Source organism: Mercenaria mercenaria, unplaced genomic scaffold, assembly GCF_021730395.1.
Source record: "Mercenaria mercenaria strain notata unplaced genomic scaffold, MADL_Memer_1 contig_2815, whole genome shotgun sequence".
Classification (NCBI taxonomy): Eukaryota; Metazoa; Mollusca; class Bivalvia; order Venerida; family Veneridae; genus Mercenaria; species Mercenaria mercenaria.
This window is the reverse complement of record NW_026460897.1, coordinates 2,426-67,525: the sequence shown is the minus strand read 5'-3', so window position 1 is coordinate 67,525 and position 65,100 is coordinate 2,426. Positions and strand designations below refer to the sequence as shown.

Here is a 65,100-nt window from a genome sequence, read left to right as displayed (position 1 = left end):
ATTCCGTCTGTGACAACTATGTTTTATTAACCAACAGGAGCAGATTAATATCGTACTTTAATGTGCTCTTTCTCTTATCATTAACGCTTTATTCAAAGCAATAGTTTTTTTATCTCACGTTCGGTGTGGTTTTTACGAGATACAAAGACGTTTTACTCAAAATCGAATTTATCACATTCTTCTAGTCGTTGTTTTACGCGATGAAAGTGTCCAATTTTAGAAAATATTCTAACACATTACTGTAATATATGTTTTTATATTGTTTTTATTTTTAAAGGTGCATCTGCATTTTACACTCTAGTATGACATACAGGAAATACTGCATACATATGCATAGTTTTGTTATTTACAATTATATGTTTTACATTGTTTAAACTGCGATTAATGGACGATACGGCAGATGCAAAGTTGAAATGGATAAAGCTTTGCTCTTACACTAATATATTATATACGTTCATCATAGTTTCCACATCGTAAGTAAAAAATTTTTTGTTTAAATAAAAGATAATTTTGAAATACAAATTTATCACAAAAGGATGCTGCACAGTCTTCATTTATGAGTTTCAATGTGCGTGATATATCGTTGCGTATATGGAAACTACAAGTCTGGTTTGGTGGCCTTTTGTTGATTTTGCATTTGTTGTATTGCCATTGCTTTTTTGGTCTGATAAAAATAATATTTTCAATTTTACATTTTTACATTTGACGTTCATTTCTTATGAACAGCCAAAGGAAAGGCGTGAAAGTTACATCATCACTGCTTAGTGATAACCTAGCTGCCGCTGTTTTTACGACGTCCGCGTACAGTTAGGAAGAACGTTTCTTAGACGACATCGCAGTTGTTCCGTCTGGTGAACAGAATGGCCGGGAAGTTGATTTTAAAGCTCAATGCTACAAATCATATGCAATTCATAATATTATACAGTTTACAAATGGAAAGGAAATACAATGTAATTATAAGAAATTAAATGCCGATCCTATTAAATTGCCGATTTTATTCTGTCGTTCATTTCGCATGAACACCGAAAAAATCATTTTATTTCTCAATTTAATTTTATGTTATGTTTTACATTTCAAAATGTTTAATCAATTTTTTTAAAAGTGTGTAATTATCTGCTTAAACTATCATAATTTAATGTGTTATTTTTTATAATAAAAAAAATTATTGAAAACTTCTGTATGTATCAATGATATAACAAACTTTACATTTGAACTCGCTTGTTGGTTTCTGTGTCTGAACTCTGACGTCTTAGATCGTTTTCCAAGTTAAAGTTTAGTCTTTGTTCGTTCGCGTCATTACTCTTAAAAAGTTTAAATACGTCGTCCGAGTATTTGTCTTTAACATCAAGCTTTTTTGTAGATCTATAACCGTCATCTCGAAATCTCAAAGACTTATCCTACATATGAAGTTTCGATACATTATCAGGTATTGATCAGAGGCCCAACTTTCACTAATGCTTGATAAGGAAACATATAATGTGAATATCTAGGATATATTTTTCAATTTTTAATACTTTTTGTTCACTTTTCGGCAATTTAGTTGTTAGCATTTGCGGATGCAACAGTATAGGTACATAGGGACTCATCTTTAAGATACCTCTTGAGATTATAAATAAAGTAAAAATTAGGAAACTTCTCCTGAAAGCCCGAAATTATTAGGTAACAAGTAATGAAACAGAAAAAAAAATATATCTAAAAAACGATCTTTTAGAAGCATTGAAAATATCACATCATACCAAAATAAATCTTAAAAGCTAAAGAAATCTTTTAGCAGGTATTTTTCAAGAGGAAATGAGTCTCAAACACAATAATCTGCGAGATTGTTCGTAAAAGAACAATAAGTGTATTAATGAATCTGCTTGTCGTCATATTATTCTTGTCGTATTAGCATTTTCCGAAGACACAATATTTTCACAGATACCTACCACTTCATTTGAAGTAAAGTGGTTCGAGAGTTTTCTTGGAACCGAAATGACCAGCGGTGAAAGGCTCAGAAATGTAAAGGAAAGCAATCCTGCATTATTTTGTAAAACACAGGATTTTCTTGCCGTAATACCCTCCAAGAATTTGCAGCATTTCTGGGTTGGAACGGACCTTTGCAAAAACTGCTTAGAATTTCAGAAAGTCATTGCGTTACGTTCATAGCCCACATTTTTGCTTGAGCCTCGTAAAAGAATTGTTCAAATCGGTGAAAAAATGAAATACTTCGGTGTTTTTAAGTTCTGAATCGACGGATTTGTTTATTACTTTTCTTGCCGTAATACCCGAAAATGACGTCACAAACCACGTAGTGTGTACACACTGCACTAGTGCCATAGCCATTCACAATTTTCGCGCACGTACGCAAGCACACCTCACACACACATGTGTACGCACGCATGCAAGCACGCATGCACAATGACAACAAACGAATCTTACACACATCACATACACTTAACTTTTCTTTTTTTCTTTACATGATATTATGTCATGAAAGTATATATACTGTTTTATTTTGTGCTAACTAATGAAATACTGTATTCTATTAGTTAAATATTTTCATATCTGATCACTCACACTGTGAAAATATGAAATCTATATTTCCACACTGTGAGAGATACAGCTCCGCCCCATCATACTTTGTGTATGAATTTTAAATTATTTGCTTAAAACAGGATGAAAATTGTAGTCGCACTTTTTTCTTTATAGTATTTCTCGATTCAAATTATTTTACTTAATGGGAATTTCATAACGTTATGCAGCAAAAAAATAAAATAAAATGGCACTTTATGTTGTGTGTGTGTTTCTTTATAACATCACAACACGGCTGACGTCATGTCTGTTTTACGCGCGTCTGTTTCCCGCGCTAAGATTTAAAATTGTTACAAAATGCACATCTAAACGTAATTGAGCATAAAATAAAAAGAAACTTTGTTTTTTTGTGAATTTGAAAGTGAGAAAATGTTCACATTTTCACTCGCGCTCTGGGATCGTGAAAATATTTGAAATTTTCTCACTTTTCAGTGAGATACATTCCATATTCATGTAAAAGGCAAAGAAAACCTCCTATATAAGTGACCCCGCCCCCCGCACCACCATCCCGCCAAATACCAGACATTTTGATCTCCAATAAACAAGATCCTGTCTTGTCTAGTCTGATACGGGTCCATAAAGCACTTGTAGACTTGACATGTAGCCTAATAATTGTCAGAGGATCATAGATTTTATTGACATGTACAGATAAATTGGTTATTTCCTGTATTTTGCATTTTATTGATTGAATTCTCTCTCTCTCTCTCTCTCTCTCTCTCTCTCTCTCTCTCTCTCTCTCTTAGAATATTTTATTGAAAATATACTAATTTTGATTGCTCAGTCATGTTGAGTAATGTGCTGGCCAATTGAATTATAATTTTTACAGCAAAACAATTCTCACCCCTTTTTGAAAACTCTCGCCTTTTTCATAACAAATAAATAATTATTTAAAACTTAATAAGAAAATGACAAGTTTTTTATTCAGTTATTATGATATTTTCATCTAAATAACAAACTAAAACCAGAAATATTGATCATTGCTGGATTGTATTAGAAATTAAAAAAGCGTTCTGATGCATTTTTAATAAATAAAAAGGAATATGGACAGAAGGAACAACATATAGGCACGATGGATAAACAGAATGTTTGGCTTGACCTTTCCATTGACACAGTGTGAAATGAGAAATGTGAAATGTGTTATTTGAACTGACTTATAAGAAAGATAATTCTGATTGTAGTATAAGAAACGTGATTTGGGAATATATAAATCCCCTTGTGTGGCCTAAATACAATTTCTTTTATTTATGATAAAATCCAGCAATAAAGTGATATCATTGTTCAAAATACACATAGTTCATTATTTATAAAAGCTAGGTTCCTAAATACATTTTCTTTTATTTTCATTTAAAAAAATCCAGCAATGTTGAGATATAATTATAAAAAAATCTTGATTTATTTGCTATAAAGGTGAGAAATATCACCTGGAATTTATGTACTGCACACTAGCTATACTGTAGCTTATTACGATAAACAGAAGCAAGTCTATCAATGGTCCAGTCTTGTATATTGGCCCTTACCGTCAATACGCAGACCTTATCATCCCCATAGGCCATATATCTAGCATACCAAAATCAGTGTCTTTAATGTTAAATAAAAAATGTAAACCTATATGGAAAAATAAGTTAATAACAAAAAGTAATAAATGCTCTTATCCAGCAATCGCATAATATATTCAAGGATAGATTTTCAAAAGTAACATTAATCACCTAATATTTATTCCGTTTTTCTGTTTTATCGGAAATTATCATCACTTGCAAGTCATACAATAAATATTCATAATTTTCAGCTTTGACAGTCCAGCAACACAACAGCCATTCTGCTATTTGTGAATAGCTATTTCCGGTAGTTGCATAAAACAAACATGGAAGATACTAAAATGGAAAATCAGACAGTTTTGGGTCACAACAATAATGTCCTCGAAGACCTTAAAGAAGGCGATCTTATTGAGTTTCGGAACGAACAGGTCTCTCATTGGGCTGTTTACATTGGTATGTTGTTATGTAATAATTTGTATGTATAAATGAATGGTGTATAGGTTTTTAGATCCCTTGGAAGCAAAAAAACCCAACCAAGCAGAATAGTAGCTGACTCTTCTTAATTGAGTCTGTTCAAGTGGAATATTTACTGAACTGAATGATCCCAAAGTACCAGAAAATATAACAACGCTGAATTCAAAATTTAGATTTGCCTTTTTATATCCTTATATCGACCAATAGCAAATTAAAATTAGAAATTAAATCGAAATCAAAAGCGAAGTTCGTTTCTGAATGATTTTTCATTGAAGGGAGGTAGTCAGAAATTATGTAACAAGAAATAATACGTACAGGTTTTAACAGGGACCTTATTCTTTTGTTTGGATAAACTCTACAAGAATGTACGAAAACTAAAAAATGTATTAAGATGTTGCTTATACGGACAGACCACCTACATGTATTATTTCAAATATATCCATATGAGCCGTGCCATGGGAAAACCAACATAGTGGGTATGCGACCAGCATGGATCCAGACCAGCCTGCGCATCCGCGCAGTCTGGTCAGGATCCATGCTGTTCGTTAATAGTTTCTCCAATTCCAATAAGCTTTAAAAGCGAACAGCATGGAGCCTGACCAGACTGCGCGGATGCGCAGGCTGGTCTGGATCCATGCTGGTCGCATACCCACTATGTTGGTTTTCCCATGGCACGGCTCATATATGTTTTCGTTTTCTTTTCATGGAGGCCATCTTGATAATTTATAAATAACAGCCGATTATAAAATTATGTTGTGTATATTAAACAGATGCAAAATTAAACGTTATCTCGACAATTTTAAACAACAAAGTGACATTTACACTGTTCTTTTGAAGTACGCTTGTGGCTTTTGTCTAGATTAGACCTAAAATTAAGGTGGTATCTCTAGCTAAAGTATCATTATGTATCATGAAACTGAACGCTTTCTTTCGGTTCAAATCTTTGTAATGGAAATTGTTGGTTTTTTTGCGGAAACATATATGTAAGATGACTGAATATTTGACCGGAGCAACTTGAAAGGTGTCACTGTGAAATCAGTCAGAACGTACAAAAATAAAAAAAATAAAAATATATATTTTCTCAGCAAAGTTTGATTTTTTACAAACCACTAATGACATTGTATTGTGTTTTATTCGTTTTAGGAGAAAAGCGCGTCATACACCTTAAAGGTTTAGAAAATGATGAAGACAATTCTGAACATGGCATTACAGTCAATGGAGAGAGATTCAAAAGGGTTTGTGTAATACAAGATTACTTTCGGAATGTTGCCAAAGATTCCAAAGCCTTCAAGAACAATGATGAAGACGAACAAATGACGTGAGTTCTGTATAAGCTATCACTAGTCAATATGACTATTAATTTTCAAAGATTTTTTTTCTCTATTAAATTTAAAGAAAATTGACATATTTTATTTTGGTACTCGATTGCTAAACTAGAATCATATTTTACAATTGTATGGTGTTGTGCAATATGACATATATATTATACATTATCGTTTGTAATATAAAATGAAACTAAGTTTATCCTTTATATGACATTATGTTCTCAATTGTTTTATTAAAGATGGTAAATATTTTAGGAGGTTGTATGTCGGAAAATGTAAGGATATAAATGCTACAAAATGACTGAATTATTTTACAAAATGCTTTAAATCTAGTTAATGACATAGTCTTTGTATCTGAGAAACATTGCCTTTTTTATTTCAGTCCATATCATCCTAAGGAGATCTTGAGGAGGGCGTTTGATAGGATTGGAACAATATACGACAATGTAATGTGTGACAGTAAAGACTTCGCTTTTTATTGTAGATACAAAACATCTAAACTTGTGCAGGTATCTATAACACGAGATATATGAATTTTTTTCAGTATCTTTAACAAAATGCATCAAATCTAGTAATATCACATAGTCTTTGTACCGAAGAAACATTGCCATTTTATTCCAGTACATAATTATGATCTTAAGGAGATCTTGTGGAGGAAGTTTGATAGGTTTCGTGCAATATAAAACATTGAAATGTTGTGTAATTGTAGAGACTTCGCTTTTTATTGGAGATGTAAAGTGGATCTAAGCGTGTCCAGGTACCTATACACGAAATATATACAGTTGTTTTAACTTGTAACCATATTATTGCCACACCGTAAAGATTTTGCTTGTACAAGAATGAACAGGAGATACGGCACCATTGTTGCTTCACCCTTTCACTCTACAGTTTGGAAAGGATGACAGTGTTTGTATGCGATGCGAAGAAGATGCACTGGCGTAATAGCTCTAATACGATACGGTGCCCGCAAAAATACGATGCGCTGGCGCAATAATACGAAGCTTAGACGCGAAAATACGATGCGCAGGGACAATAATAAGATGAGAAATCGCGAAAATACGATGAAATGGCCCAATAATAATATCTTAAAAATTTGATTAAAGGAACACAATTTTAAGAACAACAACTTGACATTCGAATTATTTTGAGTACGAACACACTCAGAGTACGGATGATTACGAAGCTAGTGACTAGCTTCCGATGTTTATTATATGAATTCCGCGAAAATCAGGTAAAAACGAACCGACTGGTACTAACAAAAATCATTAATATAATACCTAAAAACGGGCAATAGCACAAGTTACACGCGATACTTATTTATTCACAGTCATTTACAATAACTGAACAGATGCTTTGTAAAGGGAGTCAACTCTAAGAGAAACTAGTGCGTACATTGATTGGTCCGGGAGCTCACGGACTTTTATTGCAACAATTGAGGCCAAAAGAAGTTTATACATTTTTGGAAACAATATTTCATATCATCCATGAAAACCCATTTCTTAAGTGTCAAAGCCGTGCCTATCTATATTTTGTTCACTTATGTTTGTATTAGGGGAGGTAAAACTCACTTGTTCAAATTTAGGGGGTAGGGTAAAGTTTACGACTACCAGTTTTTTCACTGTTTAATTACAGTAACTATCTTATTGTCAGTAAATGTATATATGTCAACCAATGTCAGCAAAAAGGAATTCATCAAAAAGGAATGAAGGGTACTCTTGATATTTAAGGACAAAGGTCAAATTTATGTACAAATCACAAAAATTGGCATATTTGAAATGTATTTTTATTCTTAAAAATTAGTTTGTTAACAAAAGTCACTCAGTTTTACTTTTGTAATGTGTATATATCAGCCAAAGTCAGAAATGCAAATCTTATTGCAAAACGTCAAAGTCAACCCTGATAACTACAGGTCAAAGTTCATTTTCATGCTAAAATGTGAAAAATGTTACTTTTACTTTTTTAATCTTTTACATTATGTATTCGCATTATTACTCACTGAAGTTATTTTTTTTAATGTCTGTATGCCAGGTAAAGTCAGCAGTGCAGATGTAACCCCAAAACTGCCAATGGTAAAGCTTATATCAAAGGTCAAAGGACAAATTTGTGTGAAAAATTGCATGAATAGCTTCCTGTTTGAAATATAATAGCTATTTCTAATCATTATTAGTAATTGCTAGTGTTTTATTTTAATGTATATATGTCCCACAATGTCAGTAATAAAGATAGCGTCTGAAATCAGACAAGTTCAAATGTGATATTAAGGGTCAAAGGTCATTTTCATGTAAAAGAATGAAAAAATGGCTCTTTAACTTTTCTAATATTTCGTCGATATAAGTCACCGATATCAGTTCATTTTAATGTATAAATGTTAGGCGATGTCTAGTATGCACATATAATTTCAAAACATTCAAGGTCAACCATAATATCAAAGGTCAAAGGTCAAAAAAGTGAGTAAAATGTTGCAATAATATCACCTGTTTGTAATAATTTTTATCCTTTAGAAGTATTTGTTTTGTCATTTTAGTAACTAATCGTTGTTCATTTTACTGTATATATGTCAGACGATGTCATGGAAGAGAAAATAAGTCAAGGTCAAACCTGGTATTTGAGGTCAGGGGTCACTTTTGTATAAAAGATCACAAAATTTACCATACTTACTCATTACTTTGGCCAAAAATAGGTTGCTATTATAATTCACTGTTAGCAATTCACTTTAATGTATACATGTCAAGCAAGGTCAGCAATGTAGGTCTTATTCTTATAAGTTAAAGGCAAACCTATTATCAAAGGTCAAAGGTCAAATTTGTGTAAGAATTCGCAAAATAACTAGAATTTTGCAATTATTTTTCTTTATTGTGTAGGTTATTTTTGTCACTACTAGTAAAACTGATAAGTATTCATTTTAAAGTATATACAACTGACAATATTACTGTTGAAATAATAAGAAAAAATAAGTCAAGGTCAAACCTGACATTAAAGGTCATAGGTCACTTTCATGTAAAAATTCAAAATACAGCATTTTTAATTTCTTCTTCGTTACAAATTATCTTGTCATTTAGTTCATCGAAAATAATTTTGTCTTATGTTTATTTGTAAATCAGTGTCAGCAATGCAGATCTAATTTTAAAAACAGTGATTGGTAAAGCTTATATCAAAGGTAAAAGGTCAAATTTGCGTGAAAGATCGCAAAAAAAAAAGCATTTTTGCAATAATTTTAATTGTTTAAAGGTATTTTGTCATTATTAATATCTTATGGTTATTCCTTGAAGTTTCATACATGTATATATATGGGTCAATGTCAACAATGAAGATATCATAAGACATGAGTCTAGATCAGCCCTGATGTTAAAGTTTAAAATTCATTTTCGGGTAATAAATTCAAAAGATAGCACTGTTATTTTATTTCCTTGTTCAAACATAACTTGTTATAACTTGATGTTAATTCATTTTAATGTTGGCCTTTACTTATTTACTTCTTTACTGCCTTCCATCTTCTTATGGCCGTTTTATATCTTATGATTAGATGCGGCAATGAACTGCACCGTATTCTGCAGGTTGGTGGCATCTCTCCACGGCTTGGTCTCAAATGGGATGTCTGTTGGCGAAACTTTCTGGCATGCTTCTTCCAGATAGGAACAGCTCTGCAGAATGTGAAACGGTGTTTGTTCCTCTGATCCGCACTGACATTTAGCTTTCTCTGCAGCTCCCAGCTTCTTCATATGTTTTCTCAGGCCACAGTCTTCAGTTCGCAGGCTGTTTAGCTTGTATAGACAGTCCTGATTTGGCAGGTGACCTCCATTCATGTTCTTTCAGTCTGACGCAAAGCTGTTCTTCCACAGAGTCTGAGATTATCTATATGAAGTTGGAGGTTGGGGCTGTATTTGCCTGGTTGCTGTCTTTGCAAGTTTGTGCGCAGCTTCATTTCCAGCTATGCCCACATGTGCAGGAATCCATCGAAATGCTACATTGTTGCTCTCAGGCAGGAGATTAATGTTTTTCAACAGCTGTCTGATTAAGTTGTCTGATGGACCTGCTGAGTGAGCCTGACGAGTTGACTTGGGGTCTGTTAGGAATATATTGTCCCTTTTCTCTTCGCCCATACAATTCGAGTGTCGCCGATGTGAGGGCTTACATCTGGATCTGTTGTTGGAGCATCTCTTGCTGACTGGATGAGAGAGTATGAAGGAGGTGCTGTCTGAAAATTTGATATAGGTACCACTCCCAGCTTTCTGAACAGCCTTTTCCACTGATCCATCGGTATATGCTTGGATCCAAGAGTGTGCTGGATAGCGGTTATTGATCATTTCTAGCGTAAGAGATTGTTGGTAAGCCTGATGTTGCTTTCCCTTTTCTTCTACTCCTGGCACCTCCAATCTGATCTTAGGAGCACATTGTATGGGAACCCATTCATTGGGCTCGAGCGGCTCTGCCTCTGTGTCCAGTGCTGCTGGTTTCCCTATTTGCAGTTCTTTGACGATGTGGTTAAGACTCTGCCTTTTCAGTCTGTTTTGGTTCTGCTCTCGAGTTTTGAGTGGAGTGGGTGGGATGGTAGTCTCTTTGCCTTCTCTGCATGCACAAAAGCTTTGTTCTCTCGCCTTGTCTCTTATGGCTCAGGGTTGGCTGTCTTTTTCATTTATTTTATTGGAGTTGTTTTCATTGCCCCGGGATTATCTTCAGACCTGAAATTTAACCTTGTCCAGTTTATCTTTACTGGTTTTGGAAGCAGGTACCAATGAGGTTGATGCGTACTCTGCTATGGGCCGTACGTTGCCTGTGTAGATTTGCAGAGGATCTTTGCATTTACCCCCCCAACTTGTTCCAGCCAGTTTTTTTCATAATGGCGAGTTATTTTAAGGCCCTCTCCTTTGGCCTTTAATCTGTTTAATCTGTTATATATACTTTAAAATGAATAATAATTAGTTAATAGTTTTGATATACCCTCAAAAACTAATGAAAAATCATTGCAAAAATACTGGGGTTTTTTTGGCTAATTTTCACGCGAATTTGACCTCTGACCTTTGACAATAGATTTGGCTTTGCCTTATTTGAATAAGACCTACATTCATGACCTTGCTTGACATGTATACATTAAAATAAATTGCTAACAGAAAATTCTAACAAGCGCTATTATTTGTGAACAAAGTAATGAGTAAGTATGCTACAATTTGATCTTTTACACAAAAATGACCCCTGACCTTTAATACCAGGTTCGACCTTGACTTATTTTCTCTTCCAATGCATCGTCTGACATATATACAGTAAAATGAACAACGATTAGTTACTAAAATGACAAAACAAATATTTTTAAACAATAAAAATTATTACAAACAGGTGATATTATTGCAACATTTTACTCACTTTTATGACCTTTGACCTTTGAAATTATGGTTGAACTTGAATGCTTTGAAATAATATGTGCATACCAGACATCGCTTACTTTTTATACATTAAAATAACTGATATTGTTGATTAATATCGACAAAATATCATTAACTAGAAGAAAAGTTAAAGAGCTATTTTTTCATTCTTTTACTTGAAAATGACCTTTGACCCTTAATATCACATTTGAACTTGTCTGATTTTAGACGATATCTTTATTACTGACATTGTGGGACATATATACATTAAAATAAATCACGAGCAATTACAAATAATGATCAGAAATAGCTGTTATATTTCAAACAGGAAACTATTCATGCACTGTTTCACATAAATTTGACATTTGACCTTTGATATATGCTTTACCCTTGGCAGTTTTGTGGTTACCTTTGCACTGCTGACTTTGCCTGACAAACAGACATTAAAACGAATTAACTTCAGTGACTAACAATGTGAAAACATATTAAAAACGTTAGGAAAAAGTAAATGTAACATTTTTCATATTTCTGCATGAAAATGAACTTTGACCTTCAATTATCAGGGTTGACCTTGACATTTTGCATGAAAATGAACTTTGACCTTCAATTATCAGGGTTGACCTTGACATTTTGCAATAAGATTTGCATTTCTGACTTTGACTGATATATACACATTACATATATAAAGCTGAGTGACTTATGATAACAAACTAATTTTTAAGAATAAAAATACATTTCAAATATGCCAATTTTTGTGATTTGTACATAAATTTGACCTTTGACCTTAAATATCAAGTTTGCCCTTAATTCCTTTTTGATGAATTTCTTTTTCTGACATTGGTTGAAATATATACATTTACTGACGATCATATAGCTACTGTAATTAAACAGTGAAAAAACTGGTAGTCGTAAACTTTACCCTACACCCTAAATTTGAACAAGTGAGTTTTACCTCCCCTATCACAAACATAAGTGAACAAAATATAGATAGGCACGGCTTTGACACTTAAGAAATGGGTTTTCATGGATGATATGAAATATTGTTTCCAAAAATGTATTATATTCTTTTGGCCTCAATTGTTGCAATAAAAGTCCGTGAGCTCTCGGACCAGATGGGGGCAGTACCTTTCGGGTTGGAAACTGATACAGTTAACAGCACGTGAATTGCCTTGTTTGCACACGATTTTTCTCCCGTTTAAACATGGGCGGATCCAGTGAAAAAAGTAGTTTTTATACAAGAATGTGCTATTTTCTATTGCTAAACAGGAATATATCTTTAGAACGAAAGGAAAAGAGCAAAAAAATAATTCTGTAGTGAATCCATGCTTTAGTATATATAACACATTGTCTTTATAGACCAACCACAAATTTGTGACCTACTTTTTGTCCCTCATGTACTTCGTGAAAATAATTCTGATAACACTAGTATAATACAGTTATATTGCATGATGACAAGTGAAAAATTTAGGTTCTCTCTGAATAAATGTGTTATCACAATTTTATATACAAAAAAAATTCAGTCAATCTCTTTTTTAAGATAGGTTATAAAACATAGATAACTATCCTACCCTGTAGAAATAAAGTGTGGCCTTAACTGAGTTTATTACATCAAATTCTGCGCATAATGCTACATCCATTCAATAAAATGTTTGGACAATAAGCACATTGTCTTGGCCTACTTGCATTTCTCTCTTTTTCATGTAAATCATGTATAATTACTATCATGGAAATGCACTAGAATAGTTATTCTGTGATGCATCTTTCAGACAGTCATATACTACGTTAATCATATTATATTGTAAGTAACAAGAGAGATGTCGTGGACATCACTTTTAGGCTAGTAAGTCTCATCGACAATATTAATTCAAACACATTTTGGCATAGCTTACCTGTAAAATGTTGCCTCAGACATCTGTTTCCATCTGTATGCCTACAACAAATATCTAAAGGAATTGCCAATGTATGTAAAATACAAAACGCATATAAATTGTCAACAACAAGTGGTACAGCGCTCCCTCGGAAGTCGCGGCATAGATATATAAAGTTTTAAAGAGGAACGATGATTTGTAGATCTGTAGTAACTTTTCATTTAGAAGACAAATGATAGGCTTTTTATTCTTAAAGATGTTTCATGAAATGTTCATATACAAATTAAATTTGTTTGTGTACACTTATTATTTACAATATATATTTTGAAAGGCAATTGAGAGTAAAAACAGAACTGTTCTGGAGACACTTAAGGAAGGCGACCTTGTTGAACTTCGCAGGGGATTGCACACTCATTGGGCTATTTACATTGGTATGTTTTAAAAGTATTTATAGGTAGTGTTTTAATAGAAGGTATCTTATAATAAATGGTATAATTCAGTATATGATTGCAATAATTGCAATAAATGAGAGTGCTTAACGATATTTCACGAAACTAAATACTCTCGCAAATCCGTTCTACTATCCAAACATTGTAGGCTTACTTTTCTGATATATTGGCCAGACATTTTTTGAGAAAGAATAATGAATGTGGAAGTAGTTAGACCATTCTTCAGGAAATTGCGAAACAACTTGGCTATTGCAAGTACGTGCAAATTATCTTTTTTTAATCGATGGAGGAAACAGAATTATACCCATTAGTAAATATCAATGTACCCTGAGAATGGTGATGTTTGATTTTTGTCCGAAACATTTCCGACTGACCCTCCGGTTTCTGCGAGTTATTGTACAAAACTGAAATTTTTTATCTGATGAGCGATTTCTTACTCAAATTGAATTTAAAATATTTCTATTTTGCCTTTACTCTTTAGATTACATAGTATCAAAAAATATGTTGGTAGGTTTTACCTCTGAGTCTGCTCCGATGTTATTTTTGAATGAAGTGAGCAAACTTCAAAACAGTCCCACAGGACTGGGCCTTAATTTTTCCATGTTGGAATCAGAATTCTGTCTTATTAAATCCTTTACTTGAGGTACCCTAGAAAAATGATACTAACAATTTTATTTTGTATTTTATAATTGTTTACCAAAAGTATGACGTTTATTTCATCAAAATTAATAGTATATTGTGAATTCTCTGCAAACATTTTGGACATTGGTCATCACTTTGAAAATGTCTCTACTTGAGCTTGAATTATACAAAATTTATATAGAAAAATGGCTCGGTAAAAGTTGTTTAAAAATTGCAATACAGTGCAGGAACAAGGTAAATTTTAAGAATATACCAAGCAAATTCAGTTTAATTAAAAATTCTATTAGGTATCAAATACCATAAATAGGGTTTAAAATGCTTGCTTCTTTATTTTGAATCATTCATATGAAATTAAGAACATGCAGACTACAGACTTGTAACGAAGTAAACATCCTTAAAAAGCACAAAACGAAAGCAAGTAACTTAATAGCAGATTTAGTTTCACTGAGTCAGTTCAAGAGAAGTTATGAAATGAGCAACACCTGTAACGCTCCCTAGCACCGGCTTAGGCGGAATTCTATCAAAGAACAAATGAACACACTCTATGATCTCAAAGGACCACAAAAAATAACGATACTGAGTCCTACAAAAACAAACTTGTTAAAAATCTAACAAAACCAAAATAACATAAAAGTAGTTGCCACAAAACACAGTAAACAGATTTTTTTTCAGGAAACCGAAATGTCGTGCACTTCGTATATGAGGAAACTGATAATGCAATCTTTGACAAAATATACGAGAAAGGTTCCGTTAAACAGGATGACTTTTGGAAAATTGCTTATGACTTCGAGGTCTACAAGAATGATGATAAATACAAGTATCCTGAGTGAGTACTTGATAAGTCTGTCACAGTTTGAGCGATGTTTTACAGTCAATCTTTCCTTATTCATGATATAATACCCAAACGGTGTATCTTATTCAATTACATCATAAACGATTAGTATGAATTCGATCGAATTAAAACATAATTCTTGAATATTTAGCTGAATGTATACTTAGAATCTGGTTCCATGCTTGCTTAAAAGAAGACTATGATTGCAATAATTGTGAAAAAATTGTACAATGCATTTCAGAATGTATTTCAGAATGTCAAGAATTACAATTTGCTCACCTATAACCTAACAATGCAAAATTACTTCATTTTATTTAGAGCACATTCACGACAGGAGACTGCTGAGAAGGCTAAAGAAAAGATTGGTGAAACAAATTATAGTAACAGCGAACAGTTCGTTATCAGCTGTATATACAAAAGCTCTAAACAGGTAACAATGCCGTATAAATGTTAATTGATATATGTAATGACTACATAGGACTAAAGGCAGAATAAAAATAAACAAAATTAAAATTGATATGTCGTAGGCCAAACTGGAATCTAGGCAGATCCGGAATCGGTCTAGACCAAACTAGAATCAGTCTAGACCAAATTAGAATTCCTGCTTCAGAAAATAAGCTAAGAACAAGCTTTGTTACATGTTACATTGGTGCATTTAAAGCAGTACTAATTGTACTGCTGTTTTGTCTTTTAGCTTTTATAACAGTCGAAACCATTATATGAAACAGCTATGAAAAGTGTGATAGCAGGTAAAACTGTCTTATTCATCACTTAAGCATGAAAATGCACAAACGGTGTATGTCGTTTAAGGTTTTGATTGATAGCCAAATAAGTACCAACATGCATAGTGAACTTTATTACAAAGAACATGTATACGTATATAAAAAGATACTGGACTATCTACATGTTACAAGTATTTGCGGGAAATAAGTATTACACGTCTTGAAATATTTTTTGGTGTCTTATAAAATTGAGAGAAAATATATTTGCAATATTTTTCAGAATGTCTCGATTCGAAACAATGCTTTTCTGGAGAGTCTTGTTTCCGGCGATCTTGTCGAATTTCGGAAAGAGTATTGTTCTCATTGGGCTATTGTATATTCTACACACTATGGTATGTTTCGAAGGGTTTGTGCCTTTAATAAGTGATCATTTGTAAATATGTTTTACACAAAGTTTATGAGGCAATCTTTTTAAAGCCCTGCTCCGCGGCTATTCAAATTCATTTATGTGTATGCAACCCATGATTACAATAGGTAACAGTTAACGTCCACGTGCCACACTTTAGCACGCAAAACCACTGGCATTTCATATAGAGTTTTATATAAAATAGACTCTATTTTGACAGGCGTCACTGTTCATAGTCAGAATTTTCATGCTTTTTCAGTGACAATTCAAGGTAAAAAGGTAGGACGGGAGCAGGGCTTTAATGTACAGAAGTTTGCCAGAAAAGCCGTTATTTGTAAATAAAACATATGCTAAGGACATCACATGAATAGAGTCTGTTATGACCATATACGTGCTCCCATCTAAACTGTACAAAAACCGAAGGTCGGACAGGGTGGTCGTTGTAGTGAGGATGGACTCCAACCACGCCCACGCGGTCGCCGTCACGGAAAAACTTGTTTCCGAGCAAGGGTAAGCTTGTGTGTTTAGCTGTAGATTTCCTGGATTTAACCGTAAGAGAACCCGGGTTCCTACCGGGTGGTCGTTGAAGAGGGATCCGTGCATGCGGACCCGGCATTTAGGCCACGCCAGGAATACCCGTGGGCGGGCATCAAAATTGGTCCTGATCGGATATTTGCGAGTTTTTGTCGCTCTGTCCGATGAAAAATATGCCGAAAATTTATAATACGCCATGGAAAGGGGTCTAGAAGTCCGTTTAATAGATTATTAGCCAACCAGCCTAAGGGTTGTCTACAGTTCCGTTGATCAAAAATGAAAAATCAAAATAAACGGTATGCGATAATACTTCATTCCAGTTATTTTGATATTCATACAGCTATTACTATTCACTAAATCTAATATAAAATGATGGTTTCTCTGGTGACACTTAACTTTGTCGCATATGTATGTAGAGATCGCGTGATTCATTGTATGCATGATCCAAAGCATGTATTTACAAAACGATATACTTATAAATATATGTTGAAGTCGATTACAATTTCCTAAACCACAACTTCTTTAAAATAGTCCAACTTTTCCAAGATTTAGCGCTAATTTATTGAAATAACTATGGATTTTTATTCATGTAAAATAGTCGTATCTCGAAATGTTTATGTCGAAAAATCATAACGCCACAATATTAATCACTGTACAGTCATTTCGGTACGGTAGAGTCATCGAAAGTACAGCGGATAGACAGTGAAATAGAGAACTTTGTGTGATAACACGTCAACTTTTCTAATTACGTCAACATCACAGACGAAAACATTTTGCAAAGTCAAAAACAGTTTAAAACTTTCATGCAATTTCCGGTCAATTTGTATCAGTTAAGAGAGACGACTTTTATGGACATCCCTTACGATTAAATATTGATATATCCTAAGTAAACCGCGAACAAGGATGGCCACGTTCCGGGACCAAAACTAAACAACAAATATGTACAGGTAAGGACAAACCATCAAACACATTAAACACAGCGTCGCACCGCCTTGAAACGATTAGGTTCAAAATCTCCACTGGGGAGCTTAAACTGGGTTATGATTGCGCGCAAACTCTCACGCTTTATCCCCAACGGGGGCCTCCTTGACCGATTGGTTAAGATCACTGACTACAAACCACTTGCCCCTCATCGATATTGGTTCGAGCCTCCCTCGGGGCGTTGAATTTTTCATGTGAGGAAGCCATCCAGCTGGCTTACGGAAGGTCGGCGGTTCTAGCAAGGTGCCCGCTCGTGATGGAATAATGCACGGAGGGGCACCTTGGGTCTTCCTCCACCATCAAAGCTGGAAGGTCGCCATATGACCTATAAATGTGTCGGTGCGACGTTAAACCAAACAAAATAAATAAATGACTTTATCCCCGCCCTGTTCTAAAACTACAGAACGATGCAAATTAAAGTCATTAACACCAGGTTTATCTTTTAAAAAGGAGATACAAATCAAAGCTGTCCAGGTCCAGGAAATGCCTATAACAGAGTCTTCCTCTTGTCCTGTCGAACACAATCGTAGAAGAAAGCATACCGTCTAGCAGTAGAATGGTTAAACACCAACTTGCAGTGTTTCTCAAAGAAGCTTGGTCATAACCTCTTAATATTTTTCCCAAAACAGTTTCCATGATCCAGAATCTTACTTTTAATCTGCTAGTAAGCACGATTATATAGTTTGTGCTAAGTTGTCAGTTTTTCAGTGAATAGTAAGAGTTTTTATTTGAATATGCCTTGTAATATGTGGCATGTACATGTAAACATTTTTTAAAAAAAATTTCATTACAAAAATATATTTGAATTTATTTCATAATATTTTTAAACCATTTTCTGATTTCATATAAGATTCGTGAATTTGACAACTACAGTCAGATATGTTGTTCTCGTGATAATCCAATTATAATTAGTGCTTACAATGGCTTCAGTGTTGTTTTATTTTCTGGTTCTTTTGGATCATGGAGTCCATTCAACATGTGTGTAGTAGAGTTCCGCTAAAGCCGTTGCTACGGGAGGTGTTAGGTGTTGCACTTTTTATTTCTCTCATGAACAGACCCAGTCAAACGGATCTGCTATTGGTTGCATTCTTTGCATCCAAAGGATATCTTTACAGATTTATTAGCTCTTAAAGTGGCGTGTGGCGATTGTGAAAAATTTCCTCGTTCTTATATTCAGTGGTGTTATATTTTCTAGTCATTTTGGATCACGGAACCAAACAGTATGTGTGTAATAGCGTTCCGCTTAAGCCGATACTAGGGGGCGTGAGAAGTGATGAACAGACTCAAACAGAACCCTTGCGGTAGCTCAGTATTCCATCATACAGTGCATAGTCTTTGGAGATAAATATCACTTTTACTTGCATCTATTTTAAATGAACAAATCTTTACAGTCATTGGTTAAAAAGGTTTACAAAAGTTATAAATAGCGTAAATGCATAACTAAAAAATGCTGAACAAAGCGCGTAAAATATTTACAGGCAGTAAGACTGGTAAATTTCAAGCTTTTGGTGGTGAAAAAATTTAAGACCCCAGATGTCCAGGCAAATATCCAGAAAAAAGGGGGTTTTTTTGGAGGTAATGGGACAAACGCTTTTTCCGATTTAATTCACTAGTTACGTGATCGAACTTCAGCACTCAAGCGTCCATCCCGAGCAAACTGCAAACGAGACCAATAAAAACAGTTTACTTGACATTATAACATGAGAAATGCAAAAGAAAAAAGAAAAGGCAGTAGATTTTCTAAATCTACTTGACCCTTGACCTGACTGACTATGACATGACCCTTTGGTAGCAATGTTCAGTGCCTAAATATTTCCACGGTTGACCCATATATAAAGATAAAACTTGAATGTCAAGCATTTACAAGCTTTGAAATCAGCGGTAACATTTTTAGAAATATCAAGTGTATCAAAAAAACATAAAAATCATTGTGTTGATGTTTTTATAAATATTTTGGATAAAATTTAAAAAACATTAAAGCATAAACTTCAAAATGAATTTTGTGGTAAATAAAACGTACATAAACCTACAGCGTTATATACGAGAATCTTACATTAAATCGTGTTTTTATCTATTGCTAGTAAGCACGCTGTGTAAACTTATATACAATATAATTTCCATGTAGATTCCATTGCAAATAGTCCTGTCTATCAAACCATGGTAAGCCTTAATCATAATTAGATTATCGCGGGAAGAACGTATCTGATGGTTAGGTTCTTGTCAAAAATATGAATTCTGCATAAAATCAGAAAATGGTTTAAAAGTATAATAAAATAAATTCAGATCTATTATTTATACTGAAATTTTAAAATAATGGTTATATGTACATGTAATATATTACAAGGCATATATACAAACAAAAAATAACTAAATATTTATAAAAAAAAGTGACAACTTATCACCAACAATATAACCATATCCGTTGCTCATCGTTCCATCAAACATTGCATAGTCTGTTGTGTTAATTACACTTTTACTTGCAATTACTTTGAATACATAAATTTTTATTCATTAGAAAGGTATACAAAAGTCATAAATAGTGTAACAATTAAATTCGATGAATTGGTATCCACCGCCGAATGGGTTTATGTTGTGGAATGGCAAAGAAATATATCCGGCAAAAAGTTTAGGCTGTTACAAAGCAGGAAATAATTTCATAACATATGAACATAAAAGTACAGAAGTCCTTAAGAGAGCACAATCAAGAAAGAAATCTGTAACGTGGGTGTGACGGAGTTGGGAGTTTACAACTTCACTTGTTTATAAATATTCATGAAAAGTTTGGAAAAAATCGGGGGGAGTGAAATTATGAATATTGATGAAAATAAAAAGTTAAAAATATAGTTGGGGTGCATGACTGGGGTGTATGGGGTGACTGGGTGGAGGAGCGAGGTGGTTGGAGGGTACAACTTTGCATGTTGATAAATATTTATAGAAGATATGACATTAAAACAATGAAAAAATATCGGATGGGGGTATTGGAAGGGGTCGGGGTGTGACCAGGGTGTGGGTACACAACTTCACATGTTAATAATGAATGTTCATGGAAGAAATGAAAAAAAAATGATGAGATACTATCAATTGGTTAGTTTGTTTTATGCAAGTATATGTATTTTTAAACAATGGAAGGTCAATAACTCTGAAGTTACGAAAGAGATACTGACCAAATTGAGTGTGCACAACCACATTATGTTGATCTAGATTCAGTATAAGTTTCAAAGTTTTATGTCAAATATGTTACAAGTTATGAAGCAGAAATTGCCAAACTAATTACGTGTACATGTACTATTTGCTTATACTCACTGGACGCCAGTCCTTGAGTGTATCGTCAAGGGAACTGCATCAAATTCAATTTATCTCTTACTCTGATTTTAAAGGTTTCTGAAGAGCACACGAAGCCAATGCGTTCTTTTTTGTTGTTCATTGCAGTTAATCGTAGTGAAGATAAGAAAGTTAAGAAAGTTAAGAAGGTAAAGGTCGTACACCTTGTAGGCGAGGATGAAGTTGTAGATGATGATGACATTGCAAAAACAAAGAAACTGTTTAAAATATTTGGCAAGAACTTCAGAAAAGCCAGTGCTAAATTTGCTGACTTTTTTGAAGTTGCTTCTGACTCTGTAGCCATAAAAAATAATAATCTAGACGAAATTATGAGGTAAGTACCTTTAAAATGTTATGCAGTTTCTTCGAATATGGCAATGTAACGAAATGTCTGTTTAGATTCTTGGGATGGAGGTATTTTTGCATGAAATTTGAAAACTGAAGTCTATAAGGCATCAGGGGCAATACAGTCCAGAAAAGCACTGTCGACGTTTAATCTGTCATGATACTGGCTGAATATGTCACTTGGCAATGTCGAAAAAACGGCAAACAAAGTCACCGTCACCTGGGCTAAATATTATTGCTTGTAATAATTTATGGTTACAATGAATTGAGCGAAACGTTTACTGGACAAATCCGGAGACGGAATATAGGACTATATCATATATTCACTTTTATACCATGCTGTATTATGCCGTATATAACTATTGCCATGGTATTCCAACAAGTAAGCCATTTGTTCTTTTGCATGAAAACCAGGTGCATATAATATGTTCGTCTATAAAATCATAATCTTGTTTTTAAAAAGCGATGGCCGGACAGTAAACACCTCGTATCTGACTTTTTGTGTTTCTGTATGTTTTGTTAAATAACAAATTATAAGTTTTTGTCACGAAATTCTCATTTCGGCTGTTGAAAGAGTAAACTGTGCCTGTATCCCTAAACAGAGCGCACGCTCCACAGCTAAACAATCGAATATATAGTATCTGAGTGCGTTTTGCACGATTCCTAGTTCAAATACATAGGCAAATGTTGGCAGAAAACTAGATTTCGCATGCGACGTGTTTATTTTGCATTCTATAGCATCTTTTGTCAGTATATTATATCCAGGGCGATTTTTATACTAACAAAATGAAAGACAGTGTCTTATTTAAAGCTTCATTTTTTAACTAGAAAATGTATAACAGTTTTAAGCATACTCGTTTGCATATCATTAACCTTTTTAAACCATTATTGTTCTCTAATTCTGTATCAATGTAATTGAAGAATGATAAAACGTTTTATACCTGATGTATAACCTGATTGGTGATTTTACTAAAAATATATATTTTAATTCTGGTACACAGTTGCTGAAATGGTAAACTTGCTTGTCGAGGTCAGAAAGTAATGAAAGGACTCCGGGTCGAAAACAATAATAGCTAGGGCTTTCAAGTTTTACACAAAGGCTAAATAAAATAGTATTATCAATGGAAAGAACCCAATAGATTTTTAGGTCAATCGCTCTATGGACAATGCCATAAGGCGTTAAAAATTGTTTGTTTCCGGTATCCCGACCTACCCTAAATTTTTGGCCCGACCCGAAATGTTTTTATGGCCTTGGAGAATTTTTTTTTCAACTTTTTAAAAAAAAGTTGCAAAACTGCACATTTTATGATTTAAACATGGCCAGTGATGTTAGAAATCAACTTACTGATGCTCTAAAGGCATAACCCCCTTATTTGTATTCATTTTTTGACACAAAAATCATTTCCGAAAAGTCTCCCTTAATAAAAATATCCAAAATAAAGAATTCCGACCTACCTACCCTAATTTTTAGCATGTTACCGGAAACAAAGAATATTTTATTTTAGGCTTAAATCAGATGTCAATAAACATAATTTCTTGTAATTTTTGTATTCATGTTCGTGTTAGAAAGTTTTATAGCTACAGCTTTCAAACTTTATATTGTCTAAGTACCACTTGAGGGGGATCCATATTGTTTTGGGGTCAGTAGGTCAAAAGTCAAATTCAAAGGGATAAACCCTTATCTGTTTTTATTTTCTTGATAGTGTATCTAAATATAATGTACCTCATGTAGATCCTGCGATCCTCACCATACCTCCATCCCCCCACCCACCCCTGTATTATTAAGATATGTTTTGTTAGTTTCTGTTTAAATGTTTTGATATTTTATCTTAGTATCCATCATTGAAATCCCGCATTTTAGTTTAGTTTCTGTATATCGTATCTTAGTAATTTCATCACTCACTCCGCTCCTTGTGTCTGATTTTACTGTCAGAAACAGTTTCTCGATTTTGTATCTAAATATCCTTTATCCTGTATAGATCAGGCATAATATAATATATCAACATACCTCTCGCCCCTGAAAGATATCTTTTTATTTTATATATCTTGTTATCATTCATCCAAATCCCTCAATTTCACACATACCTCGTCCCCCACCTTTCCGCCCCTGTGAATATTTTTTGAAAACCTTTTAAGTCAAGTTATTTCTTTCTAAGTATCAACTTCACCCCGCACCACACACCGCAATGTAATTACTGACAACTATTGCATTTGCTGCCCTGTCCAATTCTGTTTACAAATGGGCGTATTAGACATTTGCGAATTAAGACTAAGTGGAGTATGAACACCTAAGACGATCGATTTTTCTTGGTGGCCGTCTCAACATCATTATATTTGGTGCAGTAGGAATATGCGTAATAGGTGATATGCCTGGCTTATTATGCTACTACTATGCGGTAGGGAATATGTAGATTTGGCTTCGTCTGTCCGTCAGAGAAAATTTGTAATACTATGATAACAAATACTATTGAACGAACGTCGTTAAAAGTATCGAAAGACAATCATGAAATTGTGTTGGAATGTTATTCAACATTAGGAGTTGCGCAAAATATCTGAGCACAAAGTGCTCAAAATGAGCCATTGTGGTAGGACAGTGTCGTCCGACGTCGTCTATCGTTCACAATTTCACTGTTAACTTGGAGGTTGCAATTTAAGTCCAATCTTAAGGAAACTTAGTCAGAATGTTGTGTTGAGAAAATTTCGACATTTCGACATAAAAAAAACAACTTGTTATCACTCAATACTTCTTTTTAATACTGGATATATACAAGACTTGGTCAGACTATCTTTATACAATTTACATCAAGTAAACATATTTTGTTATGACACATAATTTATACCCCTCGTTATTTTTTGTGAATGAGGAGAGTATATTTTGAAAGATATTCTATATCCAAATATATACAAGCTGTGTTAAAAAAGACCGTGCAAGGGTTTGATGTCTCCCAACATTTGTACAAGTCTAGGGGGAAAACTCTGTTCTGTAGCGATCTATAGGTTTCATGAAGATCTTTTATGGATAACATGTATTTTGGTGGGGGGGGGGGGTTTCTTAATCAGTGATTTTTTAAATCAGTTAATGGGTAATAACTCTGCAGTTACTTAAGAGATTCTGATGAAAGTCACGCATGCATCACCGCCCTGAGGTGATCTACATTTGTGTTATAGTTATATTTCATCAAGTTACTTTTTTATGTCGGACTTTATAGAACGTAAATAATCAAAGGGCAATAACTAAGAAATCCTGACAAAATGCGTATGCATCGCTGCCCTATAGTGATCGATATCTGTGTAAAATTTCATGAAGATCCATGAATAGGTTACTTAGATACTGTCAAAAATTGAGGCGTGCGTGCGTGCGTGCGTGCGTGCGTGCGTGCGTGTGTGCGTGCGTGCGTGCGTGTGTGTGTGTGTGTGCGGAGGGCGGGGAGGGGGAGGTAATTCTACATGCAAACAAAGATCAAGTGCTCATTAATAATTATTCGCTGTTTGGTGATTCTAGCTGAAGTACTTTTTGAATGATAATCATTTTTAATTTTATTTTTTTACCAACTCTAGGTGGAAAAATCTGCTTTAAGTAGCTAAAAGGAGATAATACTTCGTTTGAGCAATGGTCATGTGCTTATTGATAATTAAGTGATGTTTGGTGGTTCTAGCTGAAATACTTTTTGAATAATTTTCATTTTTTATTCCAAATGTGGGGCGGGGATATCTGCTTTGACTGGATCAAGGAGGATAATATTATGTGTAAGCAAAGTTCATATGCTAATTAATATTTATACATATTTATGATAGGTTTGGTTATTCTAGCTGAAAACCTTCTCGAATTTAAGCATTTCTTTTTTCAAATCAATCAAGTGGGAAAACTATTTCTACTGGGTCAAGGGGACTAATTCTACGAATAAGTAAAGGTCGTAATCCTCTTCTTATTTTTTGATATCTTAACGCTTTTTAAACTGCATAGACGCACGAACGGACAAACATTTAGATGGATAACGCCAAAACAATATACCTTTCCCATCGGCAGCGGATGATAAGACCGCCCTTATAGTTCTTATGGAAATGAATTATCGTCTGCACATAATATAATTTAAATATTGAGATTCTTCCTTAAAAATCGATCGTCCTAGGTGTCCACGGTCCACTTAGTCTTAATTCTCAAATGTCTATTATGTTCAGTTAGACTGAACACTTGTTTTCATTTAGGAAAGATAAACCTGAGATGATTAGAAAAAGAGCCCGTAAAATGATTGGAAACATAAATTTTAACAGCCGATTGAAAACCTGTGAGCGCTTCGCTACAGTCTGCAGATATGGAAAGGATGAATATTTAAAGGTAACTTAAACACTATTTATCATTATCAGGCTTTTTAATATTATTCTGCACAATACGTAGATATTTTTGGGTCGAGTACGAATCTAAACAATCATATTAGACTAACCGATAAGCGAATCTTATATTATGTATCAGAAATTGCGAGTAAACATATTTTGTGCTGTAAGATATTGAATAACATTTTATGATAATCTTCCTAGGTGAAAAAAAAACAAAAAAAAACGATAAGTGCGACTTATAGATCCACGGATCCCCGATGGATCAACACGACTAATAAGGCGTAAAAATTGTTTGTTTCCAGTATCCCGACCTACCTTTAATTTTTGGCCAGACCATAATTGTTTTTATGGCCATGGAGATTTTTTTTCAAATTTTTAACAAATACCTGCAAACAGCACTTTTTGTGTTTTGAACATGCTCAGTGATGTTAGAAATCAACTTACTGATGTTCTAAATGCATTACCGCCTTATTTTCTTTCATTTTTGACACAAAAATAATTTCCGAAAAGTCTCACTTAATAAAAAAGAATTAAAAAAATCCGACCTACCTACCCTATTTTTTTACCATGTTACCAGAAACAAAGAATATTTTTTGGGCCTAACGTAAAGATATCTTAAGCTGTTCATCAATAAACAAGGAGGGCGATTTTTAGTCCCCTACTGGTTGAAAATCAGTTTCAGGGACTATGGGAATGCACTCTTCCGTCCATGTGTCGTCTGTTTCGTTTGCAGTCCATAACTCTGACATTCAGTAAGGGATTTAAACATCATTTGGCACAAATGTTTCCAATGATGAGACGACGTACCATGCACAAACCCGGACTAATGTTACTTTGCACAAATTTACTTTATAATAAGACGATGTGTCTTGCGCAACTTTCAGAGCATAAGCTGAAAGGTTAAGGTCACACTTAGCAATCAAACGTTAATATGGCTTGAAAAAGATCTATTTCCTGTCCATAACTCTGTCATTCATCAAGAAATGTTAATATTACTTGGCACAAATGTTCCTCATGATGAGACGACGTGTCATGAATCAAACCTGGACCCCTAACTCATACATCAAGGTCACAATTGGAGGTCAACAGGGTTTTTTTCCTGTCCGGTCAAGAACTCTGTTATTCATTAAGATATTACAAAACAAATTTTCACCATGATGAGACGATGTGTCATGTGCAACACGCAGAACCCAAGCTCAAAGGTCAAGGTCACACTTGGAGATCAAAGGTCAATAGGATTTTTTATCCTGTCCGGTCTATAACTTTGTCATGCAAAACAGGATTTAAATATCAGTTGGCACAGATATTCAGATATTCCCCTGGGTAAGACAACTTCTCGTGCGCAACACCCTGGCTCTTAGCTGGAAGGTCAAGGTCACACTTGGAAGTCAAAGGCCAAAATGGCTTTTTCATGTCCAGCCTGTAATTCAATAGTCTAAAATGGATTTATTTTAATATAACTTGGCAAAAATGTTCAAAATCACGAGACGGATTGTCATGCGCAAGAACCAGGTCCCTAGTTCTATGATCAAGGTCACACTTAGAGGTCAAAGGTCAAATTCAAGAATGACTGTCTGGAGCATTTCTTCTTCATGCATGGAGAGATTTTGCTGTAACTTGGCACACATGTTCATCATCATGAGACACCTTTGATTTTAGAATCACTTTCCTTTGTTGTTATTGTAAGCTTATATAATGTATTATACAATATTATGTAACTTTTCTTATTACTGACCTTAGAGAAAAAATGAGACCATGTTTTTGAGGTACAACATGAATATTATATCCAATTTTAGGTATATTTTGACCTATTTCTACTTGTTAAAGAGCTTTGTTTGGACTTTTATATTATATAGATTTCTTAAGGATTAACTTCCCTTTGTTGTTACTATATAGCTTATATCATAACTATTTATAATTGGCTGAAAACATCATATGAAAATACAGGTGCTAGTGTAAATACATTTTCTATGACGGGCATATATTGTGACATTCTGGCACTATTGTTTATACTTACAGATGTTATGAAACAATCAATTGTGTTGTTACAACATATTGTATATATAATACAATATTGTTAATACATCATTGACAGATATCGGTTAATTATGTTATACTGCAGTAGAGAAAAATAAGTGCCTTCCAGTAGGGGATTATGTAGATGGGGGATTGTAGAACTAACATGTCTGTGTTCATGTATGTATTTATAAACAGACTAGAGGGAAAATAACCAACTACTTTCTTTTTCTCCCCACCTTTGCCTTTTATTAGCTCACCTAGTGATGACTCACCGTGATCTGTCGTCCGTTCGTCGTTCATCCGTCGTCATCCGTCTTCGGTCCGTCTGCACTTTCGTTTGAAAATAGATGAAACTTAGCATGCATGGTTCATACTGATGCTTCTTTTTCGAACTTGTTCAAAAACTTCCTTAAGGTTGCAAAGTCGCCATATGATGTATAATTGTGTCGATGCGACGTTAAACCCAACAAAAATTCCTATAAGATGCGCGCAGGAGCTGCCAGAGCTGAAATGAAAACATCTTAAAACGATATCTTTTCCTAAACCGCTGTTCCGATTTTGAAGCAATTTCATACAAATATTCTTTGGGTCACTACTACCAAGACTTTTCATTGTTCAAGCGATCCAAATATAGGCAAATAAAAGTAAATAGGACAAGGATCATATGAAGTGTTTGATTGAGAGCTAGTTTAGTCATTAATGCTCGAGCGAGCGGTGTCAAATTTTCATGGCCAGTAACTATTATAGTAATGTCGACAAAACATTTAAATGTAATACTACCCGTAATAGGCTTCTATTTCACCAAAAGCGTACATACAACTTGATAATGCAAGCTTTGAAAATGTCAAACGATAGAAATAAGGTGCATATTGACAACTTTTATAGTGACAGAAGTTCTCAAAACTTCCTTTAAACTACCTCCCCTGATAATTTTGGTTGTTCATGAGTTATCTCCACTTAAAACTAGAGAAAAACTATTTTTCTCCTTTTCCCTACGGAAAATTTTAGATTTCTTTTTGATATTTGTATCAAATCATATGATGCAGCTTTCTACCGCAAAATTTTCTCGAAACTCAAGTTGAGATTTTCATAATCAAAGACATTATATATTTCCCATAGGCATTAATGTTAACTTCTATACCGATTATCTCTCGGTGAAACGTTTTTAATTTTCAATGACTTTAAAGTTTTTAATCATTACTATCCAGTAACAAGATATGAAATATGGCTATTACACCATGTTATCCTAAAGATATTAAATTCAAATCCGTAGAAAAAATACATCTAATGAGAAACACAGTTTGAAAATTGTCAATCCTCCGTTTCATGAATGGGATGATGAGCTCCTATCAAAAATGTTCATGATTAAAATAAAAGAAATTCTCAAATATTAAAACACATGATAACATACAAATATTAAAACAATTGATAAAACAAACTTCAATTTGCTTTGTATGCTGGTCAATGTTCGCTCGAAACCATGGATAACTCGAGCATTTTACTCATCCCCTTGCAACCTCGAGCGGGCGATATTTTACTCTATTTGCAGCCTCCAGTTTGAGAAAAACGAGTGTTGTGTGAAAATAAATATCAATACAAATATTTATTAATTAAGTTTCCTGGTTGCTGTATTTGTTACACAAAAAGACATTTTATAAAATTTCTCTGTTAACCGAAGCCACTTGCCTATATTGAATCCATATACAGAATCTATACTGAGCTGTATGGACTCCATTTCAGCATCCCGTCCGTATGCAGAACCCATGCTAGTCCCATGTTAATCATGATTGCAAACCACAGACTAGGGCCTGATGTCGAAGGGCAAGGTCATTGCTCAAGATCAAATAATTTGTAGTTCAAGGTTGATTTTAAATAATAATATTTGTCATGTGTTTACGATAAATATCCGAGAGCCCCTGCTCATTTGTCAGTAACGAGGCTTGTACAAGAAGAGTTTTTCTATATTTGTACCTGACAATACCTGAATAAACCGCATATGTAACATATATATGAACTCTGAATGGTAATGTAATGATCCTTTTTTATTTGTTCTTTTATCAACTACGTCGTTTACTTACACAATATGTTTTATAAATTCAAAAGGACAACTAGGTTAGCCACTTCTTGTTCTTAAATTCCTCTCACAAGCTACAGTTGATAGAATTAATTCTAAACATAAAGCGTTTCATCATACACTCTTAATTAAAATAAAATGTCTATTCAGTTATCAAGTTGGTAACAATTTTGTTTCTCATTAAATGTAAGCAAGAACATGGAAACAATGCCAAGAATAGGTGTGATAATTGCATGACAGTTTCGGTAATTTATCAATTCAATTGTTTTATTCACTAGGTTAAACAAAATCTCCGTTCAAACAACAGAAGTGTTCTTAAAAGTCTCAAAAAGGGGGATCTTGTGGAACTTTCCAGGGGAAAAGACTACCATAGTGCTGTATACATTGGTATGATTTTATATTGCATTTAGTTAAAAGTGTATTATGTTTAAAGGAGGGTACAATGTATCTTATATCAATAATAAAGTATTATACGTTTGAGATACAAGTAATTGTTTTAGTTTCTTTTTACCTTTTTAAATAATATATGAAGAATTAACACGAGACATTGTTTCACATTTCCGTGCTCTAGACCTTACTTTTACTTAGATTAACAGGATAGATGACATTAAGCTATGCCCTCTGGTTCACAGACGTGAAAATAGCAAAAATCATTTAGAATCTCTCAAAGTTTAAAGAATACCTGGAATTATAATGAAATGGTCCCACTGCAACAAGCATACGTATTCTATATATTGCAGGAGGCAACAAAGTCGTGCACATTGCTGGTAATGAGTATGATTTCAGAAGTAATGCTTCACATCCACGCCGAACAGCAGAGAAAGTTCTTATAAAAAAAGAAAACATTTGGCAAATTGATCATGGTTGTAAAATCTCCAAAAGCAATGATAAGTACGAAAAAAAGTGAGTTAATTTGTGTTTTTTTCATATTTGTTTACCACTCAAAAAGGAGTGTTTTATTTCCGCTGATGTTATTCAGTATTCTGATTTCTGTTATAAAATGATCTGTTCATGTTTTGCTCACTTTTTATTCTGATATGTTCAAATTAGTGCAATACAAAACACATCTAAGGAGGTCAGTCAACTACGTGAGATGTTAATATCGTATAGACATCGTACGTTGACAGTACGAGTACCCTGCGATAGTCATGCGAGCATTAGCAAACCTCTCAGTTTTCCAAATCCGTTCGATGCATGAACGAGCTCTTCCAGGGAAACCGTACGGGGCTCGTGCGAGCTGCTTCCGGCTTCGAAAAACTCTACAAGCTTGTGAAGAACTCGTGAGCTCCGTGAAACTTTTTCACCGGTCCCCAAATCCTCTACGAGTTCAAAACAGCCTTACGACGCAAAATTGAAAGTTAAGTATGTAAAGACAACTCCGAATATGTTTGAATAAAATCCATGACAGACATCCGTGGACAATTTACGAAGACTGGATATATCAATCTAAAATAAAAACATGAAAACTTCGACAAAATTTGTTGAAGCAATTTTGATGTATTTCGTCGAAAGTTGCTATAAATACATATATACACATCAAACTAGATTTTCAGACTGTTTAAATTCATAATCTTAATAGTTTTAAGTGTATATGCTGCGTATGTGTACATGCACGTATGTATGTTTTATAATAATCATGCAGGATTATCTTGAAATAAACTGGCATAATATTTTACTTTTGTAACTAAACCTTGACACGGTTGTTTTTTGTTTTTTTTTTTTTGGTTTTGTTTTTTCGCTTCTGTCCACAATGACTGTAATCGGTTAAACTATACTTTTGGGCGCAGCAAATTACGGACGTTCTCACTGATAATTAGAGTGACAGCTACATCATTTACTACCTGCGTTTGATGTAAACATTTATATTCGACGAGTTTTCTGTAATCGGCAGTATCAATTGTTCATTTTGTAATATTATACTTTTATTCAACTGCGGCAGTCTCAAAACAATACATGATGGTTTTTCTGTATTACTCATTGTGGACCACAATCTCACCTCCTTAACGGGGTGTTAACCTTTCAAGTGACGTAAAATTCTTTCATGCGGGTTAGCAATTAAAATGGTTTACTGGCGTTAATCTGTTCAACCCTGCCTCATGTGGCTGTAGGACACATGTGCCCTCCTTTGGCATCTAAGGCTTTTAAAATGCTAGATTCTTAAATTTTTGTTGCGGGACATAAATTCTAATAAAACAAATATTCAAGGCCCAGCTCTTGAAGATAATCTTATGTTGTATATCTAAACCACATCGACACATTCAGGACATATCAGCACTCTCTAGCTGTTATAGTCGAGGAAGACTCAATGTACCCTACCTTCTTGGCATTATTTCGGGCATAGGTGGGCAGCTGGTAGAGCCGCTGGCCTTCTACAGACAGACTGAATCGCTCATATGATGACTAGAGTAGGGCTCGAACCCTCAGAGACTATGGTCAGGTGATCTGACACCAATATCCTTTACCACTCGGCTATGGCGGTACCTTGTTCACTGTACTAGAATACCTAATAAATTCCCCAAAATTAAAACATCACTGAAAAATAGGAAAAAGAAATTTTACATTTCTGAGCAATGTAATGTAATATTCAATGTGTTTGTTATTAAACCCTTAATAATAAGGTTCTTCAAGGATAGAAAAATATTTCCCCTGCTATTCTTGCATTATTATATCCAGTTTGTAATATATGTAGTTAAGTATATAAATATAACGAGATATTCAATTGCTAGGACAATACCTCCCTTTTGAAATCTAGAAACAGATGTTAGATGTATATCCGGAAATTTTCATGTAAAAAAGGCAAAGAAAATCTCTTATAGAAGTGAAACCCCTAAATGCCAGACATCTTAATACCCAATAAACAGGATCCTGTCTGGTCAAGTCTGATGAGGGTCCATAAACCCCCCTGTAGACTTGACATGTAGTCCATGTAAGAGGATCATAAATTTTATTAATATACACAGATAATTGTTTATTTCCAGTGTTTTTGCATTTATTGATTGAAATGCAGCTTTTTTCAGAATATAAACAAAATTATTTTAGTTGATAATATACTAAGTGTTATTGCTCTGTCATGTTATGTAATGTCCTGGCAATTAAACTGCAACTCTTACATCGAGGCATTTTTTTATTCTCATCTTTTTAGAAAACTCTCACCTTCTTTTAATAAAAAATATATTAAAAAAAATTAAAATTCAGTAAGAGAAATGGCATGTATTTTTTATTCAATTATTATGATTTTTTTATGTAAGTAACAAAATAATACCAGACAAAATGAATATTGCTGGATATTATCAGAAATCAAAGAAGCGTTCAGATGCACATTTAATAGATAACAAGAGTTGTCACTAATGGTGACAAATGCCCCCGCAGCGCCTTGACCTTTGACCTGGTGACCTTGACCTTTGATCTGGTGACTCCAAAGTCAGTAGGGGTCGTGTACTCAATAAGTATTATCAGCATGTGAAGTTTGAATGTTCTGGGTGCAGTGGTTCGCGAGTAAAGTGCCTTCATGCAAAAAGTTAACGTTGTGACTAACGAACGAACGAACGGACAGTTGAAAACTAATATGCCTCACTTCGGGGGCATAAAAATATTTGGACATAAATGATAAAATCCATATATTAACAGATATTGTTCAAAATACACATGATTTATTTATTATATACATGATTTATTCATTATTTTTAAAAAGTGCCTGAATGCATTTTTTATATATAAAAATCAAGCAGTAAAGCGATATAATTGTTATACAATTTAATTTATTTAAAAAAAATGAAATACTCTTGTATTTTAACAGGATTAATCAAATCGTTATAAAGATGAAAACTGGTTTGCTATAAAGGTGAAAAATATCACATGCAATTTATGAACTGTGCAGTAGCTATACAATAGCCTGTTATGATAAACAGAAGCAAGTCTATCGATAGTCCAGTCTTGTATATTTGCACTTATCGACAATACGCAAACCATAGGCCACATACCTCGCACACCAGAATCAGTGTCTTTAAGAGGAAGCCGCTTCTTTATGCAGGAGGAAAACTAAGTGAACGCCGACTAGCACTGACTATATATATGTTTAATTTTAATCTCTATAGTCCTGTATAGTATACATTGAAATAACGCCAGTTCAAATAATTCTTTGATGCGTAGCTTATTTTCAAAATAACAAAAATGTTCGCGATTTTCTTGGACAGTCCTCGTAAATGTCTAATTATGAATGTTTATTATTCCTTGTCTAATTGCAAAGGCTTCTTTTATAAACTTACATAGTTTAAATACAACTTCATAATTTACAGACTGCATTAGTTCTAGAAGATTTACAACATTTGGCCAACAAACATGATTTCTACTAATAAAACGTGTACGGATTTGGTCATTCGCACAACGTATAAATATAAAATGGTTTTCGTCTTCAACTGAAGTTGCATATCATACAATATAGCAGATTATGTTAAAACTATTAATATAATAACGACCTGTTTCAGTAGGTAGTTGGTGCGATATCAGTCTTAACTTTGTGAATGGTATTAATAGAATAAGTGGTATTTCATCCAAATAGTATTCACGTTTAACAATTATCTTAAACAACCTATAAGTACATAAACTTTGACTACCAGATACATGTTGTACAGTGGTAAGCCATGCCTGCACAAACTGATCAATTAGTCTTTGCTTATATTACGTTGGAAACGTTTTAGCATTAACAGAGTCAAAATTTATCCATACATTTGAAAAACCACTGTTACATTACAACGATTTTACTTTAGTTGTCCGATTATTTTTGCCTCTATGGAAATTACGTAACATGGATTCATATAACTTTATCAACCAGTATTTAATGATCATAACTCATCTACCAATATATAACGGGTATCGGCATAACTCACCGTAGACAGCCATATTCCTTGTTGTCTGTTAACGTAATATACCTCTAGCATAATTCAATACAGAACAAACAAAGTCATAAAACAATAGACATATTTAATAAGTTTAAATGGCATATCATGTTTAAGAAAAAAAACTTTCAGTATAATTGAATACAGTGAATTGAATAAGATAATTGAAATTATCTACAGTGACTATTTGCATATTGTTATAAGTCCATATTTCGTCGTTTTTAAGTGGACCACGTTTTCTAAACACAACAACTTTACATTAATTTGGGTTTACTTCTAAGTTCTAACCTCCAATTATTACAATTATTATTTAAAAAATACAGATTATTCTGCAAGTCGGAGGGGTTTTACTGATAATCACCATGTCGTCTGCAACTAACACAAAGAATAAACGATTTTTTCATTTAAACTAACGCCAGAGTTAACCTCATCAAGGAGAAATAACTCTAAATCTTCTAAGAAAAATGAGAAAATTAGATGGGACAATACGTCCACTTGTTTCAATCTAATAGAGTTTTCAAGGTAATCTGAATATGTTTACAACCTCTCACATGAACTTTAACTTTTGAGTACAGTCCTCAGTGTTTTATCTCGAACACCAATTTCGAAAAGCTTAAACCAGAGGCCATTACAGTACACGCTGTCGAATGGATAAATAAAGGCACATGCTAACCTTCCATTTTTCGTTAAAAAATGTGCTAACAATTGCATTGAATAGAAATATTGTATCTGTGGTCGGTTAACCTTTTCAAAACAGTTTTGAAAAATAATCGTACGACTCCTGAGTACTAATGCCATTATACAGACTTTCTAAAGCACTTCTATTAAGAATATCACTCCAAAATAATAAAAAAAAACTAGTATGTTATAGGAATATGACCATTGTAAAAGTGTAGACCCTCTTTTAAGAAAACTCATTACGAAAAACGAACCAACTAATGGCTGTATAACACAATTTTAAACACTTGGTACACACACAAAAGTATGCATATCCACGCGGACGCACAGACATATACACGCATACGCACGCACGCACACACAACGACAGCAAATAAAACACGCAAGCACGTACGCGCGCACATGCACGCACACATGCACAACGACAACAAAAGAAATCTACGCACATTAATTGCACATGTTGTTTTCTTTTTCACAATATGATATTATGTCATGAAGATACATTTGTATATGTCATATTGTAGTTGCTGATTGAATATATATTTATATGTGGTTCATGTAGATATAAATGCACAATGATTGTAAATATATATGAGTAAAACAGATAAATTCAAAAGAAAGAAAAATGAAATTTACTATTATACATTTCAATTCTATTTTGATCATTTTTGCATATATTAAATTTATTTACAGAGTTATCATATTTATTCTTAGCATTAGCACATTTGTCGTCAAACCACTCAGCTTTTTACGGAATATATTTTTAACATGGGGTTTATCATATACAGTGTCATGTTTGTTAAACAAACAACATTTGTGAAAATCAACATTACTACTTACATTATTTTGTTTAGGTAACATGGAAATAAGGCCTTATCTGAAAAACACCACGCAGATCATCGTTCGATTTTATGCAAGTTCGCTCACACTGACCATTGCTATTGCCGTGGAAAACGCTACATGATACGAGTAAACTAGAGGGAGTGCGATCCAACCACTCGTTAAATAATTCGACAGAAAAAAGAAAGACTTTTACTAAAGTTATTCTCGTGCAAAAGCAGATAATTAATTACGCTCGAACCAGTACTTCAAGCATAGTTATGTATAACAAATTTTATCAAAATCATTTCCAAGTCTACCATTATCAATTCTTAAAACAAAATTATTTACATAGGTCAGGCAGTTTGATACCAAATTTATTATGTACAGAGTCTATATAAATACGATCGATTGGCACATCTGGACAAATTTCATAAGAATTATTCAATTTTACAATATTGCACACTGTACTAGCATTAGATCAACTGTGCACATCATATGAAACAAGTAGAGCTAATACAAAGCATAACGGAGTCAATATGAGAAAAATAGGGCCAATACGAGAAAACAGGGCCAATACGAGAAAACGGGGACAATACGGATTCAAGCAATTCTGATTGGTAGACGGCGAACGACAGCAAAGACATCGGAGTTTTACCTATGTGATGGTTGAATGCTATATATAATAAAATATAGGTGTTGACCATCCCGGTGTCATACCAAACATATTGCGTTACAGCTTCAATTAAAATAAACAGGCTGAGCATCTATAGGAATCGCATGTTGTAGACTCAAAGACATTATCTGACGGGAACTTTAATAAAAAGATCAGTCAGGTATAGTATCTCCAGCCTATAGGAGTTTGAGCTGTTTTCTTTTTTTAGCTCACCTGTCAAATAGTGACAAGGTGAGCTTTTGTGATCACCCTTCGTCCGTCGTCCGTCGTGCGTCCGTCTCGTGCGTCCGTGCGTCCGTCAACAATTTCCTGTCTGCACGATAGTGGTTTCATTTATGATTTTATTTTAACCAAACTTGCACACAACTTGTATCACCATAAGATCTCGGTTCCTTTCTTGAACTGGCCTGATGCCATTACAGGTTCCAGAGTTATGGCCCCTGAAAGGGCCAAAATTAGCTATTTTGACCTTGTCTGCACAATAACAGATTTATTTATAATTTGATTTTTACCAAACTGGCACACAACTTGTATCACCATAAGATCTCGGTTCCTTTCTTGAACTGGTCAGATTCCATCATGGGTTCCGGAGTTATGGCCCCTGAAAGGGCCAGAATTAGCTATTTTGACCTTGTCTGCACAATAGCAGCTTCATTTATTATTTTATTTTAACCAAACTTGCACACAACTTGTATCACCATATGATCTTGGTTCCATTCTTGAACTGGCCAGATTCCATTATGGGTTCCAGAGTGATGGCCCCTGAAAGGGCCAGAATTAGCTATTTTGACCTTGTCTGCACAAAAGCAGCTTCATTTATGATTTGAATTTAATCAAACTTGCACAAAACTTGTGTCACCATAAGATCTCAGTTCCTTTCTTGAACCAGCTAGATCCCATAATGGATTCCAGAGTTATGGCCCCTGAAATGGGCCAAAATTAGCTATTTTGACCTTGTCTGCACAATAGCAGCTTCATTTATGATTTGATTTTAACCAAACTTGCACAAAACTTGTATCACCACAAGATCTTGGTTCCATTCTTGAACTGGCCAGATTCCTTCATGGGTTCTAGAGTTATGGCCCCTTAAAGGTCCAAAATTGGCTATTTTGGCTTTTGCAGCCATATAGAGACTTCATTTATGGTTTTATTTGATACAAACTTCCAAAATATCTTCAACAACAATAAATCTTGGATTCCATGACAAATCAGATCCATTCGTAGGTTCCAGAGTTATTTTATATCTGATTAACTCCCCTGATTGTAATCAAAATGGATTTATATCAGTAAGTACTTACAGGACTTATTTGAAATTTCATTATTGTCATTAGTTGGACTGAGCCAATGAGGGTAGATAACTATGGACTGATTTTATGTCAAATTACCTCTCTTTATTTCAAATTAAAATGGGTATATCTCCGTAACTAATGAAGATACTGATCTGAAATTTCATTTATATCAACAGATTTATTTGGCAGATCCTTCTTTTGTTAACTTACAATCATAGTTCTTTAATTACTTCCCTTTTACGTTACTATAAATAGCTTGTTTTTACTAACTTTTTTATTATTGGCCATAGGGAAAAACCGAGACCACTTTTCTGTGGTACAACATAGATGGTACCTCCAATTTTTAGGTGTATTTTGACATATCTGTACCTTGTAAGAATTTTTTTTCCTTTTTGGTTTAATTTCTTCCCTTTGTTGTTCCTGTCCTTTGGACTTAGATATTTTTTCTGAGGACCTTCTTGTCCTCAACTCAGGTGAGTGATATGGGGCCATCATGGCCCTCTTGTTTTTTTTTTTTTTTGTTGTTTTTTTTGTAATTTGAAGGTTGTTAGTTTAAACATTTAATGATTTGCCTGATTCCTGAAATTATCGAGCTTATAACTAAAAACATTTACGAATCATCAGGGTGTCAAAATTATTCAAACAAAGGTCAACATGGTTCAATTTTGTTGAAATACGGTGTAAATATTCTATTATTTCGTCAGTTGGCGACCAATCCCCTAAGGGTCATCTTCAAGTATAGGTAGAGGCCAGATTGTAGGGATCTTTGCCTCTTTGGTTGATTTTACTGACATTACGTTTAAGCTATAGTCACACATACGGATATGTCCGTGCGTTGAAGTACGGTGCGGATAGGATTAGTCTGTGGGTGTATAACTACTGAGCAGTACGTCTTAGTACGGGAAAAATGGTGAGAAACAGGAAACAAACAAAACAATACAGGACGCGAATAAGTACGGATAGGTACGAGGTACTACGTTGAATTACATTTTACTGCGCCTTGCAACTTGCCCAGCGCACGGACGGGTCTGCTGTAAACTACGTTCAACTATGCTTAAGTACGAGCAGCCTCGAATAACTACGTTCCGCTACGGCGAGGTACGTAACAGCACGGATAACTACGTTTAAGTACGTTTAACTACGGATGAATAAGTTTCAGGCAAGTTGGCATAAAGTCACGCTCAAATGGCTACGGTTCGCTCAAACTTTTGTGCATGTTCAAAAGTTGGAGAAACTTGCAAGTTTGGATTAAGTTTTGAATACGTTTTGACCACGTTTTGGTACGGATTAATACGAATGACTACTCTGAGGTACGGTTCAGGTACGGATCGATACGGATTACTACGTTTCTGTTCGTAGCTAGACGTAGCTATCCGCGCCCTATGTGTGACTGGGGTATTACACTGACACTAGCATAAGTTTCGAACACAGAGTCCTCTAACGATATCGCTTCATTGAATAAGACTGAATTGACCTGTTGTTATTACTCTGTAAGACTTGTATAGTTAGAGCTATTCTCTAGATTGCCCTGTGGTGAGTTGCCATATCTAGGATTGTTCAATAACCCGCTATGTGTACTATCACTGCTGCTTTTTTGTGTTTTCTCAGTATCTTTACTTTTTTGTTATCAGTGAAATATGTCGCATGTCATCCAAAAAAAATTATTTACTTAACACTCAAGTACTAAATTTAAACCCTTTAGTTTACTTTAAACATCTTCAGTGTAAATTTTTATCCACTCCAAAAAAACGTCCGTATACAGATTGGTCACGTGACCTCTACTTACTCAACCCCCCCCCCCCCCCCCCCCCCACCCCACACACACCCAGGAATTTGCCCTCTGCTAATTTTTAACAATGTTGAATTGATGAACATTGCATCCTTCTATGACTTAGCTTCCAAGTTTTATAACAAAGCACAGTTAAAAGTTCACAGAGCACCTCCTGAGAACCTTCTCAGTGTAGAGTAACCAAATTTTATGACGAAAATAATGGTTATCACTCTAAAGCAGTCCATTTACATGTGTATATATATATATGCCAAATTGGAGCCGCCGTTTGAATAAAAAGGGTGGCCAGTGCGAATACTCTCTTTAACATAGAATCAAGTTCAACGTTAATGTATGTAAGAGATGGCCTGTCTTTCTAACGTTCTTTTGATAAAGCGATACCAATCTTGCAGCGAAAATAAATCTTACATGTATAGCTGGAAACAACACCCATCTTTTTCCGCAACCTAAAATATTAACACCTTGTTTAAAAAAACCTACATCGATACACACAATTAACATTGGGCTCTAGCAACTGTAAATATTAAGTAGGTAAATATATTATTTGTGTTTATCGAGTGGGTAGCAATATGTCTCGCAATGCAAAAAAATTCCCCTAAACTTTTCATAGAATTTGGCTCGTGACTCTCTTAGATTGTACTAATTCTGAATGAAATTATTTGTTTACATAAAACAAATAAAAAATAAAGTTATCTGGAGAGTATGTTGTTCTTTGGGAGTATATTGACCTGTCGATAAATATGCATGACACATGATTATTGCAATGTGATTGCAACAACGCTAATTAAGGATTTACAAATGGAACGTGATACCACGGTCCGTATCTTTAGTATCATTGAAGAATAGATCCGAATCTGCGGTGAAGTATTAGGTTATCAGACTACGAGTTTCAGCGTCTGTCTCCGCTTTTCTGTATAACGTCACTGACGGTATTAGGAGTAACACAGTCTTAGTCCTACACCGATTGTCCGATAATCGACCGCCATCACTGTTTTGGAATTTTGCGATTCTCCTGTGTGTATCAAGACAGATAATGATATCCTACTAAAAGAATATTCTGCCTTTTGCATAACTTGAACCGATTAAACCAACAGTGGCGCGCTTCATCGCTTCAACTGTTAACAACTTATATCCAGCTCATCTCATCTCATCTCATTATTAGTAAAAAAAAAACTTTTTTCGTACGTTTGCTTTCTTCAAGCAAAATATGTAAAAAGAAGTCTTTAAGCCGTTAAGACTAATTGGATTTGATACTTCTGGTGCTCAGCAGTTTATCAGTTTATCAAAATTGATGCAGTAAGTCATATACCCATAAAATGTATAAAATAAGGGCTTTGGTCCACTTAAAAAGTCACAGGCTGTTCAATATTTTTGATTTCGCTTAGCAAAGATATTCGTCCATCCCAGGTAGTCACCTACGATATTCTACAAATGTCCAAAAGCCTTGTTACGTCATAGAATGCCCCTTCAGAAATTGTGGTAATACGATCACCTCAAATAACTCAGTCTTAGCATTTTCGTCTTCCAGATTTAAATCGTTTGGTCCTGAAGAGACAAAAAAGAGAGCAGTTAGCATGCTTGGAGAAAAGGACATCGATGACAAATGGGCTAACTCTGAAAGATTTGCTGTTTTTTGTAGATATGGGACAGATCTTGACCAGGTACTGTTAACTTGTTGTGAGGGGAAGTGTATTGGACTATGCATCCTTGTCTGCACTGCTATGGGAGCTTTGCTTTTACTAAATTGTTCTGCTATCATGTTATGTTGTATGATCGCTTAGATTCTGTCAATATCTATAACAGTTTAAAATGCAAGCTTTAATGTACTCAGGTTGACTCCATATCTGGAAAAGTTAACTGTTTGAATATACATTATCTCCTTTTAATAGACTAACTCCTAGACTATGTTTTATCTTTTCAATTTTTTGATTGAATACAATATATCTATATCCTGTGTCCAATATCATAAAAAATTTAGCATCGATCCTCTGTTAAAATCTCTAAAATAGACTGGTATTTGTCTCCATGAAATGGAATTAAACAAAAAGGGGAACTAAATTCATGATCAGTCTAGTGGCTAGTCTATCCATTTATCTATACTTATAAAATTCATTATATCATTACGATCTTCAATTAACTTTCATAGTCTTAAGATAGAATATGAAGTTTCTTTGGTCCCAATTAGAATGATTAAAATATTACTGCTTATTTATAAATCATGATACGAGTGGTTTTCAAAACAATGAGGCAAAAGTGTGACATTTGGGTTAAAACCTCAGCCCTATATCTTATGGTGGTCCCTTAATTTTAATGATAGCAGTTTTTATAATTTTTAAGGAAATAACTTTTGGAATGTGTCGAGAAATGCAAATCAGAAAATCTTAAACCTTTAAAGTTCAGTGAATTTTCAGTTAGATAGGTGATATTTTAGTAATGTTTTATGGCAACGAAATATGAATTACAATTTCAATCTTTTATTCCCGCTATGTTATCCGTATTGTTCAGCAATTAAAAATAAAATATCACCTGAAAAAAAAGTTTTTTCCTGAATGAAAAATGATAATCACATTATTATAAATCTATTTTTCCTCGTTTTGAATGTTTATAATTTTAAATTCTCATGAGTGTCTAGTATTTTCAATGCAAAATGTCAACTCAAAATTGAGTTCTTTTACAGATGAACAGGGGATATATATTGAAAATTGGTGTTATAATAATTTATTATCAGTTTTCTGTTCATTAAAATGTTCTTGGTGATCAAATAAAGACAATTCCTATAAAACAATTAAGGTATTCCACAAAATAACTAGAAATTGAAACTTTTCACAACAAAAACATGAAAATGGAAATTCAACAGTATTTATACCTTAAGGTATTGGACCCGTAATAGAGTACCTCCTTTTTGAAGAGTATTCAATTTCTACCTACTTTGACTGCAATTTTCAGGAGGGCGTAGGTTCAAGCCCCACTGGGACCAAAACTCTAGTGGTCTAATTTTTCATGGGATCTTTATGAAAATTGGTTAGAATGTTTATCTTGATGATATCTAGGTCAAATTTGAAATTGGATCACATGCGGTCCAAAACTTGGTCAGTAGGTCTAAAAATAGAAAAACCTTGTGACCTCTCTAGAGGCCATACTTTTCAATGGATCTTCATGAAAATTAGTCAGAATGTTCACCTTAATGATATCTAGGTCAATTCTGAAACTGGGTTACGTGCCTTCAAAAACTAGGTCAGTAGGTCAAACAATAACAAAACCTTGTGACCTCTCTAGAGGCCATATTTTTCATGGGATCTGTATGAAAGTTGGTCTCAATGCTTACCTTATGACCTCTCTAGAGGTTACATTTTTCATGGAATCTTTATGAAAAATGGTCAGAATGTTTATCTTGATGATATCTAGTTCAGATTTGAAACTGGGTTATGTGCGTCCCAAAACTAGGTCAGTAGGTCTAAAAATAGAAAAACCTTGTGACCCCTCTAGAGGCCATACTTCTCAATGGATCTTCATGAAAATAGCCAGAATGTTCACCATAATGATATCTAGGTCAAGTTTGAAACTGGGTTACGTGCCTTCAAAAACTAGGTCAGTAGGTCAAACAATAACAAAACCTTGTGACCTCTCTAGAGGCCATATTTTTCATGGGATCTGTATGAAAGTTGGTCTCAATGCTTACCTTGATGATATCTAGAACAAGTTCAAATTGGGTCAACTGCGGTCAAAAACTAGGTCAGTAGGTCCAAAAATAGAAAAACCTTGTGACCTCTCTAGAGGCCATATTTTTCAAAGTGTTCATCTTGATGATATCTAGGTCAGGTTTGAAACTGGGTCACGTGCCATCAAAAACTAGGTCAGTAGTTCAAATAATAAAAAAACATTGTGACCTCTCTAGAGGCCATATTTTTCATGGAATCTGTATGAAAGTTGGTGTGAATGTTTATCTTGATAATGTCTAGGGCAAGTTCGAAACTAGGACCACTGCAGTCAAAAACTAGGTCAGTAGGTCTAAAAATAGAAAAATATTTTGACCTCTCTAGAGGCCATATTTTTCAGTAGATCTTCATGAAAATTGGTCTGAATGTTCACCTTGATGATATCTAGGTCAGTTTCGAAACTGGGTCACGTGCCTTCAAAAACTGTGTCATTAGGTCAAATAATAGAAAAACTTTTTGACCTCTCTAGAAGCCATATTTTTCCATGGATCTTCATGAAAATTGGTCAGAACTTTTATCTTGATGATATCTAGGTCAGCTTCAAAACTGGGTCACATGAGCTCAAGAACTAGGTCACTATGTCAAATAATACAAAAAAGGCGTCATGCTCAGTTCAAAACTGGGTCATGTGTGGACAGGTGAGCGATTCAGGACCATCATGGTCCCCTGGTTTCTAGTAAGTTTTTACTTCTTTCAAGACTTATTATGGATGTATTCTACGAAAGTGGAAAATTTTCATTTTAAAAGCGATTTCTTGCTGTTCAAAGTTAATTTACCTCTGAATCAGGAGGGGTAGAGTTAGACATCTTTAAAAGTACTGAGTTACATACGGTAAAAGTTCTTTATTTTGCCTGCATTCTTTAGATTACATATTGTGGAAGAAATGCAGGTAGGTTTTACTTCTACCCCGAGGTTACTTTTGAATAAAGTGAGCAAAATTCAAAATAGACCAATAGGATTCAACCTTAATATTTCAATGTTGGAGTTAGAATTCTGTCTCATTAAATCTGTTTACTTGAGGCACCCTAGAAAAAATGATATTTACAGTTTTATTTTGTGTTTTATAATCGTTTAACAATAGTTTGATGTTTCTTTTATCAAAATTAATGCTGTAATGAATTCTCTGCAAACGTTTTAGATAGTGACCATCACATTGAAATTTTTCTCTACTTGAGCTTGAGAAAATTTCATAATTTATAAAAAATTTACAAAAAAAAGCAAATGCCATTTTTAGGGGTCAAATACCTTAAATAAAAACATTTGACTTTACGCATAGTTTGTTTGTTTTGGGTTTAACGCCGTTTTTCAACAGTATTTCAGTCATGTAACGGCGGGCAGTTAACCTAACCAGTGTTCCTGGATTCTGTACCAGTACAAACCTGTTCTCCGCAAGTAACTGCCAACTTCCCCACATGAATCAGAGGTGGAGGACTAATGATTTCAGACACAATGCCGTTTATCAAATGACTTTACGCATAAGTAGCACGTTGCAATCTCTTATTTGACTTTACGCATAAGTAGCACGTTGCAATCTCTTATTTTACATGCAAAGTATGAAAATGACAAAATCTCTTGAATGGTAAAATAAAATCATAAAAGTCATACATACTTTGTAATGTTACTGAGAAGGTGCACAGGAGACAAATTACAGAAAAAAGAATATATTATTATTATATGTTTCTATTTTGTCTTCGAAGTTATAAGGTAAAAGGTCTTATTATTAGGAAATATTAGGACTTTAGAAATATAATACGCTCGTGAAAATATAGTGTTGTGTAATTATAATATACATTAGCCGTATATGTCTTACCTTTTCCTGGTATCTTATTTAATTGTATGATACGCTCATATCCATAGCAATTGACACCCTACAAAAACTTCATAAGTTTTTACTTTACTTCAAAAATGACTTCTTATTGGGGCATCACATTTAGGATTATAAGCAGACAATTAATTAGAACAAACCACCTGCTTTAAGAGCATTCTTTAGTGGAAAATATTGATGGTAAAACACTTCACGGGTTTGTTTACATTTAATTATAAATCCTTAAATAACAGTTACTTCTTTAAGGTCAATTTTGGTGAATCTTTGACTTTTGCAAATAATGATAATCTCAAAGAACGAGCATAATAGGTAAGTCAATATAATTGTTAAATTCCGTACCCAACGGCTATAATTCAACGCTTCACTTGTTACAATGTAAGGTAGATAGCCACAGAATAACTGGCACCATACCAGAAAGAAAATGCCTCGGTCATGAACGATAAATTTCACTAACCCATTTCAATCGCGCATTTCTCGCCTATTACTTACAGTTCGGTAAGTGTGTACTTTGGATATTGAACAAGTGGTAATTTATCTTCCATTGTGTACCGGTTCATTTTTTCAGTATTTCTTATCTTAGAGAAATATTGCGTAATTATGCCCCCATGAGTGGTGGGGGTATATAGATTTGGTCTTGACCATGCATCCGTCCGTCCGTCCGTGCGTCTGTCCGTCCGAAGTTCGTGACGCGCCTAGCTCGAAAAGTATTTGATATAAATTGATGAAACCTTGCATGGGTCTTTAGCATGATATGAACTTGCGCACCCCCTATTTTTCGTCTGGCTACGCCCCTATTTTCAGAGTTATGGCCCCTGATATAGTCAAAATGCACATTTTAACCTCGTGACACGCCAAGCTCAAAAAGTATTTAAAATAGATTCATGAAACCTTGCATGGGTCGTAATCATGATATGAACTTGCGCACCTCCTATTTTTCATTTTGGTCCGTCCCCTATGGAGTTATGGCCCCTGAAATAGTCAAAAATGAACATTTTCACCTTTTGATGAGCCTAGCTCAAAAAGTATTTCATATAAATTGATTAAACCTTGCATGAGTCTTTATCATGGTATGAACTTGCGCACTTCGTATTTTTTGTCTGGCTCCGCCCCCAAATTTCAGAGTTATGGCCCCTGAAACAGTCAAAAATGCACATTTTCACCTTGTGACACGTCTAGCTCAAGAAGTATTTGAGATAGCTTCATGAAACCTTGCATGAGTCTTAATCATGATATGACCTTGCGCAACTCCTATTTTGCATTTGGGTCCGCCTCCTATTTTCAGAGACATGGCCCCTGAAATAGTCAAAAATGCACATTTTCACCTTGTGTCGCACGTACCTCAAAAAGTATTTAATATAAATGGTTGAAAACATGCATAAGTCTTTATTATGATATAAACTTGTACACCTCTTATTTTCTTGGCTTTCTCCACCCCCTATTTTTAAAGTTATGGCCCCTGAAATAGTAAAAAATGAACATTTTCACCTAATTATGTGCCTAGCTCAAAAAGTGATTGATGTAAATTCATGAAACCTTGCTTGAGTCTTTATCATGATGTGACCTTGTATACTTGGCATTTTTCTTGAGAATCTTATTGCTTATTACAGAGTTATGGCCCTTGAAATAGCCAAAATAGTGGATTTTTGTTTTTTATGCTCATAGCTCAAAAAGTATATGGCCTAGAATAATGAATCCTTTTCATGAAATGTTTGTTGAGGCTATACCTCGTTAAGACTGCAAACATTTGAATTATTGCCCCTTATTTGTGACAAATGTGCCAGTGGGGGGCACACCCTGTGTCAGTCGCCGAATACCTACACGTGTTTAATAAAATATGTTTATGCAGCATAAACGTGCAATGTGAATGAAATAAACAAAACTGATGTGTATAAATGTATGAAATCATTTCTCGGATGAATTTAATTCATCATATAGAGTTTTATTGTATAACTGTGAATATTTTGCATTCTGTTCCTACCTCTAGACCGGATGTTCATTAGGAAAGTACACGAAACTGTTTTCTGTAACGTTAAGTATGTGGAGTATCTCTGCAATATGAAATACTGAGACAATGTGACTGGTGCACGATGTAAAATAAATTACCGCTTCTTCAATATGCTTGGTACCTTGGCACTGCGCCTTTTATGTGAGAAATGTAGGCTTGAAATGGTATAGTGCATTTTCCCTTGAATGACCATGTTTCATATATCATACGTAGGGGTAGGGCATAATACGTACAAAGGCGTTTTCTTTCTAGTTTCTTTCTAGTATGGTGTCAGTGCACTAAGTAAGAAATCAGGTTGTCGAACATATTATATTATTCAGCACATTAATGCATTGGACCGTCGAGAAACTCCGCCCCGCTAGGCCAATTGAAATGCACAATATTTGTTTCAAAATTTTGAGTCGGGAAGCAAGTTATTGCCATTAATCAGCGTAACTTTTAAATATGTATTTATTAGTTTTTTTATTATATGTTTTGAGGGCAAAAATATGTGTAGATTTCTAGTCTCCTTGAAAAAAAGTGTCATGTCGATTTAAAAAATTAGATGTTGAAAATCAAAGTACACATTCATAAATATTATGGATCCGTGGACTATAAATGCATTTTACTTTGCAATGATGTAACTTTGGATTTTGAACGGTAATATAGATTATCAAAATTTATAACTTTATATCTATGATTTAGATTTTAACTTAAAAAGTTGTTGTTGTGTGTGTTTAGACCGTAATATTTGGGCAATATTTCCACTGAAGAACTCGTGCATATTTCCCGATACAAAGCTAATAACCTATAAATATTGCACGATCGCGGTCAATTGAAACCTAATAGAAAATAATTTTAGGTATGTAATAAGATTTCATATTTGCCCATTACTTTAAGTGAAGTACGTGAAAATAGTGAACTGCTAATGTATGTTTCAATTTGAACATATTGCTTAATAGAATTACGTATGAAAATTAGTAAATGAATTTAAAAAACATTGAAATATTGTTATTTAGCATGCAGTTTACTTTAACATTTTTTAATTTAATCTGTTAAAGTAATGACCTTAAACATGGAATACAAAATTAAATTTCAAACTCGGTAAAATCAGTGATATTAAAACGCTTTGGGCGGCAAGAAGACAAAAATAATTTAAAAATAAACTTATTGAAAGAAAGATATACTTTTCAAGTTTATTGCAGCAGCTTAATAAATGTAGTAAGATGAGTATGAATATGAGAGTATATCATTTGAAAAGACCATTCAAGCTTAAAAGCTGTTATTCCTACAGAAATGAATGGGACTCGAGATCTAAATTAGTTACTTATTCAAACGCTTAGAGAAGCAAAAAGACCATATTTTATTACATTAAAAATAATATTGAAGGGAAATATTTAGCCAATAAGCTAGCAAATTGGCTTAGATGTTTGGCTATATTCTAAAGACTTTCAAAATTAAGTATTGTTAGTTAATTTATTTGTTCATTGAATATGTTTCAATTTTATCTCAGCTATGAGTGTTTTGTATTAAGAATATCTCAAACTTATCACCGAAGGCATTGACATCATACAATATAGCGTGTAAGAATACATAGTAACAAAATTTATCACTCGGTATAGTTTAAATTTGAAATTTCTAAATATTTCCTTTGCATAAATAATTTCCGTTAACATGAACGTTCGCCTTTAATTAAAACGTGCAAAGTAACTTAAGTGCAATATTTTAGTTACAATTCAGTTGTGATAAAAAGTTTTCGCTTTACGATATCTATAGAAATTATTTAGTGCTTAACGCATTTTAGATTCGGATGCACAACGAATCTGTCTTGAAAGATCTCAAAGAGGGCCGTCTTATAGAGCTTGAAAGAGAACGACACAAACATTGGGGAGTTTATGTTGGTATGTTTTAAAATTCTATATACTTCCGATGTGTAGCCTGTTTTATTTTATGTTAACTGATGAAATACTGTGTTTTATCTAAGAGATATAATCCATATCAATCGCTGCATATCACTCACTGTAGCCTAAATGCCGATCTACTTGCACATCGTGTATAAGTTTTTTCTAACGTCACAACACGTCTGACATCATGTCTGTTTACGCGTTTTTCCCGAGCTGAGATTAAACTTCATTGCAAAAGGCACATCTCAACGTAATTAAGCACGAAATAAAAAGAAAATTTGCTTGTTTTTCGTGAATATAGAACATATCTCATCTCGAAGTGAGACAATTTTCACATTTTCATTCTCGCTACGCGCTCGTGAAAATGTTTGAAATTTTCTCTCTTCTCAGTTAGATATATTCTAAATTCACTCAAAACAAACAAATATCCCCTATTTCTTTAATTTAGATATATATTGATGAGTGTTTTATTTATATCAGTGGCACATTTTCATGCGTCATGTTCAACAATAAGAAATATAAATCACCTATAATAAAAGAATAGAATTTGTTTTATCGTATACAACAAAATTCTTGCCTTTGAAGGGACTAACCCACACGTATTAGGCAAGAAATAATTTCTGTAAAAACTCAATAAAAAGTGAGTACTCTGAACGTGACCATCAGGGTACAAATTTACTGACATAAGATTTTTTGCATGATATTCTTATAAATATCACAAACATATTGTTCATACGGCAGTAAACCGTTGCAGCGCTTTTGAAACAATGCAGAAAATTTACGTTCTACTTGCAATTTACTAAATCTACATTTTATTTTCACCCACTTATCATTTTTCAATGTCATATACAGAGTTGGCGAACAGTCATACATTCATTATTATACAAAAGGCTTTTTAATTTTCTCTTATTTTTTTAAAAAATATCTTTTATTTCTTATTTTACGATCCACCAAACATTTGTAAAGCTTTGTTTGATATATTTTGATTAAGTGCATCAGTATACGAATGAGAAGTATTATTATTCCATAATAATGTATTTATCAGAACAAAATCACCCTTTTCTCTATCCTGATTAAATTTTAGAAATAATACAACACTTATCTGATGACGAATACATAATTATAATGTATAACAAAATTTACTGACTGTGGGAAATATTATAACAATACATTATCGAAATCAGTCATAAAAGTATGTTTAAAAGAAAAATATATTGGTTTTCAATCTATGTAACGTCGCTGTCAAACCTGATGTTGCTTTGGGAAATGACCAAAAAATCAAAACTTTGAAAGTTTTCCTCCAGGTTTTGATGCTTGTAAAAATGACAGGAAGGGTAGAACTGGAAGCCGCTTGTAAAATCAGACATAAATTGGATATGAATCAAACACAAAAGCAGGTATTTTCTATATATTTCAGGAAGCAATATTGTAGTACATCTTAATGATAATTACCCTGACAATATAGTACATCGGAAAGGTTTCATTCTACAAAACAGATTGTGGGATCTCGCTCAGAACTCTCGAATCATAAAGGATGAAAAAAAAGACAGGACGATGACGTGAGTTTTGATTTTTTTTTAATTTGCAGAACAATATTGTTGATTGTTGATGTTTTGCCAAATATTATTACAAAGATACATCATACATATATTATAATGACTGCAATTGTTCAGTATACTTCATTATGTTATTACCCACAGATTTGGGGTCTTAGCTCTAAAAACATACAAATATACCCAATATAAGTATGTAAGTTATGTTCATTCATAAAGTGGATCCTTTTTGGTCATTTGAGTTAGATCATCACCTACCGGGTGACAGGATTAGGGTCGGTCACAAAAAATATATCATATGTTATAATTCATTTTGTATAAATGATTTCATATTTTAAAGACACAACACATCTCGTGGCCGACTTTTTTCGCCCACAAAATCTTCATGAAAATCATTCTTAAAATACAGGTAAAATACAGCTATACTACAAGTTTTCAGGTGACAATTTAGGCCCTACCTGAATAAGTGTGTTTTCACGATTCTATCTGCAAACTTATTTAGTCAATCTTTTTTCAGCATAGTTTTAAGACTATAGATGAATAATTGTCTTACATTGTAAAAGCAGAATGTGATTGAAATTTAACTAAATACATTTAGTACATGAGTCATAGGGTTGATTGGTACCATCTCGGGGGATTAATTATCATAGTGATTTTTGGAAAGGTATACAACCCTGGAGTAAGATAATATATGATAGCAATGTATCGACGGTAGCTTTTGGTGTGATATCATCCTGTTATATGCCTACACTTAGATATAAGTTCAGGTGAGCTAAAATATATCCAATGTAGACATACGAATTATGGAACATATGCTATTTAGTTTGAATAATTGATATATTTGTAACAAGTATTTAAGAACAAATATATAAGGTATTTCCTTAATTTTCGACATTTTTGGGTTTGCTTCTTTGAATAAATGTTAATTAAAATAATGATTAGAAAGAACATCTTAATAGCATTGTCAACTATTAAGCATAATTACAGTTCATAATTAGATTTTCTTCAGATAGATGTTAGACATTGAGAAACCATTTCCCCATGCCTTCCCTAAAGAATTCAACAGTATGGCTTTCGGAAAGTACATACTGAATGTTTTTTTTTTCTACATAAATGCCGTTTGATTGTTAGGGCTTTTATAATTTACGGGACATTTAATATGTTTCCTAAAAACATTTAAGAGGATGAAATAGTGTTACACAATGATTAAGAAAAAGCGCATTCTGTACTTTATTACCAATCTTATTTAACCATTGATTCAATTTGCTTTAAAACAAGATTTCTTTCACGTACACGTTAACATCTAAATTAGTGTAATTTACGTAACAGTGATTTTATTACCAACATTATAGATATTTTACTCGTACTTATAACCAAGATGTTATGATTCTTCTATACAATTGAAAGTACAGACTGAATAGTGTTTCTTATAACTATTTTTTCTGCGGTGGAAGGAACTTTTCAGTGATGTAATCTCCGTATAAGTTTGTATGTTATCAAAATGTTACAAAACTAAAATTTCCAAAGTGAAGAAAATGTCCTACATAGATCGAGAAAAAATTATGATATTTTATAATAACTACACATTATTTGTATTATTGAACTAGATATTTACTTAAATTCAGTGGATAATTATCTCATTTCAATAGTTGTACGGATTTTACGTTACAATAATATGTGTTACCGAAATCAGTATAAATCAATTATAAATGTTCAAGAACATAATTTTACATGTAAATATTGTAATACGTTTTAGAATTAGGTTTTAAACAAATAGAAAACAAATAGATACTCATTAGAACACCATTGCTTCATAGGGACACAATAATTTTTATTTTAAATGTTAGAAATCTTCTGACACTTACTTATTAACAGATGACATTATATTCAACCATAATTATTTGACCCTAAACCGATGTTTATGTAAACAAGTAAAGGAACTTGCTGATTGTCTAAATCTGTTGAAAGTCAAACAGCGTTCAAAGAGTACTTTCAAAAGTACCAACACTTCAAAAGTGTCAGTGAGAGACATCACGGAAAAGGGCACACTTCAGTATATACTTTATTGATAACATTCATTATATACTGGCATTAATAGATGTCAACGAATGTCAACGACCTGTATGTGCATATAGGAGACTGGCACAAGTTGTGCCCACTATCATTTGCGTCCAATCATCTGAACGACGCAATGTATCTACCTGCTTATCCGTTAGTTTATACTAATTTGTTTTAGCTCGATTGTAATGAAAGCTTCAAGCCTGTTGGTCTCACTGTCGAGTCCGCTTCCTGGAAAACCAGTACAGTGTCAATAGATAAGTAATGGTTGTGACCCCAGTGAGGCTCGAACCCACGACTCCTGGACTGAGCCGACACCTTATCCACTAGACCACCGCTCCCCTATCTGTTCCTTATGATGAATCTTGAAGTAACCCACCCTTGTGCAGAAAAGCTTTTGAGGGGTCATGGCTTCAGTGTTTCTAGATCAGCCGTACTAGCATCACAAAATGCTGTAATAAAATTTACTATAGAACAGACTATCAGCCTTCATGCCAAGAAAAAGAAAAGCATCATAAGTTTCAGCAGAAAATGTTCTTCATTCTACAGGTGTTGTTTGCCACAGCACATGCGAGCTAAATATGTTGAAGCTACACAACCAAAAGCAGACATGACTTTAGAAGACAAATCCACACAAAAAGATGTGGAACCTGCGCACAACAAAGCAGATTATGCGAAAATAAAAAAAGTGATGACATTTGTAGAAAAATTTATGTTTCCATTCAAAGTTGAAAAAAATGTGTCTGTACTATTCGTGATATTAGTTGTTGAACGCGCGTGATGTAGACATAGAATTTCCTGTGTCCTTGGCAAACTACGGAAACAAAGACAGACAAAGCCAAACTATTATACTACGTTGAAGGAAGTATCGAGCTGCAACAATCATATTATTCTATTGAAAATGTATCTCACATCATTGATGGCGATGCTTTCATAGTAGATTTCGTTGCAGATACATACTTTTCCAAACCAATCTAGTCTGTCGAAAGAAAACAACGTGGAACTGCTCCAACACATCTGTTTTATGTTAAAAAAACCAAAACATCCGCAGAATTGGAAATATTTCATGAGCAATAATGACAGCAAAACTCAATTATGTTCAGACAGCTTAACAGGTGGGACGTCAACATATGTACACTGACGACGTTTTCGAGGACGGAGAGTCATTTGTATTTGCAGTATAATGGTCATCCAAATATCGGAACATCAACAAGGTTAGGTACGAAATGTTTGTCAAGAAGAACGGCAACCAAGACGGCGTTCTTGATAGTTCTGATGGCATAAACATGACCCTATTGCCACCATATCAGACCAGTCAGCTATCAGTTACTTATTCATTTATTTATATTAATCTACACAATTTTTAATATACATATTTTCGTTGCTATTGTAAAAAAATAGGAAAACTTTATTATAATAGACTCAAATTTGATACAATCCCTTAATGTTTTTTTTACATTAAATTAATACTTTTGTAGTTTTATTCATATAAAATTAAACGACCTTGATGTTTTCTTTAAGGTGTATATTTGGTTACATGCCCATGATAATTGCCTTTATCTTCCTGGTGTTGATACAATTGCTGGGACTTTGATGACGAACAACAGTTAGTTTACAACTTGACTGACAAAAAGATTGTTCCTGATGAACTTGTTGACATATTGTGCAACAGTGACATAAACGAAACCAGTGAAACTGATGAATATTATGAGCTAACCAATATTGACGATATCTTATAAGAGTCAGACAGTTATGAAGAGTCATAACTAAGAATGTTCTAGTATGTTGAATACATAGAAAATGTGGTTTATTGAAAACAAAGAATAACCTTGACATGATATACAAAGACAATGACTGAAAATAATAAAAGCAGCATATTACCGATTATGGTAACATATTGTAAAATAAATTACACTTTTCCATTCAATTAATTAACATGACATTTGATATCTAATTGAGTTTACTGATAAGTTAAAATGTTTCTTTCCTAATACTAAATAGCAACTACTTTATCATGTTTATATGAAATATTATGAAAATCTTGATTTTATGGTAACGTATTTTACTGTATAAAAGTGCCATCTGTTATTATTCAGCATAAAAATGTTTACTGTTTAAGCATAAGAACATTGATACAGAAGTATAGAAGCACCTTTTAGACAGATCAGATAGTAAAACATCATGTTTAAAGAACATTTTTTGGTTTTTGCGTCTACACGTGTATTGTCACGTAAATTACAATAACAACAAGGGTACTTTGATATTAAAAACTAATGGACTGCAAATAACTGTCTAATTGTAGATTTAACATATCAAAACTAGTTCAGAAATTGCTTTGATTTAACAATATACGATATTCATACTTTTCTGTTCCATATCATTTATAGAAATGTTAATTAATTTCAAACAAGTAGGTAACGCACATTAATAGGCCGTAAATTACAAGCGCCCCAACAGCCAGTGGCAAACAACTTGGTTTTGTGATATGTAGAATTCTACTGCCTTATACTCTATGTATTTAAACATGTCATATTAGTTCAAGAATGAGCATAACACCTTTCTAACTGCATATTATGAAACAATATTTGTGTTCTTTAATTATGTTTAAGCACTGGTCTATGTGTGTCTGTAATTGCACTAAACGCTAAAAAGATAATAGTTCAAAAACAATTCTATAAAATACATAAAATACATAAACTGAGCTGTTTGTCTATCAATTTCCAAGCAACTGTAGACAAAAATATGAGAGAACCATTAGTTTAAAATAGAAAGTCTTCTTATGTATAACAGAAGTTTGATGAAAGTCTATTTTGGGATGGGGTTACTGCACGGCTAATAACTCACAAAAAGCTACCTCCACTGCAATGCTATCACATAGTTTCTGAATTGTCAGATGTTTACCTATCCAAAAATAGCATTGAGCTTTAATCCCCTCGGATGGTACCGCTGGCCAAAATTTCAGGGTCTGGCTCATGGACTAATTGATTTATGTACATATTACTACATTTATTCTATAAAATGTTAAGACATTAAATGCATTGTCTTGGCCTAATATATGTAACTGTCAATTTGAAAGAAAATTCTTGTATATCCCACATTTTTCATGCAAATCATGTACAATTGCAATCATGGAAATAAAAAAAAGAACAGTTATTTTGTGATGCCTCTTTAACAAGTATGTAGAGACACTTTTACCTAGTATGCATAATACATATTGTATATTCATGAAAAGATTTAAACGATAATTAAACCACAACTGTGTTTGGCATGTCAAACGTTGCCATATTTGACAATATTTGATTCTATCCGAAAAATATTTCATAATTTAAAGTATTGCTGTGTAGCATGTAAAAATTCATTCTGTAATTTTAAAATCATATTCATCCAACGAAAAAAAATCTTTTTGTTATACACTTTTAGTGGAAAAAAATGTATGCTCTTTTAAGAACAGATATGTTTATCAAACTTTATCAAAATTATCGAATGTCTCTCGTAAAACACCAATACCTTTTTAATCTTTTATTTATCTATGAGAATAAACATCATTGCTAAATAAATGCATTGAATTTAGCATACGGTCAAACCTGTCTATAAAAACCACCCTTGGGAGAGCCAAAATATGGTTTTTATTTGAAGGTGGTCTTATTTACAGATTAAAATAAACTGTAAATGTTAAAATTGGAAACAAAACATGTGGTTTTTAGAGCCAGGTGCTCTCTGTTCAGATGTGATCTTTAACACAGGTTAGACTGTATTTGCAACGTTTAAAATATCTTCAGTGTGAAGTCGCCTTAACTGAGTTTTGAATATTCGCGTCAGAGCATATAGAGGAATTTCAAATTTCTCGGATAATACCCCCTCCATTTACAAATTTATCATTCATTTAGCTCCAGAAGTCCGGACATATTTGTATCTGACACATTTAAAAGTCACAGTCTTATGTCTGTTTCACATGTTGGAATACTTACGCCTTGTGTAAAATTTGCCTCTGCACAATATTTACGTAGGCGCAAATATACACCAAAATTTGGTTCACATGCCGTAATGGGTTCAGGGTGCAAATATATTTACTCCCATCATTTGACTCATGAAATTTCTTTGAAGGGATCAACCCTTATATTGTTGATGTTAATGTAAGCAAAATGTTTTTTACGTGTGAATCTAGACTTCAAAAATTTTATCATATTGGTCTTTTTAAAAATGGAAGCTAACACAATAATTTGATATATGTTTGGTTGTAGAATTTTCAATATTCACTTTTTTCCGTTTTAATCAATGCATTAAAACTTCTCAAAATAAAAAGTTATCCAATTTATTTGCGGGTGAAATATTTTTTTACGATGAGAAATAAAACGCTATGTGATATTTGCATAGGTGCATGTTTGATTTTCACCAGGTAGGCGCAAAAATACACATTACGCAAACACTGCGCGGGACGTGCTTTGCTTCACATGACAGAAGGTTTGCTTTTGCCTAAGAGCAAACGTTTAGTGCGCATGAGAAAAAAAGATAGACTTACACCTTAATAAGTTCGTTATCAATGGTATTTAATAATTACTGGCGGGAATAAACTACAATAACGGTTTTTACTCTCTCCTTCTGTTGAGAGTAAATCAATTATTCTCTAAACTCTCATTACTGGATAAAAGACAACAAACACAAACCATTTAGGAACGAGAATCATATTTGGCAGTATATATCTATACAAATAAATTTCACTGAGCGGGACATCGAGCCCAGACCTCTCCTCTTCTCTTGCTTGACTGTCTGTATTGACTTGTATGGTCTGTATTGGTCTGTATCTTATCCGATGGATAAATCTGAAAAGCTAAAAGGACTTGAATAACTATGTTCGATTATACATTTAATCAAGTGTTGCGTACAATATTTCTGTCAATCCGCTAGGACAAGGAATCTACAAAAAAGACTATATTTAAATGGAGTTCACTCCAAACATATTTATAAACTGTGAATCGCGCTCTATTCAGAGTACTCCCTTGATTTGAGAAAACCTAAAGAAAAGTAAGCTATTATCATATATAAAACATTATACACATTCATACAAACATCTTCCTTAAAAAATATATATTAAAATACTGTCCCATTTTCTTCGACTGCGTATAGATATCTACTTAAAATTATTTCACAATTGAAATTTAAAGTTTAAAAACCGATTCCAGGGAGGGAAGGGTGGGCATGAGAAATAAATGTGTACTGCCAAATAGTCTTCTCTAGATGGTGAAAAACAAGTTACACTCGGTATATATACCCCACTACACAAACGCATGAAATACACGAGCAAGTTACTGAACTAAAACCAATACCGTAAACCAGTCATTTTCGTAACGAGAATAATTTTATTTACTCTCTCCTTCTGTTGAGAGTAAATCAATTATTCTCTAAACTCTCATTACTGGATAAAAAACAACAAACACAAACCATTTAGGAACGAGAATCATATTTGGCAGTATATATCTAGACAAAACAAAGAGAGAGAAAATATAACCTGTTTGATACATTTTACCTTCAATCAGCAGCTCTGTAGATTGATTCTAATCAAACAAGTCATGAACTCCTCATAAAATCCTCGAAATGAACTTCTGAAAGATCGGCTACTCTACTGTCTTAATAACGGCTGATACCTATAAACAACAAGCAGCTTTCTTCATATGTATTATCCCTTGATGCTTGAGAGAACACTAAACCCCGTCATTCTATCGTCTATGGATACATCGTGATCGCCTGAAACTCGAAACATTTAAATGAGTTACAACAATCCTTAATTCAAACACGTGCACATCTCTACCGGACGGCACATTCCCGATATCTCAACACATTCGGAGTTGTCAAACGGCACTTGCCTGATATCAACACATCCAGATTTGTCAAACGACACATGTCTGATATCTCATCACATTCAGACTGTCAAACGGCGCTTGTCTGATGTCTCAACACTTTCAGACTTGTCAAACGACACTTGTCTGATATCTCAACACATCCAGACTTGTCAAACGACACATGTCTGATATCTCAACACTTTCAGACTTGCCAAACGGCACTTGTCTGATATCTCGTCACATCCAGACTTGTCAAACGACACATGTCTGATATCTCAACACTTTCAGACTTGCCAAACGGCACTTGTCTGATATCTCATCACATCCAGACTTGTCAAACGACACTTGTCTGATATCTCAACACATCCAGACTTGTCAAACGACACTTGTCTGATATCTCAACACATACAAACTTGCCAAAGGGCACATGTCTAATATCTCAACAAACATCAATTAACATACAAAATTAACAGTTTATATCGCTCGAATATTAACATTACTACAGTTATAAATGAAAACTAATCTGAACGAACTCCGTTAGTACGATGATATACATACAAAAGAATCACAATCGACCAAATAGTTTGAGTTCAGCAAGAAAATAGATATATAATTATATATACTGATACTTACTTAGTAACGGCTGATACCTATCAACAACAAGCAGTTTTCATCATATCTATTATCCCTTAATGTTAGAGAGAGCACCAAACCCCGTTATTCTATCATCCATGGATACATCGCGATCGCCTGAAACTCAAAACATTTAAATTAGATTTCGAATACACGTGTACATCTCTACCGGACGGCACATTCCTGATATCTCAACATATCCAGACTTGCCAAACGACACTTGTCTGATATCTCAACACATTCAGACCTGTCAAACGACACTTGTCTGATATCTCAACACATCCAGACTTGCCAAACGGCACTTGTCTGATATCTCAACACATTCAGACCTGCCAAACGGCACTTGTCCGATATCTCGACACATACATACCTGTCTAACGACACTTGTCTGATATCTCAACAAACATCAAATAACATACAAGATCAACAGTTTATATCTCTCGCATATTTCATGATTAAACTTCTAAACTTAAATGGTATCAATATTTGTAACAACTATTATCTGAATAAATCTCAAATAAAACAATTCTTAAATAAATAAGCTGTAAGTCACGCGAAAGAAAACTAAACATAATCTAATTACTGCAAACCAATCAGCATTATTCTTAACTTGACGATCACTGAATCGTGGATCCAATACAAAACATTAATTACAAATAAATACCAATTTTAACGAATAAATAGTTTAAAATAAACTTACTTTATTCGAAATAGCGAAAATGATATTTTGGAAAGCTATCCAAGTCTGGAATGCCGCATCCAAGCTAAATGCTGGAAACTCCAATATTAAATACAGAATTTTGACTCCTCCGCTAACTTCTGTACTGAGAAACATTCTGAAAACTCAAAATAACTTATTTTCTGCAAGCAGCTCTTTTCTCTACCATGAATCTGTATATAAACAAAAATCGCTAATGCAATAAACAATTTAATCAATTTAAATTCTATACCTGTCTTAACTAAACAAACTTCCTATTACGATGTACATTTAAACATTTCAACACCTTTTCAAATGTCTTTACTGTCCTTCAATTTTACAAATCTAAATTCAAAGACACCGACAAACGGGTTTCTAGCGAGTCTTGCACATAACCGTCACGAGCGGAAACTGATCTCCATCTTCCAGCTTTCTGCCACAGTCTTTCACAAGTTTTATTGTTCGCACTAATCGAAGCTGCTCCTGACCTGAACGAATGAAGTCCGTAAGCACTAGCATTAAGACCCAACACTGTCAATTTTTCCTTAAATAAATCACTTACTGTGGTGTAACATAAATGCTTATTATTATTTCTCAACATATATTTACCAGTTCTCTTATTAAAAGTCACAGCCCTGAAAATGTATTCATCGGAGTCATCACTAATATCTGCCACACGAAAATATCTTTCTACAAGACAAACTGGACATGTAACTTTACCCGTTCTATCTATTAAAACTTCGTTGCCTTGCCTTAAGACATCAGTTTTGGATTTTTCAAGGAAGATGCAACAGTAAGCATCAAAGAATGTAAAATCAGATCTTTTAAGATTTAATACTTCATTAATCCTAAAGAATCCTGCGAAAGCTAGAACGAACAGAGTTATAATTCTTAAATCGCCCAAAGGACAGTTCTCAGAAGCGAAACGTTGGACTAACTGCCGAACAATATGCGAAGTAATCGGTTTTTTTTTAACTACCGGCTTTGCCACAATTCTGATACATCCGTTCAAACATAAATGAAGCCAATTGTCTTTGCAAGGATTAAAAACACTGGCAGTGTCATGCGCCCAGCTTATAGCATAAAATATCTGATTTAATTTGGATTTACCACATTTCGAATCAGACTGAATCTTAGAAACTAAATAAAGCGCTACAGTAGAAGGTTTAGCTGGTAAATGATTTGTCTTACTTACTGAACACCAATCAGTAAACTTTTTGAAATATCTGGAATAGTTATTTAATGTAGACTTCTCTTTGCTGGCCAACACAACAGTCTTCACTTCTGAGAAGAGCTCTGGTCTATTTAAGGAAACACATTGTTGACGCAGATCAACCCATCTAGATGTACTAAACATATCTTCATTGTTGTTTGTAGGAAGGGTCTGACATTTTGGACTCTGTACCACTCCCGACCGTTGCTGGAGTACTTCCGGTGTCTCCTGCCACGTGTCTCGTGCTGCCGTTGAAGTCGTAGGCACATCCGGAAGCCACGTGTCCAGCGATGCCACACTTGTAGCAGACGATGGGTTTTTTAGACTCGAATCTTCCCGCCATGGGAGGTCGTCCTGTTCCGCGTCTATAAGCACGAAAGGGCTGCTGCTGAAAATAACTAGCACTAGAAGGGTTATCGTACTTATTATCAGAAGCCTTATTTGATTTCTCAATCTTGGCTCTAGCCCTCTCCTCCGCCTTTCTGATTCGGCGGTCGTCGTCAGAATCACTGGCCACGTCATACATTTCATACTCTTGAATTGTCGCCCACCCGGCCGGCGAACTATCAGCAATGCGTATAATTTTGTTACGGTGCTTTATCTTAGCTCTAGCTTCAGCGATAAATTCTCTAGCCTTGGAACTATCTCTCAGACTGACAGCCTTCTCAATGTTATCAATTACGTCAGCAATTTCGTTATTGAACATAAACTGCTTCCTATTAGCCACGTTCTTCAAATGAATATTATTGTCAAATCTTACCTTTTTGCGTGTAGATTCTGCCACCCACTCGGAGTCCGCATGGAAGTCTCGTTTCAGCTCCCTCAATTTGGTGTCGAAAAATTCTTTCAATTCATCTACGACTTGGTCTTTCAAAGGCCTCTCCCTTTGCTCTCGCTGTGAAGTGTCTTGGTCGTCTTGAGGCGGGTATTCTTCGCGTGACATAATCTTACATGAGAAATAAATGTGTACTGCCAAATAGTCTTCTCTAGATGGTGAAAAACAAGTTACACTCGGTATATATACCCCACTACACAAACGCATGAAATACACGAGCAAGTTACTGAACTAAAACCAATACCGTAAACCCAGTCATTTTCGTAACGAGAATAATTTTATATAATTATCACGTGAGACGTTTTAAGCTCAGCTGAACCGTGTTCAGGATGTTTGTTTGTTGTTTGTTTTTGGGTTTAACGCCGTTTTTCAACAGTATCGCAGTTATGTAAAGGCGGGCATTTAACCTAACCAGTGTTCTTTTATATTCTGTACCAGTACAAACCTGTTCTTTGCAATTAACTGGCAAATTCCTCACATGAATCAGAGGTAGAAGACGAATGATTTCAGACACAGTGTCATTTATCAAATCGTCACGGAGAACATAGGCCCGTCCGAGGATCGAACTCACGACCCCGCGATCCGTAGATCGGCGCTCTCCCTACTGTGCTAAGCGGATGGGTCTGCTGATGATGAGCTATTAGAGTAGGTGGACGGTCCGACTTCTTTCGACCGTCGTCCATCATTCTGAGTCATTTCTCTAACTTTAATCATATACAAAACGAAAAAAGACAAAAAGAAATACAGTACTGACACAATCTGACTAAAGTACTTGATCTTCTAAACGAAGATCTGAGAACTCGTCTTCTGTATATTTTGGATTTCCAATATTGCTATTTTTATTTTCGCAAATCTATTTTTATTTGAACCAATCAGACAACTTGTTCGAATGTCAAAGAGTAAGAAACATTTGTAGCCAACTCAGGGCTCGAACCCGGGACCTCTCGCTTACAAAGCAAGTGCCCTACCGACTGAGTTAACCGGTTATCTGACTCTTTATGACATAAAAATTGTAGATATCCAAAAGAAGGTTTTTTAAAGCTTGCAGAATGTTGTAAGTTAGCTTTTGATTGGCTAGCGGAAGGGTCGTCAGAACGAGGCTATCAATAGCTCGTTTTCAGATCCTAAGCGTAGCGTAATAGGAATTGTACTTTAGTCAGATTGATTACTGGCATTAAATTTGTTAAATTTACGTGCGAAAATTGTTCACCAGAAGTGCCACAATTCCATTGAAGCGGAGCACCAGCGGTGCTTAATTGCATATCGAACAAGAGGTATTGTTTTTGCCCTGTCCGTCCGTACGTCACACTTAATTTCCGATCAATAACTGGAGAACCATTTGACCTAGAACCTTCAAACTTCATAGGATTGTAGGGCTGTTGGAGTAGACGACTCCTATTGTTTTTTGGGGTCACTCCATCAAAGGTCAAGGTCACAGGAGTCTGAATATTGAAAACAATTTCCGATCAATAACTAGAAAACCACTTAAGCCAGAATGTTGAAACTTCATAGGATGATTGATGCTGTAGAGTAGATGACCCCTATTGTTTTTGGAGTCATTCTGTTAAAGGTCAAGGTCACAGGGGCCTGAACATTGAAAACCATTTCCGTTCAGTAACTTGAGAACCACTTCACCCAGAATGTTGAAACTTCATAGGATGATTGTACATGCAAAGTAGATGATCCCTATCGATTTTGGGGTCACTCTGTTAAAGGTCAAGGTCACAGGGGCCTGAACATGGAAAACTGTTTCCGGTCAGTAACTTGAGAACCACTTGACCCAGAATATTGAAACTTAAAAGGATGATTGTTCATGCAGAGTAGATAACCCCTATCGATTTTGGGGTCACTCAGTTAAAGGTCAGGGTCACAGGGGCCTGAACATGGAAACTGTTTCCAAACAATAACTTTAGAACCTCTTGACCAAGAATGTTAAAACTTCATAGGGTAATTGGACATGCAGATTAAATGACCCCAATTAATTTTGGGGTCACTCTGTTAAAGGTCAAGGTCACAGGGGCCTGAACATTGAAAATAATTTCCGATCAATTACTAGAGAACCACTTGACCCAGAATGTTGAAACTTCATAGGATGATTGATCATGTAGAGTAGATGACCCCTATTGTTTTTGGGATCACTCCGTTAAAAGTCAAGATCACAGGGGCCTGAACATTGAAAACAATTTCCGATCAATAAACTGAGTACCACTTGACCCAGAATGTTGAAACTTCATAGGATGATTGGTCATTCAGAGTAAATGACTCCTATTGTTTTTGGAGTCACTCCGTTAAAGGCCAAGGTCACAGGGGCCTGAACATTGATAACCATTTCCGATCAATAACTTGAGAACCTCTTGATCCAGAATATTGAAACTTCATAGATGATTGAACATGCATGGTAGATGGCCCCTTTCGATTTTGGGGTCACTCCGTTAAAGGTCAAGGTCACAGGAGCCTGAACATGGAAAACAATTTCCGATCAATAACTTGAGAACCTCTTGACCCAGAATGTTGAAACTTCATAGGATTATTAAACATGCAGAGTAGATGACCCCTATTGATTTGTGGGTCAGTCTATTAAAGGTCAAGGTCACAGAGGCCTGGTCATGTAAACTCATTTCCGGATAATAACTTGAGAACCACTTGACCTAGAATGTTGAAACTTAATAGGATAATTGGACATGCAGAGTAGATGACCCTTATATATTTTGGGGTCACTTGATCAAAGGTTAAGGTCACAGGAGCCTGAACAGTGACTTGAGAACCACTAGGCCAAGAGTGTTGAAACCTAGCGGGATGACTGGACATGCCAAGTAGATGATCTCTATTGCAGCCAACCATCAGTGTCTCTTTAGACTTTCGCTCCTGACTTCTATTGACTTCTTGCCTATACGACTTTGCATTGGGGG

At 34.2% G+C, this 65,100-nt stretch overlaps 1 protein-coding gene across 1 annotated transcript; it reads left to right on the top strand.

The window, feature by feature from the left end:
* Positions 1 to 4,362: 4,362 nt before the first annotated feature.
* Positions 4,363 to 50,928, top strand: LOC128552455 (uncharacterized). The gene is made up of 14 exons (XM_053533495.1): positions 4,363 to 4,559; positions 5,724 to 5,898; positions 6,288 to 6,414; positions 13,462 to 13,561; positions 14,894 to 15,047; positions 15,372 to 15,483; positions 16,056 to 16,167; positions 21,126 to 21,351; positions 25,569 to 25,698; positions 30,069 to 30,177; positions 30,531 to 30,693; positions 41,465 to 41,597; positions 49,266 to 49,362; positions 50,783 to 50,928. The coding sequence occupies exons 1-14, from the start codon at positions 4,433 to 4,435 to the stop codon at positions 50,926 to 50,928; spliced, it is 1,911 nt and encodes a 636-aa protein (XP_053389470.1). The 5' UTR covers positions 4,363 to 4,432.
* Positions 50,929 to 65,100: the final 14,172 nt, after the last annotated feature.

Coding starts and splice junctions, on each gene's coding strand:
- LOC128552455 (XM_053533495.1), top strand. CDS start 4,433: ATGGAAGATACTAAAATGGAAAATCAGACAGTTTTGGGTCACAACAAT. Junction 5,899..6,287: donor GATGAAGACGAACAAATGAC/GTGAGTTCTGTA, acceptor TTTTTATTTCAG/TCCATATCATCCTAAGGAGA. Junction 21,352..25,568: donor AATCTAGACGAAATTATGAG/GTAAGTACCTTT, acceptor GTTTTCATTTAG/GAAAGATAAACCTGAGATGA.